The sequence below is a fragment of the Triticum aestivum genome, chromosome 1A, assembly GCF_018294505.1.
Source record: "Triticum aestivum cultivar Chinese Spring chromosome 1A, IWGSC CS RefSeq v2.1, whole genome shotgun sequence".
Classification (NCBI taxonomy): domain Eukaryota; kingdom Viridiplantae; phylum Streptophyta; class Magnoliopsida; order Poales; family Poaceae; genus Triticum; species Triticum aestivum.
Genome location: NC_057794.1, coordinates 62,793,157 through 62,865,245, shown reverse-complemented (window position 1 = coordinate 62,865,245; position 72,089 = coordinate 62,793,157). Strand labels below are relative to the sequence as shown.

At 46.1% G+C, this 72,089-nt stretch overlaps 2 protein-coding genes across 3 annotated transcripts; one reads left to right on the top strand and one right to left on the bottom strand.

Moving 5' to 3' along the window:
• The first annotated feature begins 41,796 nt into the window (after positions 1-41,796).
• LOC123190252 (putative RNA polymerase II subunit B1 CTD phosphatase RPAP2 homolog) lies at positions 41,797-45,900 on the top strand. 2 transcript variants are annotated; one of them, XR_006496252.1, is made up of 6 exons: positions 41,797-42,504; positions 43,244-44,128; positions 44,217-44,425; positions 44,508-44,771; positions 44,880-44,957; positions 45,356-45,511. XR_006496252.1 is itself a non-coding variant. In XM_044602862.1 (6 exons), the coding sequence occupies exons 1-6, from the start codon at positions 41,799-41,801 to the stop codon at positions 45,695-45,697; spliced, it is 2,319 nt and encodes a 772-aa protein (XP_044458797.1). In that variant the 3' UTR covers positions 45,698-45,900. The 2 variants fall into 2 exon arrangements, 1 of the variants encoding a protein (XP_044458797.1); XM_044602862.1 differs by lacking the exon at positions 44,880-44,957 and adding an exon at positions 45,599-45,900 and having other exon boundaries at positions 41,799-42,504.
• An 868-nt stretch (positions 45,901-46,768) lies between these two features.
• LOC123190258 (probable protein phosphatase 2C 47) lies at positions 46,769-49,358 on the bottom strand. The gene is made up of 4 exons (XM_044602873.1): positions 49,024-49,358; positions 48,163-48,354; positions 47,761-47,996; positions 46,769-47,659 (listed from the first exon to the last, which is right to left on the bottom strand). Exons 1-4 carry the CDS (start codon positions 49,174-49,176, stop codon positions 47,086-47,088), a joined length of 1,155 nt encoding a protein of 384 aa, XP_044458808.1. The 5' UTR covers positions 49,177-49,358; the 3' UTR covers positions 46,769-47,085.
• Between the last annotated feature and the right edge of the window lie 22,731 nt (positions 49,359-72,089).

Genomic DNA, 72,089 nt, shown 5'->3' with positions numbered 1-72,089 from the left:
GATCTTACTCAATCCATAGGTAGATATGGTGGACTCTCATGGCAGAACTGGGTTTAGGGATATTTGGAAGTACAAGTAGTATTTCTACTTGGTGCAGAGAACTTGGCTAGAATGGGAGGGAAAGGCAAGCTCAACATGTTGGATGATCCATGACAATATAATTTATCTCAGATGTAAGAAAACATAACCCATTGCGTTGTCTTCCTTGTCCAACGTCAACTCTTAGCATGTCATACTTTAATGAGTGCTCACAATCATAAAAGATGTCCAAGATAGTATATTTATATGTGAACCTCTCTTTCTTTATTACTTCCTATTAGTTGCAATGATGACCAAAACTATGTTTGTCAACTCTCAACAACTTTTATTCATCATACTCTTTATATGTGAGCTCATTACTCTCCATAAGATCCATATGATCTCTTTTTTTCTTTTTATTTCTTCTCTTTTATTTTATTTAATTCCCTCAAGATCATAGCAAAATAATCAAGCCCTTGACTCAACACTAATATTTATTATATAGCTCACAGACTCGATTACATAGAGGGATCATAAAGAAAAACTCACAACTAGATCATACTAAAACATTATTCTACTAGATCAAGATATTATCAAAAGGATCGAACTAAGAAAACGGTAAAGATAAAAGTGATGGTGATACGATACCGGGGCACTCCCCCAAGCTTGGCAGTTGCCAAGAGGAGTGCCCATACCCATGTGATTATATCTCTTTTGCTGGTGAAGGAGTTGGAGTTGTTGATGATGTAGGCTTGTCGTCCCTCTTCCAAGGCATAGGCTCACCATCATATAAGGATGATCGAGTCTCCTGAGTCCTCAAGTCTGCAGCCAAACTCATCCTCTTGAATCTATATTCATACTCACAATTTTGATTTTGCAGGTCATAGATCTGGGCTTGGAGGTGCTCGATTTTCTCATGAAGCTTGAAGATGGCCTCCCCAATGTCCTTGACGTCCAGCTTCTGGTTGTTGGTGAACTCCGTGATCATTATGTGATTGGAGTCGAGTCCACGCTCCACCATCTCCTGACACTTGAAAACTTGTTACTCCAATGCCTCGAGCCTTGTCTCTGTGCTTCTGGTCCTCCTTGGTCCCTCGACATCGCGGATGTGCAACAACCCCTCACGCATCTCAATGATTTGAGGGTGTTGCAGCACCTCCGCAAGGTAGGGGTTGATGACCTTCTTGAAGAACTTGTCCTTGGGGGCACTTGAAGACGACATGACGACCTAGATCTATCAGAAAAACATCTCAAAACAAAGACGGGAGATATTTGCGTGATACGGTGGTAAAAACATTCGGGAGATTATATAATGAATTTTTACCGACCAAAAGAAGTATCGTGCAAGAAAACGGAGTCCGGAGAACACACAAGGTGCCCACGAGGCAGGGGGCGCGCCCAGGGGGTAGGGCGCGCCCTCCACCCTCGTGGAAGCCTCGTGTCCTTTCCGATCTGCTTCTTATTTTCCTATTTTTCTAATTATTCCAAAACGGAGAAAAATTGCCATTAAAATTGTGATGCCCCCGATTCAATCATACACTAATCATACACGCAAACGTGTACGATCAAGATCAGGGACTCACGGGAAGATATCACAACACAACTCTACAAATAAAATAAGTCATACAAGCATCATATTACAAGCCAGGGGCCTCGAGGGCTCGAATACAAGAGCTCAATCATAGACGAGCCAGCGGAAGCAACACTATCTGAGTACAAACGTAGGTTAAACAAGTTTGTCTTAAGAAGGCTAGCACAAACTAGGATACAGATCGAAAGAGGCGCAGGCCTCCTGCCTGGGATCCTCCTAAACTACTCCTGGTCATCGTTAGCGGGCTGCACGTAGTAGTAGGAACCTCCCGAGTAGTAGTAGTCGTCGACGGTGGCGCCTGGCTCCTGGGCTCCAACGTCTGGTCGCAGCAATCAGGTATAGAAAGGGGGAAAAGAGAGAGCAAAGCAACCGTGAGTACTCATCCAAAGTACTCGCAAGCAAGGAGCTACACTACATCGGTATGCATTGGTATCAAATGGAATAAGGATATCATATGTGGACTGAACTGCAGAATGCCGGAATAAGAGGGGGATAGCTAGTCCTATCGAAGACTACGCTTCTGGTAACCTCCATCTTGCAGCAGGAGAAGAGAGTAGATGGTAAGTTCACCAAGTAGCAACGTGTAGCATAATCCTACCCGGCGGTCCTCTCCTCGTCGCCCTGTTAGAGAGTGACCATCGGGTTGTATCTGGCACTTGGAAGGGTGTCTTTTATTAAGTATCTGGTTCTAGTTGTCATAAGGTCAAGGTACAACTCCAAGTCGTCCTGTTACCGAAGATCACGGCTATTCAAATAGATTAACTTCCCTGCAGGGGTGCACCACATAACCCAACACACTCAATCCCATTTGGTCGGACACACTTTCCTGGGTCATGCCCGGCCTCGGAAGATCAACACGTTGCAGCCCTATCTAGGCACAACAGAGAGGTCAGCACGCCGGTCTAAATCCTATGGCGCAGGGGTCTAGGCCCATCGCCCATTGCACACCTGCACATTGCGTACGCGGCCGGTGAGCAGACCTAACCTGCCTTATACAATAGCAGGCGTTCCAATCCAACCCGGCGCGCGCCGCTCAGTCGCTAACGTCATGAAGGCTTCGGCTGATACCACGACGTCGAGTGCCCATAACAGTCAACGCGTAGATGGTTAGTGTGTATAGGCCAGTAGCCAGACTTAGATCAAATACCAAGATCTCGTTTAGCGTGTTATTTTGATATAACCGCGAACGCCGACCAGGGCCATGCCCACCTCTCTCCTAGGTGGTCTCAACCTGCCCCGTCGCTTCGCCACAAAGATCCACATAGAGGGTTGTCGGGAAAGTATGTCCTTCCAGCCCCCAATTCGTGAATCAACCGCGGGTACTCCTCGAGCCAACCCGACTTTAGTCATCACATGTATCATGTATAAAGTATATAGTACATACCCGTGACCACCTCCCAAGTGATCACGGCCCGATAGTATAGCATGGCAGACAGACAAGAATGTAGGGCCACTGCTGATAATCTAGCATCCTATACTAAGTATTTAGGATTACAGGTAAGGTATCAACAGTTGTAGCAACAATGACAGGCTATGCATCAGAATAGGATTAACGGAAAGCAGTAACATGCTACACTACTCTAATGCAAGAAGTATAGAGGAGAGTAGGCGATATCTGGTGATCAAGCGGGGGCTTGCCTGGTTGCTCTGGCAAGAGAGAGGGGTCGTCAACATCATAGTCGTACTGGGTAGCAGCGGCGTCCGTCTTGGTGTCTAGCGAGAAAAGAGGGGGAAGAAACAATAAATATAATGCAAACAAATGCATGACGATGCATGACATGACAAAGCGTGATGCTAGGTGTGCCCTAACGCGGTACGAGGTGGTACCGGTGAAGGGGGAAAACATCCGGGAAAGTATTCCCGGTGTTTCGTGTTTTCGGACAGATGAACCAGAGGGGGAAAGTTGCATGTTCTCTATGCTAGGGATGCGTGGCGGACGAACGGGCTACGTATCTGGATTCGTCTCGTCGTTCTGAGAAACTTTCATGTTGAAAATAATTTAATCCGAGTTACGGATTAAAAGATATGATTTCCTAAAGATTTTATTATTATTCTGAAATTATTTTTAATTCGAAAATAAATGCTAAATTGCTAGGCGCACCCAGCACAGTGTACACAAAAGTGTACCCAGTGGCTGACAGGTGGGCCAGAGGGACCCAGTTGACCAGTCAACGTTTGACTGGTCAACATGGGTGGGACCCCGTGTCATTGACTGTTTTAGTCTATTCTAACAATTTAGTTAGTTTAGTTAGTTATTTGGTTAATCTCAATTATGATTAATTAGTTTAATTAATTGTTTAGTTTAGTTAATCAAAATTAATTAAGTTGATTATTTAATTAATTAATTAATTAACATTATTTATTTTATTTATTTTAAAAAAACGTTCCAGGGCAGTGGCCCACTTGTCACAGGCCCATGGCCTAACGGGCATAGAGCGGTGCAGGCGTTGAGGGCGAACGGGCACAGGGCGCCCGATGGGCGCGAGGGCCAGGCGCGGCGTCGCCCGAGCAGGAGCACCGACAAGCATGGCGGCTGTGGGGCCGGGCGGAGTGCGGCGAAGGAGGAAGCGGGGGCGAGGCGCGGAACGGCCGGAACGGGCTGCCGGCGGCAGTAGGCATAGCGCAGCAGCAGCCGCAGCACGCAGCAGAGAGCACGGGGGAGAGAAGAGGCGCCGCGGGGTGCAGCAAGAGGAGCGGCAGAACGGGCGCGGCGCGGCGTCCCAACCGCTGCCAGGGCAGGCGTGTGGTCGCGCAGACGTGCGTGCGCGGGCGGTGCATCAGGGGGGAGCGGTGCACGGCGGGGGTGGCCGCAGCGGGGCTGGGCGCAGGCATCGCGGCGCGCTGGCCGTGGCCGGATCTGGCGCGCAACAGCGGCGAAGAGGCGCGCAAGGGGCTGGCCAAGCGACAAGCTGCAGGCACAACGTCTGCGGTGGCCAGGGGCACGCATGGGCAGAGGGAGGACGGCATGCACGGCGACGTGGGGTGGTCGGGACCGGGAGAGAAAGGAGGCAGAGGGGGAAGGTTGCGCTCACCCCCATTGCAGGGGTTCTGCCGAGGCGCGAGGGGGTCCGTTGGGGAGGCGATCGGCGAGGACGATGCAGTTTGGCGGGGAGGCGGCGCCGACAAGGTGGCGGGCGAGGCGCCGGTGTCGGGGAAGTACGTCGCCGACGAGCAGCTCATCCGCGGCAGCAAGGTCGTCGGGCGATGCTGGGCAGCAGCGACGATGGGAGGCGGTGGTGAGCACCGGCGCGGGAGAGCGCGGGGTCGGCGGCTCGGTGCCCCCCGATACCGATTTGGATCGTGGAGGGAGGCAGAGGGAGGAGTGGGACTTGGGGGGAGTGGGGGAAGTGGGGAGGAATGGGGGCATCGTGCAGGGCGACGGGGATGGGCGTCATCCAGATCCAGGGACGAGAGGGAATGAGAGGGGATCGAGGAGGGGAGAGGCTAGGGTTCGGCCGACGTGGGGGGGCATATGGCCAGGGAGAGTGGGGTGATGGGCTGGCCTAGTGAGCGGCCGGTTGGGCCGTGGCCCAGGGAAGAGAGGGGGTTTTATTTTGTTTTGTCTTTTGTTCATTTTCTCCCGGTTTTATTTATTTTAGTTAGCAAACCATTTTTCAAAAATATAACCCCAGCTTCTAAATTATTATAATAACATAGGCCACTTCCTCAACAAACTTGGTGACCAAATGAATTAGTTTAAAATTTGTTTAGTATTTGCATTTAAATAATTGTTTTGCCAAGGTTTTATCTACTATTGTGCATTTAAATATCTTATTTAAATATGTGTTCTTCGACAAATCTACCTATGCAATAATTGTCACAACCGAACATTTTTTTATTGTTTGAAAACTTTTGTTGTTTAGTTTTACTTTAAGATTTGAATTTGAATCGGTTTTTGAACTAACAGGAGATTAGCAACCGAAATGGAGATGACGTGGCATGATTAGCAGAGTTTCAGTACAGCTTAAATATCCGGGCGTCACCAAAATTGTTTTGGAGTCGGTTTACTTACCGTACCACATACCTATTCCTTTTCGGAGTCTGAAACGTTCTGGAAAGTGTCCCTTATGTATTCCTCCGGGGTTACGGTTTCAATAATATTGGTTTCAACATTTATGGGATTACCTGAGATATAATGTTTGATTCTTTGACCGTTCACCACCTTTGGATGTGTGCCTTTGAAGTTGTTGATTTTTATGGCACCGGAACGATAGACCTCCTCGATAACGTCAGGACATTCCCATTTGGAGAGAAGTTTTCCTGCAATAAATCTTAAACAAGAGTTCTATAACAATACATAATCACCTACATTGAACTCACACTTTTGTATCCTTTTATCATGCCATCTTTTAACTTTTTCTTTAAACAGTTTGGTATTCTCGTAGGCTTGGTGTCGGTGTCAAAACCGGCGGATCTCGGGTAGGGGGTCCCTAACTGTGCGTCTAGGCCGGATGGTAACAGGAGGCAAGGGACACGAAGTTTTACCCAGGTTCGGGCCCTCTCGATGGAGGTAAAACCCTACGTCCTGCTTGATTAATATTGATGATATGGGTAGTACAAGAGTAGATCTACCACGAGATCGGAGAGGCTAAACCCTAGAAGCTAGCCTATGGTATGATTGTTGTTGTGTATGTTGTCCTACGGACTAAAACCCTCCGGTTTATATAGACACGGAGAGGGTTAGGGTTACACAAAGTCGGTTACAATGGTAGGAGATCTGCATATCCGTACTGCCAAGCTTGCCTTCCACGCAAAGGAAAGTCCCTTCCGGACACGGGACGAAGTCTTCAATCTTGTATCTTCATAGTCCAGGAGTCCGGCTAAAGGTATAGTCCGGCCATCCGGACACCCCCTAAACCAGGACTCCCTCACTAGCCCCTGAACCAGGCTTCAATGACGACGAGTCTGGCGCGCAGATTGTCTTCGGCATTGCAAAGCGGGTTCCTCCTCCAAGTACTTCATAGAAGATTTTGAACACAAAGATAGTGTCCGGCTCTGCAAAATAAGTTTCCACATATTGCCATAGAGAGAATAATATTTACACAAATCTAATCTCCTGACGTATTTCGTAGTGTGACACACCACGGCCAAGCCTTTATCCGAGTCGTTTCATTATCCCACCTCAGCGCGTCATGCGAGGCGGTTTCCTTGGCACGTCTTGTTAAAGTAGAGATCGTGTCCCCTTATTCCGGGATTCTCATCAATACGGGCATGGGTAACCCAACCGCGCCATTGATTACGGCGCTTGGAGATAAGCGAGTTTTACCAGGCTGGTGGGGACACGTAGTTGCGTCCACCCATATAAGGGGATAAGGATCCACGTTTTCACCTACGCCTTCTTCCTCCCTTGCTTATCCATTCTTGCGCACTCGAGCTCCAGCGCCCAAGTCTGCACTCCCCACCTCAACCTTCTCCAGCCATGTCCGGAGCGGGAGGCAAGTGGATGGTCTCCTCCGTCATGGAGGGACACATCAAAAAACTGAGGAAGGCCGGATACTTGTCTAACGACATTGCGTACCGGCTTCCCGAAAAGGGACAGCTCATCCCCACCCCTAGGCCCCATGAGAGGGTGGTGTTCCTCCCCCATTTCCTCTGCGGACTGGGCTTCCCTCTTCACCCATTTGTCCGGGGGCTCATGTTCTACTATGGCCTGGATTTCCACGATCTGGCCCCGAACTTTGTCCTCAACATCTCGGCGTTTATCATCGTGTGCGAGGCTTTCCTCCGCATCCGCCCCCATTTCGGCCTATGGCTCAAGACTTTCAATGTCAAGCCGAAGGTGGTGCGCGGCAACCAGGCGGAGTGCGGAGGCGCCATGGTGGGCAAGATGGCCAATGTCTTATGGCTCGAGGGCTCCTTTGTGGAGACCCTGAAGGGGTGGCAACCGGGGTGGTTTTACATCACCGAGCCACGCGACCCCAAATGGGTTGCAGCCCCCGAGTTTCGATCCGGACCCCCTACGCGGCTCACCTCCTGGAAGGAGACGAGCCTGTCGTGGGGTAAAAAAGGAGAGCTGACCGGACTCCAAACATGCGTCCAAACTCTGGTGGACAAGAAGCTCAAACTTGTCAACGTAGTCCAGGTTATGCTCATCCGCCTGATCCTCCCGTGTCAACAACGGGTTTTCAACCTGTGGGAGTTCGACCCGGCACGGCACCAAACTCTGAGCAGGCTCTTCGACATGACGTACGAAGATGCCTGGAAGGTGCATTTCAAGGGTGCCGAGGCCCCCGCATCCGCTACCGAGGATCGCGGATTCAGTATGCAGCGTCACGCTCATGCGGTAAGCTGTTTTTCCTTTTACAGGGTATCAGTTTTTCATAGTTTGACTCCATGCGGGATCTAAGCTCCCTTACCTTTGATAGGATTGGCAGGTGACATACGGACAGATCAACTATCCGGCTCCTTTGCCCGAAGGCCCAGCGGACGCTCGCTTGGCGAAGCTGCTGGTTCCGGCACCCTATGTGGTGCCGGAGAAGAAGGCCGCGAAAAAGGCCACAGGGACTCGAAAGAGTGCCTGGCGCCAGGAGGTGTCGGATCCATCATCCAACGGTTCCGAGGCGCATTCCTCCCATGAAGACGAGGAGGAAGAAGAAGAGACCTCTCCCCCTCCAGCGGGAGGAGAGAAGAAAAGGAAGGCCGCCCTCTCTGGGGAGGCCGGAGGGTCCAAGAAGGGGAAAACCCTTCCTCCGGACTACTCCACCGACGCCGACAACGGCGGAGAGGAGTGGTCTCCCAGGGCCAAGCCCCTGGCAAAATCGTAAGTATACGGATACCAGAGTAATTCATAGTATTCGTTTATTGCACAGCTATCCCTTATGTCGAATATGTTTATGCAGCCCACCCAAAGACCGACTCGACGCGTCGTCGAGCGGCTCACTGGACTTGTCGGATGTGAACTCGCTTCCGACGGCTTCCTCCCCCCGCCCTACGGATGACACCGAAGTGTTGTCCCAACAGGTTCCAAGCCGGGAGGAGGTGGTCCTGGAGGCGCCGCAAGGCGACCTCCCGGACTCTAGGAGTAAAGGGGATGACACCCCCCAGGGCTCCAAGTCCGGCTCTAGGCCGGACACCGCTCCGGAACCTTCAAAGGTTCCAGAGTCCGGCGGGGGACCTCCTTCCAAGAGGAGCAAGCCCACTGTGCCGGTGACCCCCATCCAACCGGAGGCACCGGACAATCTGTTGGAGGCGCTCCAAGGCGCCTCCATCGACGAGGAGCACCGCACCATTATGAGTGCGGTGGTCCAGAAGGTTCAGTCCGCCAAGAGCGGACTGACTAAAGCTTGTACTAGCCTTTTAACAGGCTTTGAGGTAAGTAAAGAATGTGTAAATAATATTACCGCATAAACAGTAGCCCCTGATGCTCTGTTTGGCGTTCGGAAAGAAAAGCCGAATAGAGGATCAAATAAAATTCGCAGGAGTCTAACAAAAAGGAGTCAATATGCGTATGCAGGCTTCTCTGCTTGCGTCCGCCGCACTGACTGCAGAAGTGGACACGCTAAAGCAGAACCTCGAGCGGTCCGAGCAAGAGCTTGGGCGTGCCAAGAAGCAGCTCGAGGACAATGAAGGTAAGAAATACCTTGTTTAAATATATATAAAAAGGTGCAATTGCAAAAAATGATAGGATTATCATGGCTATTGTAGGGGCCACATCTGAGGTGGCGACCCTTAAGCAAGCGCTGGTCGAGGCCGAGAAGAGGGCGCCCACGGAGCGCACCGAGCGGGAGAAGTATGAGGCCGAGGTTGGCAAGGTACGGCAAGAGCTCCAGGCTCTCATGGAAAAACATGAGAGTTTGGAGCTTGACTCTAAGACGCGAGCGTCCGAGCTCGCGGTGGCTATTGAAAATGCCAAGTCTGCCAAGGCTGAATCCCAGAAGACCCTCCAGGAGTTGGATGAGGTGAAGAAGATAGCGGAGGGTAAGGCATTTTTATGCAAAGCAAACACATAAACGTGAGTTACTTGTTACTTACCCGAATCCGGAGCTCTCCAGGAGCATTCGCAGATCTTCCCCGGAGTGTGTTCAATGCCACCGCATTCTATCGAGCTGAGGAGGACAACTCGACAGAGAAGGTGTTCTGGTCTCAGTATGCTGAGGCCGGACACCCCGTGCCCCTGAGCGACCAGCTGAAGCAACTGGTCGACCTCCACAAGGCGGCCGAACAGGCCATGAAGGGCCTCATAGTTCGGCTGTGGCCTGGAGAGGCTCTGCCTGGGAGCTATTTCGGGCTGGTGCGGCGGCTGGTGGAGGCCTGTCCAAGGCTCGAAGTCATCACGCGCTCCGTCTGCATTGAAGGTGCCCGTAGGGCCCTTGCCCGTGCTAAGGTGCACTGGGGCAAGCTGGATGCTGAGAAGCTTGTGAAGGACAGGCCACCGCCGGGGAAAGAGCATCGCAAGCCCGAGAATTATTATAAGGATGTTTTGAAGGGTGCCTGCCTTGTGGCGGATGAATGTTCTAGGGATGTAATTTTTGAGTGAAACTTGCTCGTTTTGTCCTGTGCGCTGAAAACTTGTTCATATGCGCTAAGCAATGCTGTTGGAATTTAAAATATTACCTTTTGTGCGGCTGTTTATCAATTCTGAGAGATGGCAAGTCGTCGGCTTCTGCCCCTGTGCCGCTAGTGCTGGGGTGTTCGGGGATAAACCTGAGTGCTCTTTTTCCCATGTTTGGGTCCTTCGAGGGAGGCGCTCAGCCCAACAAACAAGGCAATCAGACTATAATGCGTGAACACTCTCACTTAGCCATAGAATTCTATAATTTTAAATTTCGGCGAAGCCCCTGGTATTCGGAAGATCGAGTTCGGGGCGCTATCCACGCCTTGGCCAGACAGAGCCGGCTCCTCGCTCTAAGCGGCATAAGTCGTTAGGGACTCGAAAAACCTCTCGAACAGCGACCAGCTCTCGCTTCATGATGACAGTCAGTTTTAGCTTTCTCCACTGAGGTGCTCGACCCAGCTCAACTGGGGCACAATCGCAGTGGTTCTCCTAGTGCTACCTTAGCCGATATGGCAGAACGTAAGGCACCAAAACATAGGAGCCGGGCAAACCCAACTATTGACCCAAGACATGATTCGGAGCCGATGCATATAATGTTATAAGTTCGGCGTGCCGCACTTGTTAAAGTGTTTGGACTTCTCACACCATATTGAGGGGTACTAAAGCCCCTGGCGTATTTTGGTCGTACCAAAGTGTACGGATGCAACATGTCGTTAAGGAACATATATTAAAAAAGAGTAATGCAAAAATAGACAAAAGCTATGCATTGTTTATTAAAGAGGGTTGCGATCAAAGCAGAACGATACAAATAATGCGATAAGCAAAAGGTTGGACTATTTAACGTGTCCGTTCCAGGGGCAAGCTGCGGAATAGTATGCGAAACAGGTATACTGCTCGTGATAGAGACCACATGGGAGTTCCGTAATGCGGCATGGCTTGTCTGCTTCCCTGGTTCTTGCATCGTTTGTTCGGCAATTGAACTGCCAAACGGGCCTTCCGAAGAGTCGAGTCCTGAAAGTAAGAGAAAATTAAAAAATTGGCAGCCCCTGGTGCGGTTTAAGCCGTGTTCCGGGCGTGTCGTGATGGTGCCCCTCCCCTTGTACCCATGGTATTTCTAGAGCGTAGTTATGTACGCGAAGTACTGGTATTGCATTTTTGTGAGGGCTGGGGTTGGGACCGCATTGCTACGCCTGCTCGGGTCGTGCCAGGCGGTCTTGTTTGTAGGTTACTCCGGGCGCGCTTGACGGTGTCCGGTCGTTTAATTGCCGGACTGGAGAACTGCCTAGAGAGGCTGCTTTGTACTTCTGCTGCAAGGGCCGCCGTGTGCTCCTCCGTTCGGAGGGAGTGTTCGGTGTTTCCATTGACCGTAATTACTCCTCGAGGGCATGGCATCTTGAGCTTAAGGTATGCGTAGTGCGGTACCGCATTGAACTTGGCGAATGCGGTTCGCCCGAGCAGTGCGTGATAGCCACTGCGGAATGGGACTATGTCGAAGATTAACTCCTCGCTTCGGAAATTATCTGGAGATCCGAAGACCACTTCAAGTGTGACTGAGCCTGTACAGTTGGCCTCTAAACCTGGTATTATGCCTTTAAAGGTCATTTTTGTGGGCTTAATCCTCGAGGGATCTATGCCCATTTTCCGCACTGTGTCCTGGTAAAGCAGGTTCAGGCTACTGCCGCCGTCCATAAGGACTCTAGTGAGATGAAATCCGTCAATAATTGGGTCTAGGACCAATGCGGCGAAGCCGCCATGACGGATGCTAGTGGGATGGTCCCTTCGATCAAAGGTGATCGGGCAGGAGGACCATGGGTTGAACTTTGGGGCGACTGGCTCTACCGCGTATACGTCCCTTAACGCGCGCTTCCGCTCCCTTTTGGGGACGTGGGTTGCGTATATTATGTTCACCGTCCACACTTGTGGGGGGAAACCCTTCTGTCCACTGTTGTTCGGCGGCCCGGGCTCCTCGTCGTCATCGCTATGCAGCCCCTTGTCTTCATTTTCGGCATTTAACTTGCCTGCCTGCTTGAACACCCAACAATCCCTGTTGGTGTGATTGGCCGGCTTTTCGGGGGTGCCATGTATCTGGCACAAGCGGTCGAGTATACGGTCCAAACTGGACGGGCCCCTAGGATTCCTTTTGAATGACTTTTTCCACTGACCGGATTTAGAGCCTCTGAATCTGGCATTAACTGCCGTATCCTCAGCATTGTCGCCGTTAATGCGGCGCTTCTGCTTGTTGCGACGCAACCTGCCACTACTGTCCCTGGTATCCGAATTACCAGGGTTCTTGGTCATATTGTTGCAACGAGCAAGCCAGCTGTCTTCTCCCGCGCAAAAGTGGGTCATGAGTGTCGTGAGTGCTGCCATAGACTTCGGCTTTTCCTGTCCAAGGTGCCGGGCAAGCCACTCGTCACGGATATTGTGCTTGAAGGCTGCTAGGGCCTCAGTGTCCGGACAGTCGACTATTTGATTTTTCTTTGTTAGGAACCGTGTCCAGAATTGCCTGGCCGATTCCTCTGGCTGCTGAATTATGTGACTTAGGTCATCGGCGTCTGGGGGTAGCACATAAGTGCCCTGGAAATTGTCGAGGAATGCGGCCTCCAGGTTCTCCCAACAACTGATTGATCCTGTTGGCAATCTGTTAAGCCAATGTCGAGCTGGTCCTTTAAGCTTGAGTGGGAGGTATTTGATGGCGTGGAAATCATCGCCGCGGGCCATGTGGATATGAAGGAGATAGTCCTCGATCCATACCGCAGGATCTATTGTGCCATCATATGATTTGATATTTACGGGTTTGAAACCCTCGGGGATTTGATGATCCATTATTTCGTCTGTGAAGCATAGTGGGTGTGCGGTGCCTCTGTACTGGGCTATATCACGACGTAGCTCCAATGAGCTTTGTCTACTGTGTTCAGCCCTGCCAAATTTGTGGCCGGCGTGACGGTTACCGTCTCGAGCCGTGGGGCGCCCACGCGATCCGTAGATCGATCTTGTTTGCCTTGCCTTGTCCTCCAACATATCTCGTAAGTCCGGCACATATTCCCGTGCCTTGTTACGGGGTGCGGCTTGAGTGGAGGGCCGAGAGGCCTCTCTGTCGCGGCCACGAGGTGGTCGGTCGGCCGCATCAAGTGCTTCCTCCTCTAATCGGGGTAGCAACCTGCGCTTTGGGTAGCTCTTGGAGGGGTGTTCGAGTTTATGCTCTTCGGCCGCAAGGACTTCAGTCCATCTGTCGACTAGTAAATCTTGATCAGCTCTAAGATGTTGCTATTTTTTCTTGAGGCTTCTTGCCGTGGCCATAAGCCCGCGTTGAAAACGCTTTTGCTCGATGGGATCCTCTGGCACGACGAATTCCTCGTCATCGAGGCTTGCCTCGTCTTCGGAGGGAGGCATATAATTATCGTCCTCGACCTCTCTGTCTGCCGCTCTCTCATGAGGGCTGGTTTCTCCATCCTCCTGTGCTAAATCTTGCTGGAGGGGGTTTTCTTCGACACTTTCCAGAGTATTATTATCTCCCGTGCTGGAATCACCGTATTTGTTTTGGCGGGATTTTGAGCGGCGCCGCTGACGCCGGCGCTTACGCTGTTTCTTGGAGGGGTCATCCTCCGCTGTTCCATCGCCATCTCCTTATTTTGGGGTGTCCACCATGTATATTTCATATGACGAGGTGGCTTTCCAAGGCCTGATAGGCGCTGGTTCTTCATCGTCTCCTTCATCGGCATCCATACCGTCAATGTCTTCGGAGTCGAAGTCGAGCATGTCGGTTAAGTCGTCGACAGTGGCTACAAAGTGGGTGGTGGGTGGGCTTTGAATTTCTTCATCATCCGAATCCCAACCTTGCTGACCGTAGTCCGGCCAGGGCTCTCCTGATAAAGAGAGAGACTTCAGTGTCTTCAGAATATCGCCGAAAGGCGAGTGCTGAAAGATGTCCGCGGCAGTAAACTCCATGATCGGCGCCCAATCGGATTCGATCGGCAGGGGCACGGAGGGTTCAGAGTCCGGAGAGGAGTCCGGCTCCTTGGAGTCACGAGTCTCGCAGAGTGCGGGGCTGGTGTTCGGCTCGATCACCATTGGGATCGCAGCCCCCGAGGCGGCGTCCAACCACCCATCCTCGATCGGCGCAGTTGGCTCCGAATTAAGGGTCGAAGCCAATGCGGGTGCAGCCTCCAGGGAACTGTTCGGTGGAAGAGCTAGATCATGCTTGTCATGACAGTGCGGCGTGCTCGGCAGTGGCTCGAATCCATCGAAGATTAAGTCCCCGCGGATGTCAGCCGTATAGTTTAAACTTCCAAATCTGACCTGACGGTCAGGGGCATAGCTTTCGATCTGCTCCAAATGGCCAAGTGAATTGGCCCGCAGTGCGAAGCCGCCGAAGACGAAGATCTGTCCGGGGAGGAAGGTCTCACCCTGGACTGCATCGCCATTGATGATCGTAGGAGCCATCAAGCCTGACGGCGACGACACAGAGGAACTCTCAATGAAAGCACCAATGTCGGTGTCAAAACCGGCAGATCTCGGGTAGGGGGTCCCGAACTATGCGTCTAGGTCAGATGGTAATAGGAGGCAAGGGACACGAAGTTTTACCCAGGTTCAGGCCCTCTCGATGGAGGTAAAACCCTATGTCCTGCTTGATTAATATTGATAATATGGGTAGTACAAGAGTAGATCTACCACGAGATCGGAGAGGCTAAACCCTAGAAGCTAGCCTATGGTATGATTGTTGTTGTGTATGTTGTCCTACGGACTAAAACCCTCCGGTTTATATAGACACCGGAGAGGGTTAGGGTTACACAAAGTTGGTTACAATGGTAGGAGACCTGCATATCCGTATCGCCAAGCTTGCCTTCCACGCCAAGGAAAGTCCCTTCCGGACACGGGACGAAGTCTTCAATCTTGTATCTTCATAGTCCAGGAGTCCGGCTGAAGGTATAGTCCGGCCATCCGGACACCCCCTAAACCAGGACTCCCTCACTTGGGTTCTCCACTCATCAAGTGAGTTAATGTCAAATAACCTCTTCTCACCGGCAAGTTTGAAATCATAATTGAGCTCTTTAATGCCCAATATGCCTTATGTTCTAGCTCAAGAGGTAAATGACATGCTTTACCATAAACCATTTTATACGGAGACATACCCATAGGATTTTTATATGTAGTTCTATAGGCCCATAATGCATCATCAAGTTTCTTGGACCAGTTCTTTCTAGATCTATTAATAGTATTTTGCAAAATTAATTTGATCTCTCTGTTACTCAATTCTACTTGACCACTAGACTGTGGGTGATAAGGAGATGCAATTCTATGATTAACGTCATACTTAGCAAGCATTTTACAAAAGGCACCATGAATAAAATGTGAACCACCATCAGCCATTAAATATCTAGGGACTCCAAACCTCGAGAAAATAACTTCTTTGAGCATCTTAATAGAGGTGTTATGATCAACACTACTAGTTGGAATAGCTTCTACCCACTTAGTAACGTAATCAACAGCGACTAAAATATGTGTATACCCATTAGAGGAAGGAAAAGGTCCCATATAATCAAAGCCCCAAACATCAAATGGTTCAATAACAAGTGAATAATTCATAGGCATTTCTTGACGTCTACTAATATTACCAATTCTTTGACATTCATCACAAGACAAGACAAACTTACGGGCATCCTTGAAGAGAGTAGGCCAATAAAAAACGGATTGCAATACCTTATGTGCAGTTCTATCTCCAGCATGGTGTCCTCCATAAGCCTCAGAGTGACACTTGTGTAGGATCTGTTCCTGTTCATGCTCAGGTACACAATGTCTAATAATACCATCTACTCCTTCTTTATAAAGATGTGGGTCATCCCAAAAGTAATGTCTCAAATCATAGAAGAACTTTTTCTTTTGCTGGTATGTGAAACTAGGTGGTATAAATTTAGCAACAATATAATTAGCATAATCAGCATACCATGGAGCAGTATGAGAAGAATTTATGACATTTAATTGTTCATCAAGAAAGCTATCATCAATAGGTAGTGGGTCATCACGAACATTCTCTAACCTAGACAAGTTGTCTGCAACGGGGTTCTCAGCTCCCTTTCTATCAGTAATATGCAAATCGAATTCTTGTAGCAGGAAAACCCATCTAATAAGTCTAGGTTTAGCATCTTTCTTTTCCATAAGGTATTTAATAGCAGCATGATCAGTGTGAATAGTTACTTTAGAATCAACAATATAAGGTCTGAACTTATCACAAGCAAAAACAACTGCTAAAAATTCTTTTTCAGTAGTAGCACAATTTCTTTGGGCACCGTCTAGGGTTTTACTAGCATATTGGATAACATTTAATTTCTTATCAAATCTTTGTCCTAGAACAACCCCTACAGCATAATCACTAGCATCACACATAATTTCAAAGGGTAAATTCCAATCAGGTGGCTAAACAATAGGTGCAGAAATCAGGGCTTTCTTAAGTATTCCAAATGCTTCTGCACAATCATCATCAAAGACAAAAGGAATATCTTTTTGTAATAGGTTAGTCAGAGGCCGAGAAATTTTTGAGAAGTCCTTAATGAACCTCCTATAAAAACCGGCATGACCAAGGAAACTTCTTATACCTTTGATGTCCTTGGGACACAACATCTTTTCAATAGCATCGACTTTAGCTTTATCAACTTCAATACCTCTTTCAGAAATTTTATGCCCCAAGACAATACCTTCATTAACCATAAAGTGGCACTTCTCCCAGTTCAAGACAAGATTAGTTTCTTCACATCTCTACAAAACTCGATCAAGGTTGCTCAAGCAATCATCAAAAGAGGATCCATAAATGGAGAAATTGTCCATGAAAACCTCACAAATCTTTTCACAGAAGTCAGAGAATATAGCCATCATGCATCTTTGAAAGGCAGTAGGTGCATTACATAAACCAAAAGGCATACGTCTATAAGCAAAAGTACCGAAAGGGAAAGTAAAAGTGGTCTTTGCTTGATCATCAACTGACACAGGTATTTGAGAAAAACCGGAGTAACCATCTAGAAAGCAAAAATGTGTATGTTTGGATAATCTTTCTAGCATTTGATCAATAAAAGGTAAGGGGTAATGATCTTTTTTAGTAGCCTTATTTAATTTGCGGAAATCAATTACCATCCTATAACCAGTAATAATTCTTTGCGGAATCAATTCATCTTTATCATTAGGAACAACGGTAATACCTCCCTTCTTAGGGACACAATGGACAGGACTTACCCACTGACTATCGGTAACGAGATAAATTATACCTGCCTCAAGGAGCTTTAATATTTCCTTTCTTACCACTTCCTTCATCTTAGGATTCAGCCGTCGTTGGTGATCAATAACTAGTTTGGCATCTTTCTCCAAATTTATTTTGTGTTGACATAGAGTGGGACTAATGCCCTTAAGATCATCAAGAGTATATCCAATAGCAGCACGGTGCTTCTTCAGAGTTTTCAATAATTTTTCTTCTTCATGCTCTGAAAGGTTAGCACTAATAATAACAGGATATATCTTCTTTTCATCAAGATAGGCATATTTAAGAGTATCAGCTAATGGTTTAAGCTCAAACACGGGATCACCCTTGGGTGGAGGAGGATCCCCTAGGATTTCAACAGGAAAATTGTGTTTCAGAATGGGTCCTTGTTTAAAGAATACTTCATCTATTTCCCTTCTTTCATTCATAAACATATCATTTTCATGGTCTAGCAAATATTGTTCTAAAGGATCATTAGGAGGCACAACAGTAGAAGCAAGACCAATAATTTCATCTTTGCTAGGCAATTCTTCATCACGGGGTTGTCTCTAAAATTTAGAAAAATTAAAGTCATGAGACATATCATCCCAATACCTCACGGGGTTTTCTACAAGAATTATATATGTTGCTGGGGGCCCACGAGGCAGGGGCGCGCCTAGAGGGGTAGGGCGCGCCCCCCACCCTCGTGGCTGGTGGGTGGCCCCCCTCTGGTACTTTTCTTGCGCTCAGTATTTTTTATATATTCTGGAAATAACTTCCGTGAAGTTTCAGGACTTTTGGAGCTATGCATAATAGGTCTCTAATATTTGCTCCTTTTCCAGCCCAGAATTCCAGCTGCCGACATTCTCCCTCTTTATGTAAACCTTGTAAAATAAGAGAGAATAGGCATAAGTATTGTGACATAATGTGTAATAACAGCCCATAATACAATAAATATCGATATAAAAGCATGATGTAAAATGGATGTATCAATTGGCTTCGTATGAAGAGCACCAGCCACCTTACTAGAGATGACCTAATCTGGTATCAGACGAGATACTTATTCTCGTTGCTCTAGACCCCTTTCACACTTCGTTTCACGCATCGAACGATTGCCTACCCGCTCAAAACATCTCATGGTACCTACTTACTTTGCTCTCGATATTGTCTTAAGTTTCCATTCGAGAGTTACTTTCTACCACCATCCCCGATGTTATCAACCAGATAGTCGACCCTTCAGAGGTCCGTTTTTCCGATGTTACCCCTTGTCCTTCATACATATGATAACCCACAAGTATAGGGGATCGCAACAGTTTTCGATAAGTAAGAGTGTCGAACCCAACGAGGAGCTAAAGGTAGAACAAATATTCCCTCAAGTTCTGTCGACCACCGATACAACTCTATGCACGCTTGACGTTCGCTTTACCTAGAACAAGTATGAAACTAGAAGTACTTTGTAGGTGTTGTTGGATAGGTTTGCAAGATAATAAAGATTACGTAAATAAAAAGTAGGGGCTGTTTAGGTAAAGACACAACTAAGTTAGTGTTAGTAAAGAGCTTTTTGTTACAAGAAAGTTATTTGTCCCTAGGCAATCGATAACTAGACCGGTAATCATTATTGTAATTTTATATGAGGGAGAGGCATAAGCTAACATACTTTCTCTACTTGGATCATATGCACTTCTGATTGGAACTCTAGAAAGCATCTACAACTACTAAAGATCATTAAGGTAAAACCCAACCATAGCATTAACGTATCAAGTCCTCTTTATCCCATACGCAAACAACCTACTTACTCGGGTCTGTGCTTCTGTCACTCACGCCACGCACCATAAGCAAATCATGAACATATTGCAAACCCTACAGCGGGAATCCCTCATGCTTGCGCGACACGGAGAGCACCATAGGACAGCACCAATAATAAAACATGCAACTCAAACCAATCACGATCATCAAATAACCCATAGGACAAAATGGATCTACTCAAACATCATAGGATAGCCATACATCATTGGGAAATAATATATAATGTTGAGCACCATGTTTAAGTAGAGATTATAGAGGGTAAGAGAGAGGTTACACCGCTGCATAGAGGGGGGGAAGAGTTGGTCATGATGGCGGTGAAGTTGTTGATGAAGATTGCGGTGATGATGATGGCCCCGGTGGCACTCCGGTGCCACCGGAAGGGAGGGGGAGAGAGCCCCCCCTACTTCTTCTTCTTCCTTGACCTTCTCCCTAGATGGGAGAAGGGTTTCCCCTCTGGTCCATGGCCTCCATGGCGTGGGAGGGGCGAGAGCCCCTCCGAGATTAGATCTATCTCTCTGTCTCTCTCAGTTTCTGCGTTCTTAGATTCTGCCCTTTCACCGTTTCTTATATTCCCGGAGATCCGTGACTCCGATTGGGATGAAATTTTAGCACGATCTCTATCCGGATATTAGCTTTCTTGCGGCGAAAGAAGGGCATCAACCGCCTTACGGGGTCGCCACGAGGGTCAGGGGCGCGCTTGCGCCCCTAGGGCGCCCCCCTGCCTCGTGGCCCCCTCGGGCATCGTCTCGCGTGGATTTTTCTTCCCAAAAATCACATATATTCCAAAAAAATCTCTGCCAGTTTTTATCCCGTTTGGACTCCGTTTGATATGGATTTACTGCGAAACAAAAAACATGCAACAAACATGAACTAGCACTGGGCACTGGATCAATATGTTAGTCCCAAAAATAGTATAAAAAGTTGCCAAAAGTATATGAAAGTTGTATAATATTGGCATGGAACAATCAAAATTATAGATACGAAGGAGACGTATCAACGTACAATCAAGACTCTGAAGAAAGGATGACGGCTTCATCATGTTGACCTGAAGCCGAGGTATGAAAACATCAACGTTATGGATCGACCACTTAGAGAAGAGCAACCAAGACCGAGAAGGCTCGTTAGAATTTCGTAACCAAATCCCTTCCCCCTTACTCCCCCTCTTAAATCTCGGGACGAGATTTCTTGTAGTGGAGGAGATTTGTGATGCCCGGATAGTTAGGCTACAGTAATCCCACGTTAACAATGCCACATCATCGGTTACTGTTGTTAATCTCATGATAGATCGAAATCGATTCAAATTGAAAATATGGCAAACAACTAAAGTTTTCAAACTTTAAAACTAAAATGTCCCGGTTGTACCAAATAATGCAAAGTTAATTGTGGTGAAGAAACCCCACTTTTATAAAATGTTTTAATACTCTAAAATGAATAGGATAGTAGAAAAAACAATTAATTAAATGCCTTTTACGATTAATAAATTACTAAAATATTTTATTTTGTCACCAAACTTTTTGTGGCATTGGGGTATTTTGAAACACTAATTTAGGTACTACTTGCATATTTTATAAAACAAAAATATATAGAAAATAAAATAGAAAACTAATAAACATAAAAGAAATAAAAACAGAAAATAAATAAATACAAAAAAAGAACCCCCGGGGCTCCGGCCCAACTGGGCAAAGGCCCAACCAGCCACACCCCCACTCCCCTTATCCCCTCTCACCCGAAACCCTAACCCCCCATGCACCCCACTCCCCCCACTCTTTCGCTCCCCCCTCCCCGATCCAGTTCTAGATCGGGATCGATCCCCATCGCCGAACGCTGCCCCTGGCGCCTCGCCACCCGACGCCATCGCCACGCCGTCGTCTCCGTCTACCCCCTCAAGCACAGCTGCCCTGGACCCTACTCCCCGCCGTGAGCCGCCGTCTTTTCCCTCCTCCTCTCCCCGCGTGGGCCGCGCACTCGCCGTCCCCGCGCTCACCTCGTAGTTGCACCCGCCTCTGCGTGGCCGCGCCCCGCCGCGGCTCTTGCACGCCCGCGCAGGCCCAGTGCGCGCCACTTCGGCCATGGCCTCGCTCACCGGTGCCCGCACGCGCGTCGGCCGCCCTGGCCGCGCCCATACCCGTGACCCCGCTCCGGCTCCGCTCACTGCCGCCGGCCCCTGTCCTGCATCGCTACGGCGCTGCCGTTACCGTTGTCGCTCGCCCCCACTCTGCTGCTCCTTCCCCGTGCACCGTGCCACCGCCTCATCCCTGCCCTCCCGCTGCTCGCCACCCTTGCCGCTCATCGCCACCGCTGCTGGCCACTCCACCACGCGCCGCGCCGCCCGCGCCATGCTGTCGCAGCATGTAGCCCGCCCCCTTGCGCGACCCCCGCCGCCCTCGGTTGGCCTTACCGGAGCCGTTTCCGGCCGGCCTCGCCGCAGCCCCGGGCATGCGCCCGAACGAACGGGTGTTGGGCATCTGTTGCGCCTGTGCCCGCTAAAGCCCCTATGGGTCTATGACAGAGGGGCCCCGCCCACAGAATGTTCTAAAAATGAATAAGAATAAAGAAAATAATAATAATAGTAATAATAAATAATTAAAATTAATTAATTAATTCTATTTAAATTAACTAATTATGATTAATTAACATAATGATTAATTAACCTAATTAACTACTATTAATTAACTAAACAGTCTATGACCAGTGGGACCCACATGTTAGTTTGACCCAGTCAACACCTCTATTGACTGCTGACGTCATGTTGATGTCATGATGACGTCAGCAATCACTATTCTGGATAATGTTGAATTAAAATAATTAAATAAATTCTAAAAATGATTAAATCTTTTAAAAATAATATAAAATAAACCGTAGCTCGGATGGAAAAACTTTGTACATGAAAGTTTCTCAGAACAACGAGACGAATTCGAAAACGCAGCCCGTTCGTCTGCCACGCATCCCTAGCATAGAAAACACACAACTTTCCCCCTCCCGTTCATCTGTCCGAAAACGTGAAACACCGGGAATACTTTCCCGGATGTTTTCCCCCTTCACCGGTATCACCACCTATTGCGTTAGGGCACACCTAGCACCGTTACGTGTCATGTCATGCATCGATATGCATATGTTTGCATTGTATTCATTGTTTCTTCCCCCTCTTCTCTTCGATAGACTACGAGACTGACGCCGCTGCTGGTGCCCCGATCGACTACGGTGTTGACGACCCTTCCTTCTTGCCAGAGCAACAGGCAAGCCCCCCCCCTTTGATCACCAGATATCGCCTATTCTTCTCTCTACTGCTTGCATTAGAGTAGTGTAGCATGTTACTGCTTTCCGTTAATCCTATCTTGATGCATAGCCTGTCCTTGCTACTACTGTTGTTACCTTTACCTACAATCCTAAATGCTTAGTATAGGATGCTAGTATTCATGAGTGGCCCTATGTCCATCTGCCATGCTATACTATCAGGCCGTGATCACTCGGGAGGTGATCACGGGTATATACATATATTCATACATACTATACAGGTGGTGACTAAAGTTGGGTCGGCTCGTAGAGTACCCGCAAGTGATTTCGATGTGGGGGGCTGAAGGGGCAGGTGGCTCCATCCAGGTAGTGGTGGACCTGAGTTCCCGATGGCCCCCAACTATTACTTTGTGGCAGAGCGACAGGGCAGGTTGAGACCACTTAGGAGAGAGGTGGCCTGGCCCTGGTCGGCATTCGCGGATACTCCAATTAACACGCTTAACAAGATCTTGGTATTTGATCTGAGTCTGGCCACTGTCCTATATGCACTAACCAGCTACGCAGAAATAGTTATGGGCACTCGACGTCGTGGTATCAGCCAAAGCCTTCGTGACGTCAGCGACTAAGCGGCACGCGTCGGATTGGACCGTAAGCCTGCTCTTGTATTAAGGGGGGCTAGGTCTGCTTCCGGCCGCCCTCGCAACATGCAGGTGTGCAATGGGCGATGGGCCTAGACCCCTGCACCATAGGATTTAGACCGGCGTGCTGACCTCTCTGTTGTGCCTAGGTGGGGCTGCGACGTGTTGATCTTCCAAGGCCGGGCAAGACCGAGGAAAGTGTGTCCGGCCAGAGGGATCAAGCGTGTTGGGTTATGCGGTGCACCCCTGCAAGGAAGTTTATCTATTCGAATAGCCATGTCCCTCGGTAAAAGGACGACCCAAAGTTGTACCTTGACCTTATGACAACTAGAACCGGATACTTAGTAAAACACACCCTTCCAAGTGCCAGATATAACCCGCTGATCGCTCTCTCACAGGGCGACGAGGGGAGGATCGCTGGGTAGGATTATGCTATGCGATGATACTTGGTTAACTTACCATCTACTCTCTTCTATATGCTTCAAGACGGAGGCTGTCAGAAGTGTGGTCCTCGATAAGACTAGCTATCCCCCTCTTATTCTGGCATTCTGCAGTTCAGTCCATAGATACTACCCTTTTCATTGATACCAATGCATATGCAGTGTAGATCCTTGCTTGCGAGTACTTTGGATGAGTACTCACGGTTGCTTTGCTACTTCTTTTTCCCCTTTCCTGGTTATTGCGATCATATGATGGAGTCCAGGAGCCAGAGGATCCCGAGGATGTTTCTACACGGAGTTCGGCTTCGAGGGGTAGTTAGGAGGTCCCAGGCAGGAGGCCTTGCCTTTTCGATCGTTGCTATTTTTGTGCTAGCCTTCTTAAGGAAAACTTGTTTAACTTATGTGTGTACTCAGATATTGTTTCTTCCGCTGACTCTTGTGCCTTCGAGCATTTGTGTTCGAGCCTTCGAGGACCATGGCTTGTAATATAAAGCTTGTATTATTTTTATTTGTGTCTAGAGTTGTGTTGTGATATCTTCCCGTGAGTCCCTGATCTTGATCGTACACATTTGCGTGTATGATTAGTGTACGGTCAAATCGGGGGCGTCACAGAGAGAGACGCATAGTTCTGCTTCTTTGAAGACCAACAGACAAGAGATTGTCCAAGAAAGTGACATGTGCCTGATGTAGACTTGCGATCAACCTTGTCACCAGCAGAATCAGCATCCGAGAATCCAACTAGATCAAACTTTGAGCCCTTTGGATACCATAATCCTAGTGTTGGGGTGTAAGCCAAATATCGTAGAATTCACTTCACAGCTAAGTGATGCGACTCCTTTGGTGCCGCTTGGAATCGGGCACACATGCAAACGCTATGCATGATATCTGGCCTAGATGCACACAAATAGAGTAAAGAACCAATCATGAAGCGGTATACCTTTTGATTGAACTCTTTACCATTGTCGTCGGGGCCCAGATGACTTTTGGTTGGCATTGGCGTCGTGTATCCCTTGCAGTCTTGCATTCCAAACTTCTTCAGGCAGTCTTTGAGGTATTTCTCTTGAGATATGAAGATGTCATTGCTCTGCTGACGGATTTTAAGACCAAGGAAGAACTTCATCTCACCCATCATGGACATCTGATATTGCTCTTGCATCATGTGTCCAAACTCATCACTGTATCTTTTGTCAGTGCAGCTGAAAATAATGTCATCCATATAGATCTGGCACACAAACAGTTCACCATCGTATGTCTTCGTGAAGAGAGTGGGATCCAGGGAACCAGGTTTGAAGCCTTTGCTCCTCAGGAAGTCTTTGAATGTGTCATACCAAGCATGAGGGGCTTGTTTGAGGCCATACAGTGCCTTGTTGAGCTTGTAAACCACATCAGGATGTTTTGGATCTTCGAAGCCACGTGGTTGTGCAACATACACTTCTTCAATCTTGCCATTGAGAAAAGCACTCCTCACATCCATTTGATATAGGAGGATGTTTTGATGGTTGGCAATGGCTAGCAGAATGCGAATGGCTTCAAGCCTAGCCACCGGAGCGAATGTTTCATCGAAGTCAATTCCTTCAACTTGAGTATATCCTTGAGCAATGGGATGAGCCTTGTTTCTGACAACTTGACCATGCTCATCTTGTTTGTTGCCGTAGATCCATTCTGTGCCTATGATATTGTGCTTGCTAGGATCAGGCGCTTGACCAGTTCCCATACATTGTTCAGCTCGAACTGTTGAAGCTCTTCTTGCATAGCTTGAATCCATTCAGGTTCCATGAAGGCTTCAGCAACTTTCTTGGGTTCAGATATGGATACAAATACAAAGTGCCCACAGAAATTTGCTAGCTGAGTTGCTCTTGAATGAGTAAGGGGACCAGGTGCATTGATGCTATCAATTATCTTCTTAGTCTGTACTTCATTTACAACACGAGGATGAACTGGACGAAGATTTTGCTCTTGCTGATCATTGTCTTCATCTTCAGCATTGGCTTCAGGCTAAGCAGAGTCTTCTGGTTGATTTGGTGCAGAAATGATAATTTCCTCTTCAGCATGTGCCTCTGAAGGTATGATTTATCCAGTACCCATAAGCTTGATTGATTCACTAGGAGGGGCTTCATCTAGCACATTTGGCAGGTGCTCTCTTTGCGAGCCGTTAGTTTCACCGAACCGCACATCCACGGTTTCAACCACTTTATAGTGAAAGAGGTTGAAGACTCTATAGGAGTGTGAATCCTTTCCGTAACCATGCATAAAACATTCATGTGCTTTCGATGCAAATTTTGAAGTGTGATGTGGATCCTTGATCCAGCACCTGGCACCAAATACTCTGAAGTAGCTTACATTTGGCTTCTTACCATTGTCAGCAAATGTGATATGACTCTTGTCAGATGGACGTAAGGTTGAGTCCATGAGAAGACTTCGATCGCCGGTCATGTGGTTAGTGCATCCACTATCAATAATCCATTCCGAAGCAGCTGGTGTCATACCCTACAGTGCAGTTAGGGGGATGGGCTTCACGAAGAGTATTTTGAAGCATAAACATTTGACGAGCAAGTGGATTATGAAAGCTCAGATCCAGGTTAGGACTAATAGGATGAACGGAAAGCAATTTAGGAATGAAATACATAATAAGACCATTTGGGCAGTTTATCTTGCGCCCCACAAGACGTTTTAGGTCCCCAGCAATAGCATCTGACGCCTTTGATTTTCAGCTAGAGACCTTTCCCTGCAAAAGAGAGTTAAACTTTCTTAACCACCCACATCTCCAGGGGTGGCTTTGAAGCAATGAGTCTAAGTGCAGTATCTGAGAACTTTGGCTTTGGAGACCTGGCAAATAGTCTTGCAGGAGGTGAATAATACTCATAAGAATAAGCAGAATAATTCTTGGTCTTATGAACATGGCGGTTTGAAGAAACACGCTCATATTCATAGGCCTGAGTATGGTTTCCCTGCAAAACACTTGTGTTAGGGTGACTCTGCTGAGTCCTCTGTCTGTATGAAGCCTTTGGACCATGTGAAGCCTTTGGTCTGGGGATTGTCTTCATCCCAGGTGGTGTCATGATGAGATTCACCTGAAAATTTTCAAGACAACTCTTGGGCACCCAAATCTTCTTCAAAGGTGGTCCATTCCTACAGTTAGTACCAATATACCTGGCAAACACTTCACCATTATGATTCTTAAACAGTTTATAGTTTGCATCAAAGGATTCATTAATGATAATCGGGTTGGCACAAGTGAAGCCAGATAAGGTAGACGGATCCACTGAATGTCCCTTTGCAGCAACCCATGTGGTTTTGGGGTACTGCTCAGGCTTCTAGTAAGAACCATCAACGTTCATTTTCCTTTTGAACCCAACACCCTCTTTCCTAGGTCTTCGGTTCAAAATCTGTTTCTTGAGGACATCACATAGTGTCCGATGCCCTTTGAGACTTTTTTACATTCATGTCTCAAGCAATGTCTTCAACCTGGCATTCTCATTAGCAATAGTAGTGGTATCCTCAGTAGAGGGGCTAGTTACCACATCGGCAATTGAAGATATTGCAATAGTAGTAGCAGTAGAACATCCAGCAACAGAAGTAGCGTTATTACGCTCAAGGCATTTTAGACATGGTGGTTCAAATCCTTCCTAAGCGGAACTGATCTATTGAGCGCGAAGTGACTCATTCTCTTTTTGAAGATCTTCATGAGCCGCTCTTAAGTTCTCAAGTTCTTGCTTCCTTTGAAGATAATCGTAGGAAAGCTTTTCATGAGTAGTTGAGAGCGTTTCATGACGACTTTCAAGTTCTTCGTACTTAACATGAAGATTCTTAATGTCTTCAATTAAGGACTGAGTTCGAGTCATCTCCGCGTCCAACGGGTCATCGCTTTTGTCTAACAGTTTTTGAATATGTTCCATAGCAGTCTGTTGCTGTGTTGCAATTTTAGCAAGTGTTTTGTAGCTAGATTTAGATTTACATTCAGAGTCATCTTCACTAGAAGTTTGATAGTGAGTATCGCGTAACTTTACCTTGGCACCACGTGCCGTGAAGTAGTAGGTGGGAGCAGAGTCATCCTCGTTAGCATCAACGTTGGTGAAGAGGCCATCGTCTTCAGTATCGAAGATGGACTTGGTGACGTATGCTGAAGCTAAAGCCAGGCTTGCCACGCCTGAATCGGGTTCCTCTTCAGACTCCATCCCCACCTCCTCAGATGCAGACTCCTCCTCTGAATCCATTTCCTTGTCAACAAACGCACGACCCTTGCTAGATGAGCTCTTCTTTTGTGATGAAGACTTAGACAAAGACTTGGAAGAAGATTTTGAGGATTTCTTCTTCTTCTTGTCATCAGAATCATATTCCTTACTCTTCTTCTTCTTGTTCTCATTGTCCCATTGAGGACATTCAAAGATGTAGTGACCAGGTTTCTTGCACTTGTGACACGTTCTCTTCTTGTAGTCACGGGAGGAAGCTTCATCATTTCTTGAGCTGGATCTTGAAGACTGTCTGGAGCCTTTCTTCCTAGTGAACCTTTGGAACTTCTTCACGAGCATGGCAAGTTCCTTTCCAATGTCTTCAGGATCCTTAGAACTGCAGTTAGATTCTTCTTCAGATGAGGAAACATCCTTTGCCTTCAAAGCGCGAGCTCGGCCATAGTTAGGACCATAGACATATCGTTTCTCAGATAGCTAGAACTCATGTGTGTTGAGCCTTTCAAGTATGTCAGACGGATCAAGAGTCTTGAAGTCAGCGCGTTCTTGAATCATCAGGGTCAGGGTGTCAAATGAGTTGTCGAGTGATCTCAAGAGTGTCTTGACAATTTCATGCTTGGTGATCTCAGTGGCGCCAAGTGCATGAAGCTCATTTGTGATGTCAGTGAGGCGATCAAACGTCAGCTGAACATTCTCATTGTCATTTCTCTTGAAGAGGTTGAAGAGATTATGAAGAACACTGATCCTTGAGTCTCTCTGGGTTGAGACGCCTTCATTGACCTTGGAGACCCAGTCCCAGACTAGCTTCGCAGTTTCTAGAGCACTCACACGGCCATACTGTCCTTTGGTCAGATGACCACAGATGATGTTCTTGGCAGTAGAATCTAGTTGAATGAACTTCTTGACATCAGCTGGGGTGACGCCTTCACCGGCCTTGGGAACGCCGTTCTTGACGACATACCAGAGGTCGACATCAATGGCTTCAAGATGCATGCGCATCTTATTCTTCCAGTAGGGGTAATCAGTGCCATCGAAGACAGGGCATGCAGCGGAGACTTTGATTATCCCTGCAGTCGGCATAGCCAAAACTCCAGGTGGTTAAACCGAATCACACAGAACAAGGGAGCACCTTGCTCTGATACCAATTGAAAGTGCTAGTTATCGAAGAGGGGGGTGAATAGGTGATTTTTATGAAAGTCTTCAAAACACGGGGGCTTTGAAGACAAATAGTAGCAATGAACCTATAAATATGCAGCGGAAGGTAGACTACACTAGACAAGCCATAGTCAAGTAAGCAATGAAGTGAAAGCATGAAGACTATCAGCAGCTAGGTAGTAGGATCAAGATGGAAGATAGTATGAGGCCAATCAACAACAGTCTTCACACAGTGAAGTCAATCATATCATGCAAGAAGGCAATGACTTCACGAAGACAAACAGTAAGTAAAGAGAGGTAAAAGATAGAACCAGTTGCTCGGTGAGGACATGTATTTGTTGGACCAGTTCTAGTTGCTGAGATAACTGTACGTCTGGTTAGGGAGGTTGAGATTTAACTCCCACGTCTTCACCTTATTCCTCTTGAGCTAAGGACACACACTCCTCGCCCAATCACTCTAGTAAGTCTTCAAGGTAGACTTCCAAACCTTCACAGACTTCATTCTCTGGCGATCCACAATGACTCTTGGATGCTCAGAACGCGACTCCTAACTGGCTGGAGGATTCACAGTCCTCAAGTGTAATAAGTCTTTAGATCACGCAGACAGAAAGACTTCAGTGATGCCTAACACTCTTTGGCCCTCGGTGTTTAGGGCTTTGTCCATGCAAGGATTTCTCTCTCAAAGGCATTGAGGTGGGTTGCTCTCAAAATGACAAAAGTCGTGCACTAACTTTGAGCAGCCACCATTTTATGGTGTAGGGGGTGGGCTATTTATAGCCACGAGGCAACCCAACCTGATTTGTTCGAAATGACCCTGGGTCACTAAGGAACTGACACGTGTCCAATGGTCAGATTTCAAACACACGTGACACCTTAACTTGGGCTACAAGTAAAGCTGACTCATCCAGCTCTAGATAAGATTTTCTCTCATTGCCTTCGCTCGAAGACATAGGATTTGGTTGAGCATCACTTTAGTCACTCTAACTTTGTTCGCTTGGACCCCACTTAACAGTACGGTGGTTCCTATGACTCAACAAAGAAGAAAAGGAAACTACGAAACAACTATGTCTTCGCAGTCCATAGTCTTCATACAATGTCTTAGAATGAAATATGCCCTAGAGGCAATAATAAAGTTATTATTTATTTCCTTATTTATAAATGTTTATTATTCATGCTAGAATTTTATTAACCGGAAACATAATACATGTGTGAATACATAGACAAACAGAGTGTCACTAGTATGCCTCTACTTGACTAGCTCGTTGATCAAAGATGGTTATGTTTGCTAACCATATACATTAGTTGTCATTTGATAAACGGTATCACATCATTAGGAGAATGATGTGATTGACTTGACTCATTCCGTTAGCTTAGCACTTGATCGTTTTAGTTTACTGTTGTTGCTTTCTTCATGACTTATACATGTTCCTATGACTATGAGATTATACAACTCCTGATTACCAGAGGAACACTTTGTGTGCTACCAAACGTCACAACATAACTGGATGATTATAAAGGTGCTCTAAAGTTGTCTCCGATGGTACTTGTTGAGTTGGCATAGATCGAGATTAGGATTTGTCACTCCGATTGTTAGAGAGGTATCTCTGGGCCCTCTCGGTAATGCAGATCACTATAAGCCTTGCAAGCAATGTAACTAATGAGTTAGTTTCGGGATGATGCATTACGGAATGAGTAAAGAGACTTGCCAGTAACGAGATTAAACTAGGTATTGAGATACCAACGATCGAATCTCGGGCAAGCAACATACCGATGACAAAGGGAAGAACATATATTGTTATGTGGTTCGACCGATAAAGATCTTCGTAGAATATGTAGGAGCCAATATGGGCATCCAGGTTCCGCTGTTGGTTATTGACTAGAGAAGTGTCTCGGTCATGTCTACATAGTTCTCGAACCCGTAGGATCCGCACGCTTAACGTTCATTGACGATATATCATTTATGAGTTATGTATGTTGGTAACTGAATATTGTTTGGAGTTCTGGATAAGATCACGGACATGACGAGGAACTCTGGAATGGTCCGGAGATAAATTTTGATATATGGGATAATAGTGTTTGGTCTCCGGAAGGGTTCCGGATGTTTCCCGAAATGTTTGGGTACGAGAACACTTTATTTGGGCCAAAGGGGAAAGCCCACAAGGTTTTTGGAAAGAGCAAAAGGAAGTTTTGCGGAGTCCAGGGGCCAGACGCCAGAGTCCCTGGCATCTGGGTCCAGACGCCAGGAACCCTGGCGTCTGGCCCTGGAGTCCGAGAAGGACTCTTGCCTTTCGGGTGAAACCGACTTTGTAGAGGCTTTTACTTCAAGTTTCGACACTAAAGCTCAACATATAAATAGAGGGGTAGGGCTAGCATCCAAGACACATCAAGAAACACCAAGCCGTGTGCCGGCAACCCCGTCCCCTCTAGTTTATCCTTCGTAATAGTTTTCGTAGTGCTTAGGCGAAGCCCTGCGGAGATTGTTTTTGACCAACACCGTCACCACGCCGTGGTGCTGCCGGAACTCATCTACTACTTCGCCCCTCTTGCTGGATCAAGAAGGCGAGGACGTCATCGAGCTGAACGTGTGTTGAACGCGGAGGTGTCGTACGTTAGGTACTTGATCGGGACTGATCGTGAAGGTGTATGACTACATCAACTGTGTTGATAAACGCTTCCGCTTTCGGTCTACGAGGGTACGTAGACATACTCTCCCCTCTCATTGCTTTGCATCACCATGATCTTGCGTGTGCGTAGGAATTTTTTTAAAATTACTACGTTCCCCAACAGTCTTCTCATGTCATAGTCTTCAATGTGAAGCTCTTCACAGACCACTGTTGTCTTCAATGTCTTACACATTTTTAGGGGTCATCTCTGGTAGGTAAACCAAATCAATGAGGGACTACTACCTGTGTTATCCCGCATTTCTCACAAACACATTAGTCCCTCAACCAAGTTTGTCATCAATACTCCAAAACCAACTAGGGGTGGCATGTGACGTCCCGAGACCAATGCGCCAGTTGTCTTCCAGTTATTCGTTGTTGTTGCCATGTCATTCGCTTGCGTGTTGCATCTTGTCATGTCATCATATGCATTGCATCATCATGTTTTTAAAACTTGCATCCGTCCCGGCCTCCTCGTTCCTTCCTTTGTCCGTTCTGAGTCTAGACACCCTTGCACGCACCCGCGGCACGTCCAAAATATTATTTTATAAGTGGCCGGAAAATGTTCTTGGAATGGGTTGAAAGTTGGCGTGCGGTGTTGTTATGTTGCCAGTAGGCCGCCTGCCAAATTTCATCGCATTCGGAGTTCGTTTGACGCCCCAACGGATAACTATAGCGACAATATAGTCGGTCAAATCGTCGGACGTTTTCGGTCTCCGGAAACAGTCGTCGGGCCTCTCTCTCTTCTCTTCTCTCAGGTCGAGCCCTTCTGCGTAGCCCACAAGTTCCAGCCGACCCCTTGTGTGCGTGTCCGAAACTTCCCCGGACCCGACCCGGACAGTTGTCACCGTTGGGTCCGGATCATCCCCAAACGTCTACAAAACATCTTCGTTTTGTTAATTGGACTCCCTACCTATTTTCTCGGACCGAGCATATTTTTGTGAGTCCAATTAAATTACCCGCATGTTCAAATTCGTTCCCTAAATCCCTCTTCTTCTTTTTCTTCTCTCCATATTTTTTTCTTTCTTTCTTTCTTGTCTCCCTCTTTCTTCTAAGGAGTGTAAGTGAGAGAGGTTAAGAGAGGAGAGCCCAGCGGCCAGGCGGCCTGCTTCCCCGTGGCCCATTTGGCCAAGGCCTCCCACACCAGCCCACCTATACTTCTAGAGAAAATTTCTTATTTGACACTATCTTAAAATCTGCTTCCTTATTTGACACTGGAAAAGTTTTTCTTCCCTATTTGACACAAGTTCTAAATTTTATTTCCTATATGACATTTTCGTCCATTTTGAGCCTAAATGACACCTGAAAAGACTCTTTTGCCCCTCATGTGGTATGTGTGTGGGGGGCAATAGCGCGCACACGCAGCATCAGTGCGAGAGCAGGAGCACACACGCGCCAACACATACACATGCACCAACACACAACGCACACGCACACGCACGCAACAGCACACACGCGCGTGCACACACACACACACACACACGCAGCAACACACATGCACGCGCACACACATGCAACAACACACACTTCACGCAGCACACACACATACACACACGCAGCAGCAGCAGCACACACGCAGGCAGCACATAGGCACACAACCGCACACACACACGCGCGTGCGCACGTACACACGCAGTAGCAAACACACGCAGCAGCACACATGCAGCAGCAGCAGCAGCACACACGCAGGCAGCACATAGGCACGCAACAGCACACACACACACACGCACGCACGTACACACGCAGCAGCACACATGCACACACACATGCAGCAGCAGCACACATGTGTGCGTGCACCCACACACGCAACAGCACACGCGCGCGCACACACACATACCACATGAAGGGCAAAATCGTCTTTTCAGGTGTCATTTAGGCTCAAAATTGACGAAAGTGTCGTATAGGGAATAAAATTTAGGACTAGTGTCAAATAAGGAAGAACAACTTTTCCAGTGTCAAATAAGGAACCAGATTTTAAGACAGTGTCAAATAAGGAATTTTCTCATACTTCTAACCCTAGCCCGATCTCTTCCTCACTCATCTCTCTCTCCCTCCCGTAGCGCCGCCAGGAGCCTCGTTCCCCATCTCCCTCCAGCGCTCTGCTCGTCCCGACCCCCCTCGCTCTTCCTCCCCTCATCTCCCTTTCCTCCCTTCCACCTCGAGCCAGGGGAGAAGCCCCGCGCCCAATCTCCTCCAGCACAGCCGGCGATGACCGAGCCTTCCCCGGCGCATCCCTGCTCCTCCCTCGCGCCGATCCCCATGGCTCGCCCCACTGCTAGTGCCGCCGCCCTCCTTCCTCGCGCCCTCGCCTCCTTCTTCCTCCGTTCGGGCCAACGCCGCCGCCGCTGGATCAGGCTGCGCTTCATCGGGTCCTCCCCTGCCGCTGGACCGACCCTGCAGGAGCTCCCTGCCTCGCGCCTGCCACCTGCTCCGCCTCCTCATCACTCCTCTCGGCCTCCCGTGGGTGCTCTATTGCTGTCGCCTTGCTGCACGGCGTTTGGCCCTGCCCCTGTCGAGTTGCCGGATCGGCAGTCGCCTGAGCTCTCCCTTGAGTGCTCCTCGCTCCATCGCTTCTTCTGGCCGAGACTTCATCATCCTCTGTTGCACTATGTGAGAGCGTGACAGCCACATGGTGGCCACCTCTGCAGCCTCATGTTGCTATTTTGTGCGCCTTCACTGTCGGTTGCCGTTGACGCAAGACCAACAGCCTCACTGCCGTTCGCCTACACGCCCGAACCCTGAAGATTCCATGGGACGCCAAGTACAATGATGACCCGTGAAGACCCTAGTTACACCAAGTTCGTCTTCCGCCGTCTCCGAAATCGCCAAGCACCACGACGATACGAGATCAAATATCGTCGACAAGCATTGTACCAAGTACCCCTTCGTTTCGTTGAGACCAGCAAGCCCGAAGACCCCAAGTACCACGAAAACTCCGAAGGGATTCAAATCCATCAAGTTCCTCGCCGTGACCTCGAACATCTATGGAATGTGCTACAAAATGTGTGTCACTACTGTTGTCGAAGACCCGTGTAACGAAACCATCAAGTTCGACTACCGTCGCGTGAACAAACTACTTCCTCTACCATCGCCGAGTACCACTACTTCCCACGAAGATCGTGAACGACTACACCGCTTGACCCCGAACACCTACGGAGTGTGAACATCTACGAAGTGAGAACGACTACTTCCACTACCGTCATTGCGAAAACGCCTACTTCCCTCTATGAACTTGATCTGTTTCGATAATGCTCGCTTCAAAGGTATAACCCCGAGACGATGCCCGTGAACGAATGCATGTGATGTTTGAAATGCTCGCGTTTGCACCGTGCCCGACGTGTTTCTTGCATGTTCCCCGTTGCCATGCCATCGTCCCGTGGGAACCCGGTAGTCGGGAGCACCCCACCATCTTGCTCAACTCGCTCACGCCCTATCTTTTTCACGGCACCTCAATCGAGTTACCGGAACCGATATGTTGCCGTGGCATCATTTTTGGATTTGTCGCCGTGGCACCCTTTCTTTCCACCATGGTGACAAATGCTTCATAATGCTCTTGTCAACTTTTAATAAAAATTGCATAAACTTGTTCATGTCATCCGCATCATGATAACAACAATTAAAATGTTTAAAATTGTTGTCTGCATTAAATTGCTAAATGCATATGGGGATTTATCGGAAGTGTTGTTCGTTGTTTCCGGCCTCATTTAACCTTGCCTAAATGTTTAGTTTACTTATGCTTCACCTCTTGTCATGTTAAGAACATTTAATATTGTTGAGTATATAAACAGGAGAGAACTAAATAAGTCATGTGGTGTTTCGTCAATATGCAACCCGTTGCATATTGAGCTCCACTTAATTTGTAGTTTTGTTTGTGTACTTTGCCATGCCATGCATATTTAAACCGGACATGCATCATACTTGGTTGTGCATCATGCCATGTTGATGTGATGGTTGTTTACTATGTTGTGTGCTTCTTTCTGGTGTTGCTTCTTCGGGTTGGTTCCGATAATGTCGTGTTTGTGAGGACCCGTTCGACTACGTCCGTTTGTCTTCTTCATGGACTCGTTCTTCTTCCTTGCGGGATTTCAGGCAAGATGACCATACCCTCGAAATCACTTCTATCTTTGCTTGCTAGATGCTTGCTCTTTTTCTATGCCTATGCTGCGATACCTACCACTTGCTTATTATGCCTCCCATATTGTTAAGCCAAGCCTCTAACCCGCCTTGTCCTAGCAAACCGTTGTTTAGCTATGTTACCGCTTTGCTCAGCCCCTCTTATAGCGTTGTTAGTTGCAGGTGAAGATTCGAGTTTGTTCCATGTTGGAACATGATATTTTGTTGGGATATCACAATATCTCTTATTTAATTAATGCATCTATATACTTGGTAAAGGGTGGAAGGCTCGGCCTTATGCCTGGTGTTTTGTTCCACTCTTGCCGCCCTAGTTTCCGTCATATCGGTGTTATGTTCCCGGATTTGCGTTCCTTACACGGTTGGGTTATAATGGGAACCCCTTGACAGTTCGCTTTGAATAAAACTCCTCCAGGAAGGCCCAACCTTGGTTTTACCATTTGCCTCACCACCACCTACTTTTCCCTTGGGAGTCGCGCTCCCGAGGGTCATCATTATTTTAACCCCCTCGGGCCAGTGCTCCTCTGAGTATTGGTTCAACCTGCCAGCCGCCGGTGGCCACTAGGGGCATCTCTGGGCTGGCCTACCGGAAGTTTGGACAATCCGGTGTGCTCTGAGAACGAGATATGTGCAGCTCCTATCGGGATTTGTCGGCACATTCGGGCGGCTTTGCTGGACTTGTTTTACCATTGTCGAGGATGTCTTGTAACTGGGATGCCGAGTCTGATCGGATTGTCTTGGGAGAAGGAATATCCTTCGTTAACCGTGAGAGCTTGTGATGGGCTAAGTTGGGACACCCCTGCAGGGTTTTGAACTTTCGAAAGCCGTGCCCGCGGTTATGGGCAGATGGGAATTTGTTAATGTCCGGTTGTAGAAAACCTGAAACTTAACTTAACTAAAATGCACCAACCGCGTGTGTTACCGTGATGGTCTCTTCTCGGCGGAGTCCGGGAAGTGAACACGGTGTTGGAGTTATACTTGACGTAGGTTGCTCTAGGATCACTTCTTGATAATAGATTCTCGACCGTGCTTTTGCCTTCTCTTCTCGCTCTCATTTGCGTATGTTAACCACCAAATATGCTAGTCGCTTGCTGCAGCTCCACCTCATATCCTTTACCCTTTCTATAAGCTTAAATAGTCTTGATCGCGAGGGTGTGAGATTGTTGAGTCCCCGTGACTCACAGATTACTTCCAAAACCAGTTTGCAAGTGCCGATGTTATCGTGCAGGTGACGCAAACGAGCTCAAGGAGGAGCTCGATGAAGACCTTGTTCGTAGTGTTGTTTTGTTTCCGTTGATCAGTAGTGGAGCCCAGTCAGGGCGACCGAGGATCTGTTGCATTAGGGGTGGTCTTCTTTTATTTGGTTCTGTAGTCGGACCTTGATTGTATTCTGGATGATGTAATGCTATATTCATGTATTGTGTGAAGTGGTGATTGTAAGCCAACTCTTTATCCCTTTCTTATTTAGTACATGGGATGTGTAAAGATTACCCCTCTTGTGACATGCCTACTATGCGGTTATGCCTCTAAGTCGTGCTCCGACACTTGGAAGATATAGCCGCATCGTGGGCGTTACATGGCACTAGATGCACTTGCACTAATCAACTCATACTTTTATGTATCGGTATTTTATGTACTATTTTAGTGCTACAATATCACATGTCAACGCTTCTTTTTTTCATCAGATTGGGTGAGAAGGTGCACGGGATTGATATATTTTTATAGGTCAGTTGCTCCTGGTTGATTTTAAAATCATTAATCCGATTAGAATCATGAATCAAATCCAAATTTGAATAGCTCAATCAAATGAAAAAGCTTTAAAATTAAGGAGCATACAGAATTATGAGAGAGCTTCTTAAGAAATTATTAACACGGTTAAAGTTCGATGACCGATTTTAAATTGAAGACCTGAATTAATTGTGAGATCTTAAAAATTAGGAAGCATAGTGTATTACGTATTGTAGTCGCCACCAATTTAAGTGGACAAGCAATTTGTTTGTTGGTGCACTCTGCCAACGATAGAATATTCTGCAAGGTCTCGTGCCACTCATTTTGTAAGGGACCTCGTGTCAAATGGGGATCCACTAAGTCGGCCTTCTTTTCTTTTATCCTTTATCATTTATCCTTGTCCATTTTTACCTTTTTTGTCTTAAAATAACTTATTTAAGTTTAACCAACTTTATATATGATATGCTAGTATATTTCACAGACTTTTGTGAGCCTAAATTGGTGTTGGTCAAACTTAAACAAGCTTGATTTAAAACAAACCCATAACTTCAATTATTTTTAACACGGGTAGTATTCTTCATCAGTAATATTGGATCCTATGATGTGTGTGAGCTTCGATTAGACACTCTCTGCGTCAAAATGACAGAGAAGCACAAAAAGGCTGCAGTAATGGGTAGGCCCAATTGCCGGTACCGAGTGCTGCTCTCATTAGTTTATTCCAACGCATTTTTCTATCTTTCTTTTTCAAATTTTCCTGTTGGTTGTGTTTCAGTCATTTCTTTCACATGAACCAAGAATTTTTTTTCTTGAATGTTCATGATTTTCTTAAAAAGTTCGCAGATGAACAAGAGTGTTCTCGAATTTCAAAAAATGTCCATGATTTTTTAAGAATTTCATGAATGTAGAAACGTTCTCGAATTTCAAAAATTGTTGTCGTATTTTTAAAAATGTTCCTGATCTTAAAATGTATTCATGAATTTAAAAAATGTTCATAAATTAATGTTGTTGTATTTTTAGAAATGTTCACATATATTAAAAAATGTTCATAAATTAGGAAAAAGATGAAAGAAAGAAAATCAGGAAAAAGGAACCAAATAGTGGGAAAAAATCGAAGGAAAACATAATGGAAACCGAATAACCAAAAGAACATTCAAGAAAAATGACCCGAAGAAAAAATGAGAAAGAGGAAAAGCAACGGAAGAATTTTGGGCACAAGGATAGGTCCAGTCTATGGCCACCCTGCACACAAAGCGATGAATTTTACATGGTGCGTAGAGAAATCCCATTTGATGCTCTCTACCCCAATTGTCAGTATTCGTTTTTTTTTGTTTTCATTCCTTTAAGTTGCAAACATTTTCAAAAAAAATAAAATGTTTCAAAAAATTGAACATTGTTTGATCCATGAACGTTTTAAAATTTGTGGAGATTTTTTTCACATTTATAAATTTGTAAAATTAGTTCTTTAAAACATTTTATGAATATTTCTAAAAGTGCACACACAATTTTAAAGTTCGACAACTTTTATTCATAATATAGTTTTAAAACTTTTGTGAACGTTCTGGATCAAAAAAAAAATAACAAATTTTCTGATTATTTGTGAAATTATTTTAAAATTAAATTAAATTTTTGTGAACGTTCTGTATTCCTACATTTGAACAAATTTTTATTTTGTGAAGTTCTTTTAAAATTAAATTACTTATTTAACTTTTGGGAATATTTTTTTATATTGTTGCATCCGTTTTCTTGGAGAAGACCGTCCAGAAAATTCAAAGAAGGAAAGAAAAATCAAACCGTTAACTATCCGAGGCATCAATTGTGTTGACCCACTCGCATGGAGTGGGCACTATCTGAACGCATGGGCATCTGCACCCACTTCTAAAAAACTGCATTTTAAGCATGTTTTGAAATGTTAAAAAAATAACAGAAAATTATATGCATACATGTTCGCAAATGTGTGTGCACACAGCATAAAGTTTTGTGAAAAAATGTTTTTCTGGTTTGCCTTCGTAAAAAGACAAATTTCAGTGCTTCTAAATAGCGTTTCACGACAAAACTTTTTGTCTTTTTTGCACAGGGCTCAAAAAAAAGTTATTTTTTCGTAAAACTTTATGCACGCACATAGAACATGAAGATGTATGCGTGCAAACTTTTTTAGATTTTTTTGGCATTTAGAAATATGTTCTTTAAAGTGAGTTCATATGTACCCGGGTTCATTATGCACTTCCCCACTCGCATGCACCTTGTGTGTTCCCCTCCAAAATTTTGACAATAGCTTGTAGATTTTAAAAAAATCATTAATATTGAATTCGTTCATCTTTTTCAATAATATTCACAATTTCTAAACAAAACTCTTAAAGTAAGCAAACACTCATGTTTTTTTGGAATACAAAAATCTGATTGAAAATCACTAAAGTAGGGAAAAAATCCGCTAGATTATCAAAGTAATAGAAAGAAAATGGGTTTGTCTAGGGCACATCTAGATATGCTTTAGTTATTGCACATCTAAGTGACTCAATCAAACTAAAAAGAAAAAAGAAAAAAAAAGACTAATAAAAATGCTTGCACGAATCTTCACATGGACTCAATGGCATAGGACTTAAATGTGCAATACTTAGGGCACATCTAGATGTGCGTTAGCAAAACTGAAAGAAAATCACCCATATGCTAATTCCACTTGCTACAGCCCTAGTGTCATTGCGCCGATGAACCCACCCAGTTGTGATGCAGTGTGCATTTTCCCTCAAGTTTAATGCAACAAGTCGTCAAATAGGAGATATCGCAAAAAACATCAAATAGGTCCCTGGCGTGTAGTCCTTGTTTTTGAAAAAATATATTCATACTAGCAACCATTACAAGTACAATGCTTTGAATACAGAATTTAGGAAACTACGAAATAGCTACTATAATTAAGAATTACAATGAAACCTTTTGGAGTCATCTTCTCCGTAATACCAAACTATCATTCTAGGCAACACGAAATATTACCAAGACTTCAAAACTGCCAATGGATTGAAGCAACGATGATGTTGCTTGTTTGCCCGCACGAACTTTACAACTAATAAAGGTTTCTAAAGTTTTCTAAAAAATATAAAGGCCTTTGAAAGCCCCTGGAGTTGCCCTTCCAAAAAGATGGAAAACTTTTAAGCTGTGAATGTGCATGGAACGATTCTCTAGGAGTGCAGGCCATTGAACAGATCGTCATCATAATATCAAAGAAAGATTTCAGCTCCACAGAGAATCAAACTAATAAAAAAAGGAAAACATTTGGGTTAATCCAGATGATTTCTTGTCTCCGTAAACCGCATCCTATGCGCACCACGTGTCCCCTGTGTGGCCACCACCACTCCATCCCAGCCTTATCTACTTGCCGTGTGTCTTCTGCATCCCTTTTCTTCTTTTCCCCTTTTCATCCTCACGCGACACTACCAGAGAAGAGCTGAAGAGGCCATCCATCCCATGGCGAGCACCACCAACAAACCTGGGAACCGGAAGTGGACGCCGTCGATGGCCTTATAATGCTACTCTGTTTCAACACCGCCCCTGTTGCAAACATAGGGCAAAGCAGCCACCCTACTACCATGGCTCGCAGGAGTCGCAACCGCTATTGATGCAAGCAACGAAGGTCGACACTGGCAACGCTACGACACGGTTGCAGCAAGGTCGGCGGGAGGGCATCTCTGGCCAGCACGGCTGTAAGGTTCCCGCTCGCCACTGCCACTCCACGCTGCAATCCATGTGTTTTGCAGCCGCACCATTGCCGTGACGGACCATCTCCCTCAACTCCGGCCGTCGTCACCGGCGGTGCTGCGTTGCAACGTGACTGGCGCTACCAGTGAAAGAGGCTCCGGTGAGCATGCCTGATGCTGCAGCTTTTTTGCAACAACACCACTGCTACTCTAAGGGTAGTCGTGCGGCTGGTCGGAACGGTGCGTCGGGCCATCTCCCTCAACTCCGGCGGAAGCATAGACGACGCTGCAATGGAGCTTCGTCGGACTCCGTCGATGCTGCGTTGGAGCTTCGCCGGACTCTGTCGGTGCTGCGTTGGAGCTTCCCTGGGGCTGCAATGGAACTTCACCGGACTCCGTCGGTGCTGTGTTGGAGCTATAGACACGTTGCACTATGCTGCAGTGGAGCTTTGCCGGGGTTGCCAGTAGCGCTGCGTTGAAGCTGGTCTGCTGCCGTGGAGTTGGTGCATCGAATGGCCATCAACACGTTGATCTGACGGCTAGGTAAGCGGATGATTTCATAGACAAATCATCCGGCTGATTCGTATCGTGCGCCATAAAGACACACGATACACTATTTCTTTTGAGACAAAATAACACGATACACTAACATAAACTTACTAGACCGCAAACCCAAATTGCATGGGCCAATTTTCATCTTACCCGTCCACACAGCCCCCAGCCCACAACAGCACCATCCTGTGGGCCCAACTACAAGAACCGCCATACCCCGCCATCGCCCCCAAAATAGCCCAACCAAAAACACATGCGCAATAATCTGCCGTCTGCCGTCTGCTTCGACCCACGCTTGTCTCCCTCCCCAAATCTCCAAACTCTCTCTAGTCCCCACCACAACCCCCTCCCCATGGCGACGGCCGCCGCCGCCAGGCCGGCGGCGAGGACGACGGTGAACGTGGCCGGGGCCGTGTACCGCGTGCAGCTGGCCCTCCTCGACGGCGCGGCGGCCTCCAACGAGCCCCTCCTCCACGCGGCCGCCGCGGTGCTCTCCCGCGCCGACTACGACGACGTCGTCACCGAGCGCTCCATCGCCGAGGCGTGCGGCCACCCCGCGTGCACCAGCCCCCTCCCCGACCCCGCCAACCCCAAGGCGGCGCCGCGGTTCCACATCTCCCTCCGCGAGCACCGCGTCTACGACCTCGAGGAGGCCCGCAAGTTCTGCTCCGAGCGCTGCCTCGTCGCCTCCGCGGCCTTCGCGGCCTCGCTCCCGCCCGACCGCCCCTTCGGGATCCCGCCCAACAGGCTGGACGCCCTGGTCGCGCTCTTCGAGGGCAGCGGGGACGGGCCGGGGCTAGGGTTTCGGGCGGACGGCGGGAAGAAGGAGGACGAGGGGAGGAAGGTGGAGATTGTGGAGAAGGAGGCGCCTGGGCCTGGCGAGGTGACGCTGCAGGAGTGGATTGGGCCGTCGGGCGCCATTGAGGGCTATGTGCCCCACCATCACCCCATTCAAGAAGGTGATTGTTTCATGCTGAACTCTGTTATTTACTTTGCGAATTTTTGTAGTCTAGATGTTCATTCTTGCATTTGATTATGCTGCCATTGGTTGACGGGAGGACAATAGGGTTGTTGAGAATAGCTGAGGCATTTTATTGTCTTTGGGTGCTGGGAGTTTTATGTGGATTGATCTGAATAAGCGAGATATTTTATCGTCTCAGGGTGCAGAGTTCTGTCATTCTATGTGGATGTATGGCAAGCCATTGCAATTGAAATATACGGGCTATGTGATATTAGAATGTAGAATTAGCCTCCAACCAGATGAATACATGCAATCCTGGCTATATTTTCAAATTTTGTTGTATCTACAATAAAACTAAGTGGGAGCTTGTTGGTTATTACAACTGTCAAGGGCGTTTTTTGCGGGGCAGGTCGCTGGCAATGGGGCAAACCTGCCTTGCGACCACCTTTAGGAATTTAGAGGAAGAGGTGACTCGGAGTCGTCTTCTTTAGAAATTTCAGGTTCTTAAAAGTTGAACACAAGATATAAAATCAGTTTTTGTTAGTGGTACATCCTGTTGGTTGGTTCTATTCAATAATGTTGTAGAGACTGGTGTAATAAATGTTATAATAGTGACAGTAGTTTTACTTGCAGGCACATTACTGTACGTGAAAGGATGCTTATCTCTTTCCCTTTGTTCGGCTTGTCTTAAGTTTCGAACAATTGAAGAAACAGTGAGCTTGTGTTCTGTATTTCAGGGCCAATGCCACAGGCTAAACAGGGCAAAGCTAGTAGAGCTGAGCTGTCCGGGAGTAAGAACCTGAATTCTGGGGCTGCTGTTCCTGGCGAACATAGCATGGCAGTTTCATCTTCAGTTGAAGCACAAGTGGGCTCTGAAGATATAGCTAAAAAAATTGATGGCATGGTCCTTCATGAGAACACAAAAACGAAGAAAAAAGGCGCAGATAAAACCCTATCAAAGATTTTCCAACAGGATGAAGATACGGATATGTTATTGCCTTGCATAACTGATTCCATTGCGAAGCAACTAGAGCATGTAGTTTTGGAAGAGAGAAATGACAAGAAGAAAAAGAAATCAACTAGAGCATCATCAAGGGCATGCAAGAGTAAGCCTGCAAGAAAACCTGCTGGAAGTAATGGCCATGAAGTAGGCTTTACTAGTACAATCATTATGGGGGATCCTGCTTCGGTAAAGATGGATCAAGGGCCTTTGGGTCAATATGACTTTGCAAGTTCCATCCTCATAGATAATCAGCCCTCATCATCTCAATACACAGTAAGAGATTCAATGCATACTTACACTGAACAACTACACAAAGAATTCAGTAAAGCAGTGGACCTTGAAAAAAATGAGACAAGTGACGAGAAGGTTAGTGCTGCACTAAAATCTTCACTGAAGGCTGTAGGGTCTAAGAACAGAAGTCAGTCTGTGACATGGGCAGATGATAATGGGAGCATCTTAGAAGCAAGCAAAGCATATGACATCGATTCAGATGCTAAAAATCTATCTATGGAGGACATTGACAGTTCACTAAGGCGTGAATCTGCAGAGGCTTGTGCATCAGCCCTTATTGAAGCTGCAGGAGCTATTTCTTCAGGCACATCGGAAGTGGAAGATGCAGGTGAACATATTTTCTGTAACCTTGTGATCCTTTGATATGCAATACTCTTATGTAGTTGATAAAATGACCTGAAGCTTCCTGAATACAGTTTCAAAGGCAGGTATCATCATATTGCCTGACACGCTTCACCAGAAACAGTTCGAGAATGTCCATGGCAAAGATACAATGGAAAAGGTAGTATCTGAAACAGATGGTGATGTTGTGAAGTGGCCAACAAAGACTGTGCTTCTGGACACTGACATGTTTGAAGTTGATGATTCTTGGCACGACACACCGCCAGAAGGTTTCAGTTTAACAGTAAGCATTTTTGAGAGAAAGTGGTAGTTTTGTTTCTTTTAATTCATTTTGAAATTTAGCAATGACATGCATATCTTTTCAGCTGTCTGCTTTTGCAACAATGTGGACCACAATATTTGGATGGATATCCCGGTCATCTTTAGCCTATGTATACATGCTTGATGACAGTTCTGTGGAAGAGATGTTGATTTCTAATGGGAGAGAGTATCCTGAGAAGCGAGTTTCGAAAGATAGCCAATCATCTGAAATTAAAAGAGCTTTAGCTTCTTGCATTTCTAATGCACTGCCGGTACTTGTATCAAACATGAGGATGCAAATCCCAGTTTCAAAGTTGGAGACTACTCTGGTATGAATTAATATACTCTGAGTGAGTTTATTGCCTGATTTACAGTTGGTCCAAATATATACTTTGCTACCTGGAGTCCTAAACTTACTTGCATATCAATGTTTTTAGGCTTATTACTAGCTGGAACAGAATACCGATCACTACTATCAGCAAACAACAGCCGAGTACATTTGAGAAATTACTCTGGTAGAGTTGGGATTCCATATTTCTTTATACAATATAAAATGGGTAGAATGTGCATATTTCTTTACTAGATAGAGATAAGACTAGTTGCACCTGTGTATGTCCTCATTGGCTAGTGTTTGTTTGTATCTGTCTTCTCCTATACTTGGAACCTCTGCTGCATTCTTTTCCTGGCTAACATCAACTCAGCATAAAGGAAAAGATAGGTTAGCTTGATGCTAGTATCTGATACTCCCTCCTATCCATGTTAATTGTCACTGATTTAGTACAACTACTAAATCAGCGACAATTAATATGGATCGGAGGGAGCAACTATTTTGCTCCTCACTTGCAGAGCCATTTGTTTCTGCTTGCACCATGCTTTTGGATAATCGAATGAGAGTATCTGGTTGCCACTACAGGGATACTTGATTGACACAATGTCACTTGTTGACGCACTGCCTGCTCTGAGATCAAGGCAATGGCAACTGTTGGTTCTTGTTCTGCTCGACGCACTCTCTGTGCACCAGCTTCCTGCTCTTGCTCCAGTGATCTCAGACTCAAAGCTCGTGCAGAAGGTGGCGTTTCTTTTCCGTACCTCTCTGGTATGCAAATACAAGGATGCCTATGTGTTTCTTGACTGTTTTTCCTTGTGCATACTGCAGATCCTAAACTCGGCTCAGGTTAGCAGAGAGGAGTACGACTCCATGGTCGACCTCATCCTCCCTTTCGGAAGATCCGCCGTGACGCCCATGTCAAGTTAACCCGTCCAAGAAGTGCACCATAGTGGACAGTAACAATTCTACACCACGCGCAGGATTCGGATATGTATGTCCACTCAGCAGAGTAGATAGAAGTCGTCCCGTATCAGCATCAGCGGCATGACATGCGACTCAAATACCGCCACAGTGACAGCCCCCATCGGCTTGCTATCTACTAGAACATCACAAATCTTGCTGCTTTACCATTGCTTGTTGTGTGTTCCTCTCGCGTTGCTGTCAGCTCTCGTGGATTTCACCTTTAGCCCGGAGGGGAGAGAGCAAAAGATAACTGCCACGAGAGCTATGGCCAGCAGCATCACATCGTAGTGTATCATATCACCACGGGCTTGCGTTCTCGCTCGTCGTAGTGCGTCTGTAGCTGTAGCTGTTGTTACCTGTAACCATTTGACTCTTGTGGGTAGGCGGCCTGGCCCATCCGTGTGTCACCTGACTGGCCGAGCGCTGGGGCAGGCCAGTGACTGGTCGATGCCGACGGCGGACCGCCGTCGCTGTATGGCTCAATACAACATTTGTGCATTGCCTATCACCTTCCCTTCCGTGGTCAAATGCAGCGGCTCTTTCTTCTAGCTCTCGTTTTCTGGACTTTGCAGCTGTGTATGCGTGGGTGGTGCAGGTGCATTGAACCCACCTGCTATCGCTGCAGCTGATTTTTAGGTGTCTCATCAGATTTATGAAAGACAGGCTTCGGAAAGGTAGTAGAATTATTCTTGACGACTAGGGGTTGTGTTAGGGAAAAAAAAGGGAGCTGTGGGTTAGGTGAGTGAGGGGGCGTGTCTGGTGGTGCTGGTGCCAGCCATTCCACCACCATGGCTAACTTGCCGGCGCGGATCGAGATAGTGGTATGTTCTGCTAAATTTACCTCTACCGCTAAGTCTTGTCTGGCTTCATTCACTCACCACGGCACCTGCTACTCTATGATCTCTAGTTGATGATGAAGCATCGATCCTAATTTTTCACGAAGAGTTATTTTATTTTTTTCTCTTCCTCTTTTTTGGTGAAAATGACTAATTTTATATCTCTACTCATACGTGGCAAGTGGCAACGGACGTCCCGTTAAACAACACTCACACTTCTCTGAATCGAGTTGACCAGAGCTCAATAGCAGAGCAGGTCCATCCGTGGAGGCAACGGATGTACAACAGCAATGGCGTGAGCAATAACAGCAACGGCAAGAGAAAAAGCACAGGAAACAATGGGAGAATGCCCTACAAAAACTGCCGGGCTAGCGCCTGAAAAAATGGTAGTAGGAACTAAAAGGGAAGTGGCAGTTACGATTCCTCGACCGATGTCAGCATATTTACAGCGTGGGAACGAACCGACCAGCAGCACTAGGTAGGGAGCAGGAGCAGAGCAGGCATCTCAAGCTAGAGCTAGCGGTCAGTCTCCAGCCAGCTCCTCAGGTTGCACAGGGCCTCCGCCGACAGGCCCTTGCAGCTCCGCGGCCTCGCCGCCGCAGCAGCGGGGGGCGGCGGCGGCGACCCGAGCTCCGACCCGAAGCACACCACGATGACGGTGAGGTTGTCGGCCGTCTCGAGCCGCTTGGCCTCCATGACGAGCTCCCGCGCGCACCGCTCGGGGTCGTCGTGCTGCCGCAGGCCGCGCCGGACCACGCTCACCGCGTGCTGGCTCGTCATCACGTCCCAGATCCCGTCGCACCCCATGATGAGGAACTCGTCGTCCTCGCTCAGCGTCGCCTGCTGGAACTCGGGCTCCGCGATGAGGGGCGACGTGGAGCAGTCGGGCACCTTCATGTCCCAGTCGCCCAGGGCACGCGTCACCGAGAGCACACCGTTGAGGTACCCGTCCTCGATGTACCCGCCGGAGGCGGCCACCCTCTCGCACTCCTCGGCGTAGTTCGCCCTGTGGTCTCGAGACATCTCCATCGCTATGCCTCTCCGGCAGAGCACCGCTCGGCAGTCGCCGGTGTTCGCAACCAACAGTTGCCTGCAAGTCAGGTCAGACACTCGACTGAGCATGCACGCTGAAGCAAGAAAATTGAGATCAGTTCTACATACTGAGGCCGCTTCTAGTGAAGCACATCTTACCTCCCAAAGACTAATGCTGCGAGTGCCGTAGTTCCGGAGGAGCGGCTGATATCTAAATTGTCAGCCAGGGCAAGATCGGCTTGCAAGAACGCGCTCCGAATACATTCCTCGACGGACTGAAGGTATATATCATCCACTTGCAATGCTTGTGGGAACTCTCTATCCTCAAACAGGAACCTCATGGCATGCCTTTTCATGTAGGCTGCAGCATCCGGACCCCCATGGCCATCAAAGACCTACATACAAGCAGAGGAAACAAGATGATCCATTTAGGCACAGTTGCTGTGGAGAAAATGCAGCAATCAAATACTCCCTCCGTAAAGAAATATGAGAGCGTTTGGATCACTACAGCTCTTATATTTCTTTGCGGAGGGAGTACACAATAATCACTTACTGACTTACCCCATAGAAGGCGCTAGGTAGAGGGCACACCAACAGCGAGCCAAGATGAGCTGAAAGATCATCTATCCGGATGTGTTCATCTTCCATGTACCTCCTAGGTCCGATATCAGCAAAGCTTCCAGACCGAATATTGGGTACAAACTGTAGTGTCTCAGCGGACACGCTCGTCGCACCATCGGTGTTCGCCAATCCCTATACCAAACGTGAAACGTTACCACCATGTTTCTTGGATTCGAAACAAATACAATCAAGATAAGCTTTTCTCCATAGTCTACTAAACTGACATGATTAAAAGCCCGGACTACTTGTGTACCAAAATGGTCTAAATCGTTTCGTCGTCAGATGACACATATTTGCAGCACAAACCTGATATTGTCTGACTTGATTGAGAAGAAACAGCACTTTGCAAAAGCACATATGCTACTACGATTCAACAACTCTACACACTACACAAATGGCTCCAATAATTAGAGCACCCACCTTCTCTGTGGCCTACAACCACCACCACACCACCCTAGAACCAGAACCCTCTAAAAGGGAGCTACTTTTTCTATGAAAGGGTGTCAGACGTTTGCATCCACAAGCAGATAACCATTCCCTGTACTAAGAGGAAGAGAAACCAAACTTCCCTAACCAGTATAAGCAAGCTTCAAGAATAGTATGGCCATAATAATTCATTCACAACAATACATGGAATTTTGAGCTGACTGCTTCCACAAATCTGTTCTAAAAATCAGACAAGAAAGCCTACAGCAGCTACAGCTGATCCGTTGATAAAATTCCCCGATCTCTTTGGGGATATACGGTCTCAGGACGAGCATAGGAGTAAAGAGAGGGAGGAGTCTTAGCGGCGGGACTCACCATGCGAGGCAGCTCGACGGCGACCTCCACCTCCACCTCCACCTCCGGCACGGCGACCGCCGACATCCCGGCCCCCTTGGCGACGCACCGGCGGTACTGCACCTCCAGAACCGGCGCGGGCTGCTGATGCATCACCTCCGCCTCGGCCACCATCTCCGCAGACCCCGACACGCCGTCTCTCCGGCCAGCGACCAGAAGGGAAAGAAAGGGGAAATCTTCCAACTAAGACAACCGCTCGATCCGTGCCGACGAGGGGAGCGAGAAGAGTCTCCGGAGGATGTCGCCTTTCCAGCGATCTCGGTGGATTCTAGGACACGGTTTCTTGATCTGGGCAGGGGGGAAGAAGAAATGGGTAGAGAGGACGAGGGTGGTTGGCTTTTATCCCGTGCTACTTGCTTGCCCCTGTGTGGAGGGGGGGACCGGCGGCGACCGGTGAGTGGGCGGGCGGGCGACCGGTGCGTGGCGGTGGGGGTGCACGCGGCTGATGCACGGACACGTGGATGCCGACCTCAGCACATGATTCATTTCCCCTCTCCCCTCTGTCTCTTCTGATTTGGGTGTTGGAGTTAACAAAAGTGAATAGAGCAACATGAAATTGGTATATGGTAAGAGTGATATGGCCAGGTCTTTCCCTGATGTAGAAGCAGCATGAATTTGCAATGCTTTTGTGTAGGAAAGATTCTGCTGTAGAGAAGCAACATGAAATTTGCAAATGACTTTGTGTTAGGAAAGATTGTCGTGCACAGATTTGACATCGATTATGTGCGTGGAAGATGCCTTTTGTGGCTTAAGGTCACGTTTGGCACGATAAGTCTTGTTTTATGTATTAGTTATTTTCTGTTATTTCATTTGGCTATTAATGATTTTTATTATTATGACTATTTTGTCGCATACAAATTTAGCAGCTGCAACTAAACCGAAGTGGGATTGTCGTTTCCTTGAGCTGCAACATAAATTCTACGTAAGGTTGAGTGTTTTTATTTGACAAGCAACGCGGCATAAAATACTACACGAAGTTGAATTCAGACATCAAAACGACAAATAATGTCTTCCTACATTTGCTTCACGGCATCTTCCATTCTCTTCGGTCGTTTGTTCATTTATTCTTAGTAACTCCCTCATTTGACACATATCTCTCCTCACCACCCTCACCGTACGCGTGACAGATCCCTGCCTCACCGCCAAACCTTCTTCTTCAATTGTGGTGATGTTGTTGTCGCATCTGCCACTTCATTTGAATATAGTGTGAACATTCGAAATGTTTACCGAGTAAAATTGATTCCCATGATAGCCGGTGATGACGATGGCCTCCTACTGAACATCGTCGTCGACTTTGCCCTTGTGGAGGGGGTTACCCTTGCTTTAAGATGTTTGATAGAGCGCTAGGGACAACATGGGTTGCAGTGAATGCGTTGGTTTACACACTTCATGATTGTGTTCTCCCTTTAAACCAGTTAAAGCTCCTTTGATTCAAAGGATCTCGTAGGACTTCTGGAGGGTTTGGGTCCTTATGGATTTCCCTACAATGATCATTTGATTCGCACGATTGGAATCCTTAGTAACTTCTGGATATAGTGCATAGTTTTGTAATTCTATATGATACAGAAAGACATGATACCAATTCCTATGTTTTCCGTATTTCAATATTTTTGAAATCCTGCAAAACAAAGATATCCTTAATGCTGGTGCATAAGTTTTTTGAGCATATATTTACTTCTGAACCTAGCGATGCTGTAGATACTCTTCTTGATGTTATCCCTCACAAAGTTACTGATGTGATGAATGATGACTTATGTAAACCTTATACCAAGGAGGAGATGAAGGCTGCACCTTTTTAGATGAGACCCACTAAAGCTCCTACCCGGATGGTTTCCCGGCCCTCTTCTACTAGACACACTGGATTTTTTGGGAGAGGAGATTTATCAAGCCCTCAGGAGATTTTTGGAAGGGAGACGTACTCCTGATGGTTTTTGTGATTAAGTTATTGTTCTCATTCTGAAAGTTGCAAGACCCAAACGACGCAAGAATTTTTGGCCTATTAGCCTTTGCAACATTCTTTACAAAACTGCCTCTAAGGTTTTGGCTAATCATTTGAGGTTGCTTTTACCTGTCGTCATTCCTAAATTTCAAAGTGCTTTTGTCTCTCGCAGATCGATTACAAACAATGATCTCATTGTTTATGAGTCTCTACATACTACAAGAAAACAACAGACTAAGAAACTCTTCTTTTCCATGAAGATTGATATGATGAAAGCATATAATCGTGTTGAGTGGAATTATCTTCGTGGTTGCCTGTCAAAACTTGGTTTTGCCCATGCATGGACCATCTTCGTAATGCGATGTGTTACCAATGTTTGTATGCTATCAGGGTCAATGGAGTGCTCATTGAACTTGTTGCGCCGTTGAGATGTATCCATCAGGGTAATCCAATCAGCCCCTACCTGTTTCTTCTGTGCACTGAAGGCATGTCAAGTTCGTTGCTACAGAAGGAGAATTATGACGTACTACATGGTATTAGGAACGGTCGCTCTGGTCCACCCATTTCAAATCTCCTATTTGTCGATGGTGGCATTTTCCTTGGAAGAAGCAGTATGCGTAGTTGTGACGCCCCCGATTCAATCGCACACTAATCATACATGCAAACATGTACGATCAAGATCAGGGACTCACGGGAAGATATCACAACACAACTCTACAAATAAAGTAAGTCATACAAGAATCATATTATAAGCCAAGGGCCTCGAGGGCTCGAACACAAGAGCTCGATCATAGACGAGTCAGCGGAAGCAACAATATCTGAGTATAGACATAAGTTAAACAAGTTTGCCTTAAGAAGGCTAGCACAAACTGGGATACAGATCGAAAGAGGCGCAGGCCTCCTGCCTGAGATCCTCCTAAACTACTCTTGGTCGTCGTCAGCCGGCTGCACGTAGTAGTAGGCACCTCCTGAGTAGTAGTAGTCGTCATCGACAGTGGCATCTGGCTCCTGGGCTCCATCGTTTGGTCGCAGCAATCGGGTATAGAAAGGGGGAAAAGGGGGAGCAAAGCAACCATGAGTACTCGTCCAAAGCACTCGCAAGTAAGGAGCTACACTACATATGTATGCATTGGTATCAAATGAAATAAGGGTATCATATGTGGAATGAACTGCAGAATGCGGGAATAAGAGGGGGATAGTTAGTCCTGTCGAAGACTACGCTTCTTGTAACCTCCATCTTGCAGCAGAAGAAGAGAGTAGATGGTAAGTTCACCAAGTAGCATCACATAGCATAATCATAACTGATGATCCTCCCCTCGTCGCCTGTGAGAGAGCGATCACCAGTTGTATCTGGCACTTGGAAGGGTGTGTTTTAATAAGTATCCGGTTCTAGTTGTCATAAGGTCAAGGTACAACTCCAAGTCGTCCTGTTACCGAAGATCACGGCTATTCGAATATATTAACTTCCCTGCAGGGGTGCACCACATTTCCCAACACGCTCGATCCCCTTTGGCCGGACACACTTTCCTAGGCCATGCCCGGCCTCGGAAGATCAATGATACGTCTCCAACGTATCCATAATTTTTGATTGCTCCATGCTATATTATCTACTGTTTTGGACTATATTGGGCTTTATTTTCCACTTTTATATTATTTTTGGGACTAACCTATTAACCGGAGGCCCAGCCCAGAATTGATGTTTTTTGCCTATTTGAGTGTTTCGAAGAAACAGAATATCAAACGGAGTCCAAACGGAATGAAACCTTCGGGAACGTGATTTTCTCACCGAACGTGATCCTGGAGACTTGGACCCTACGCCAAGGCATCAGAGAGGCGGTCACGAGGGTGGGGGGTGCGCCCCCTGCCTCATGGGCCCCTCGGAGCTCCACCGACGTACTTCTTCCTCCTATATATACCTACGTACCCCCAAACGATCAGAACAGGAGCCAAAAACCTAATTCCACCGCCGCAACTTTCTGTATCCACGAGATCCCATCTTGGGGCCTGTTCCGGAGCTCCGCCGGAGAGGGCCGTCATCATGGAGGGCTTCTACATCATCATAGCCTCTCCGATGAAGTGTGAGTAGTTTACCTCAGACCTTTGGGTCCATAGTTAGTAACTAGATGGCTTCTTCTCTCTTTTTGGATCTCAATACAAAGTTCTCCCCCTCTCTCGTGGAGATCTATTCGATGTAATCTTCTTTTTGCGGTGTGTTTGTTGAGACCGATGAATTGTGGGTTTATGATCAAGTCTATCTATGAATAATATTTGAATCTTCTCTGAATTCTTTTATGTATGATTGGTTATCTTTGCAAGTCTCTTCGAATTATCCGTTTGGTTTGGCCAACTAGATTGGTAGTTCTTGCCATGGGAGAAGTGCTTAGCTTTGGGTTCGATCTTGCGGTGTCCTTTGCCAGTGACAGAAGGGGCAGCAAGGCACGTATTGCATCGTTGCCATCGAGGATAACAAGATGGGGTTTATTTCATATTGCATGAATTTATCTCTCTACATCATGTCATCTTGCTTAAAGCGTTACTCTGTTTTTAACTTAATACTCTAGATGCATGCTGGATAGCGGTCGATGAGTGGAGTAATAGTAGTAGATGCAGAATCGTTTCGGTCTACTTGTCACGGACGTGATGCCTATATACATGATCATGCCTAGATATTCTCATAACTATGCTCAATTCTGTCAATTGCTCAACAGTAATTTGTTCACCCACCGTAGAATACTTATGCTCTTGAGAGAAGCCACTAGTGAAACCTATGGCCCCCGGGTCTATTCTCATCATATCAATCTCCATCACTTTAATCTTGCTTTGCTTTTTACTTTGCCTTTTACTTTTCACTTTGCATCTTTATACCAAAATACAAAATATTATATCTATCAGATCTCACTCTCGTAAGTGACCGTGAAGGGATTGACAACCCCTAATCGCGTTGGTTGCGAGTAGCTATCGTTTTGTGCAGGTACGAGGGACTTGAGCGTGGACTCCTACTGGATTGATATCTTGGTTCTCAAAAACTGAGGGAAATACTTACGCTACTTTGCTGCATCATCCCTTCCTCTTCGGAGAAAACCAACGCAAGCTCAAGAGGTAGCAAGAAGGATTTCTGGCGCCGTTGCCGGGGAGTCTACGCAAAAAGTCAACATACCAAGTACCCATCACAATCCCTATCTCTCGCATTACATTATTGCCATTTGCCTCTCGTTTTCCTCTCCCCCACTTCACCCTTGCCGTTTTATTCGCCCTCTCTTTCCCAATCTCCTTCTCCTTCTCAGCCTCTTTTGCCCGTTTGCTTTTGTTTGCTCGTGTGTTAGATTGCTTGTTTGTCGCGATGGCTCAAGATACTACCAAATTGTGTGACTTCACCAATACCAATAATAATGATTTCCTTAGCACTCCGATTGCTCCTCTTGCCAATACTGAATCTTGTGAAACCAATACTGCTTTGTTGAATCTTGTTATGAAAGATCAATTCGCCGGCCTTCCTAGTGAAGATGCCGCCACTCATCTGAATAGCTTCGTTGATTTATGTGATATGCAAAAGAAAAAAGATGTCGATAATGATGTCGTTAAATTGAAGCTATTTCCTTTTTCGCCTAGAGATTGTGCTAAAGCTTGGTTTTCATCTTTGCCTAAAAATAGTATTGATTCTTGGAACAAGTGCAAAGATGCTTTTATCTCTAAGTATTTCCCTCCCGCTAAGATCATCTCTCTTAGAAACGATATTATGAACTTTAAGCAACTTGATCATGAACATGTTGCACAAGCTTGGGAGAGAATGAAATTAATGATACGTAATTGCCCTACTCATGGTTTGAATTTGTGGATGATTATACAAAAATTTATGCCGGATTGAATTTTGCTTCTAGAAATCTTTTAGATTCGGCCGCGGGAGGCACTTTTATGGAAATCACTTTAGGAGATGCTACTAAACTCCTAGATAATATTATGGTTAATTATTCTCAATGGCATACTGAAAGATCTTCTAATAAAAAAGTGCATGCGATAGAAGAAATCAATGTTTTGAGTGGAAAGATGGATGAACTTATGAAATTATTTGCTACTAAGAGTGTTTCTTCTGATCCTAATGATATGCCTTTGTCTACTTTGATTGAGAATAACAATGAATCTATGGATGTGAATTTTGTTGGTAGGAATAATTTTGGTAACAACGCTTATAGAGGGAATTTTAATCCTAGGCCATATCCTAGTAATCCTTCTAATAATTATGGGAATTCCTACAACAACTCTTATGGAAATTATAATAAGATGCCCTCTGAATTTGAGAATAGTGTTAAAGAGTTTATGAATTCACAAAAGAATTTTAATGCTTTGCTTGAAGAGAAATTGCTTAAAGTTGATGATTTGGCTAGGAACGTTGATAGAATTTCTCTTGAGATTGATTCTTTAAAGCTTAGATCTATTCCTCCTAAGCATGATATCAATGAGTCTCTCAAAGCCATGAGAATTTCCATTGATGAGTGCAAGGAAAGAACCGCTAGGATGCGTGCTTCCAAAGATGCCTTTATTAAAGCGTGTTCTTCCAATTCCTATGAAAATCAAGATGAAGATCTAAAAGTTATTGATGTGTCCCTATTAAATCTTTGTTTTGCAATATGAATCTTGATGAAACTGAATATGATCTTCCTTTACCTAGAAGGCGTTCTAAAAATTCGGAGTATTTAGATCTTTATGATGAAATTGATGAAAGTGGGATTGAAAGAAATAAAAATCTAGATGTTGCTAAACCAACTATATTGGATTTCAAGGAATTTAATTATGAAAGTTGCTCTTTAATTGATTGTATTTCCTTGTTGCAATCCGTGCTAAATTCTCCACATGCTTATAGTCAAAATAAAGCCTTCACCAAACATATTGTTGATGCCTTGATGCAATCTTATGAAGAAAAACTTGAGTTGAAAGTTTCTATCCCTAGAAAACTCTATGATGAGTGGGAACCAACTATTAAAATTAAAATTAAAGATCATGAATTTTATGCTTTGTGTGATTTGGGTGCTAGTGTCTCTACCATTCCCAAAACTTTGTGTGATTTGCTAGATTTCCGTAATTTTGAAGATTGCTCTCTAAACTTGCATCTTGCGGATTCTACTATTAAGAAACCTATGGGAAGGATTAATGATGTTCTTATTGTTGCAAATAGGAATTATGTGCCCGTAGATTTCATTGTTCTTGATATAGATTGCAATCCTTCTTGCCCTATTATTCTTGGTAGACCTTTCCTTAGAACGGTTGGTGCGATTATTGATATGAAGGAAGGGAATATTAGATTTCAATTTCCATTAAAAAGGGGATGGAACACTTTCCAAGAAATAAAATAAAATTTCCATATGAAACTATCATGAGAGCCACTTATGGATTGCCTACCAAAGATGGCAATACCTAGATCTATCCTCGCTTTTATGCCTAGCTAGGGGCGTTAAACGATAGCGCTTGTTGGGAGGCAACCCAATTTTATTTTTATTCCTTGATTTTTGCTCCTATTTAGTAATAAATAAATTATTTATCCTCTGTTTGGTTGTGTTTTTTGTGTTTAATTAGTGTTTGTGCCAAGTAGAACCGTTGGGAAGACTTGGGGAAAGTCTTGTTGAACTTGCTGTAAAAAACAGAAACTTTAGCGCTCACGAGAACTGCTGTCATTTTTATTTGAAGAGTGCTATTTAGTTAATTATTTTTTCAGATGATTAATATATAAATTCCTCACGTCCAGCAATTTATTTTAGAATTTTTGGGGTTCCAGATCTTGCGCTAGCTACAGATTACTACAGACTGTTCTGTTTTTGACAGATTCTGTTTTTCGTGTGTTGTTTGCTTATTTTGATGAATCTATGGTCAGTAAAATAGTTTATAATCCATAGAGAAGTTGGAATACAGTAGGTTTAACACCAATATAGATAAAGAATGAGTTCATTACAGTACCATGAAGTGGTCTTTTGTATTCTTTCGCTAACGGAGCTCACGAGTTTTCTACTTTAAATTTTGTGTTGTGAAGTTTTCAAGTTTTGGGTGAATTCTTGTGATGGATTATGGAACAAGGAGTGGCAAGAGCCTAAGCTTGGGGATGGCCTAAGCTTGGGGATGCCCATGGAACCCCCAAGATAATCCAAGGACACCAAAAAGTCAAAGCTTGGGGATGCCCCGGAAGGCATCCCCTCTTTCGTCCACTTCCATCGGTAATTTACTTGGAGCTATATTTTTATTCACCAACATGATATGTGTTTTGCTTGGAGCGTCTTGTATTATTTTTGTCTTTGTGTTTTAGTATGCCACAATCATCCTTGCTATACACACCTTTTGAGAGAGCCATACATGAATTAAATTTGTATAGAATACTCTATGTGCTTCAATTATATCTTTTGAGCTATGTAGTTTTGCTCTATGTGCTTCACTTATATCTTTTGAGCGTTATAATTTTGCTCTATGTGCTTCACTTAGATCTTTTAGAGCACGGTGGTGGATTTGTTTTAAAGAAACTATTGATCTCTCATGCTTCACTTAAATTATTTTGAGAGTCTCTTAATAGCATGGTAATTTGCTTAATAATAATATGCTTGGTATTCAAGATTTGTGAAACTTTCTTTTGAGTGTGTTGAATACTAAGAAAAGATTGAAGCATGATAATTGTTTTGAGATATGGAGGTGATAATATTAAAGTCATGCTAGTTGAGTAGTTGTGAATTTAAAGAATACTTGTGTTAAAGTTTGTGATTCCCGTAGCATGCACGTATGGTGAACCGTTATGAGTGGCGGTCGGGGACGAGCGATGGTCTTTTCCTACCAATCTATCCCCCTAGGAGCATGCGCGTAATACTTTGCTTTGATAACTTCTAGATTTTTGCAATAAGTATATGAGTTCTTTATGAGTAATGTTGAGTCCATGGATTATACACACTCTCACCCTTCCACCTTTGCTAGCCTCTCTAATACCGCACACTTTTCGCCGGTATCATACACCTACCATATACCTTCCTCAAAACAGCCACCATACCTACCTATTATGGCATTTCCATAGCCATTCCGAGATATATTGCCATGCAACTTTCCACCGTTCCGTTTATCATGACACACTCCATCATTGTCATATTGCATATCCCGGTATACCGCCGGAGGCATTCATATAGAGTCATATTTTGTTCTAAGTATTGAGTTGTAATTGTTGAGTTGTAAGAAAAATAAAAGTGTGATGATCATCATTATTAGAGCATTGTCCCAAGTGAGGAAAGGATGATGGAGACTATGATTCCCCCACAAGTCGGGATGAGACTCCGGACGAAAAATAAATAAAAGAGGCCAAAGAAGCCCAAAATAAAAGAAAAGAAAAGAAGAAAAGGCCCAAATAAAAAAATAAAAAAAATTGAGAGAAAAAGAGAGAAAGGACAATGTTACTATCCTTTTACCACACTTGTGCTTCAAAGTAGCACCATGATATTCATGATAGAGAGTCTCCTATACTAGTGGGAATCTTGCATTATAGAACTTGGCTTATATATTCCAATGATGGGCTTCCTCAAATTGCCCTAGGTCTTCATGAGCAAGCAAGTTGGATGCACACCCACTTAGTTTCTTTTTGAGCTTTCATATACTTATAGCTCTAGTGCATCTGTTGCATGGCAATCCCTACTCACTCGCATTGATATCTATTGATGGGCATCTTCATAGCCCGTTGATACGCCTAGTTGATGTGAGACTATCTTCTCCTTTTTGTCTTCTACACAACCACCATTCTATTCCACCTATAGTGCTATATCCATGGCTCACGCTCATGTATTGCATGAAGATTGAAAAAGTTTTGAAAAAGTTAGAGTATGAAACAATTGCTTGGCTTGTCATCGGGGTTGTGCATGATTTAAATACTTTGTGTGGTGAAGATAGAACATAGCCAGACTATGTGATTTTGTAGGGATAACTTTCTTTGGCCATGTTATTTTGAGAAGACATAATTGCTTTGTTAGTATGCTTGAAGTATTATTATTTTTATGTCAATATAAACTTTTGTCTTGAATCATTTGAATCTAAATATTCATATCACAATTAAGAAGATTTGCATTGAAATTATGCCAAGTAGCACTCCGCATCAAAAATTCTCTTTTTATCATTTACCTACTCAAGGACGAGCAGGAATTAAGTTTGGGGATGCCTGATACGTCTCCAACGTATCTATAATTTTTGATTGCTCCATGCTATATTATCTACTGTTTTGGACTATATTGGGCTTTATTTTCCACTTTTATATTATTTTTGGGACTAACCTATTAACCGGAGGCCCAGCCCGGAATTGTTGTTTTTTGCCTATTTCAGTGTTTCGAAGAAACGGAATATCAAACGGAGTCCAAACGGAATGAAACCTTCGGGAACGTAATTTTCTCACCGAACGTGATCCACGAGACTTGGACCCTACGCCAAGGCATCAGAGAGGCGGTCACAAGGGTGGGGGCGCGCCCCCATAGGGCGCCCCCTACCTCGTGGGCCCCTTGGAGCTCCACCGACGTACTTTTTCCTCCTATATATACCTACGTACCCCCAAACGATCAGAACAGGAGCCAAAAACCTAATTCCACCGCCGCAACTTTCTGTATCCACGAGATCCCATCTTGGGGCATGTTCCGGAGCTCCGCCGGAGAGGGCCTTCATCATGGAGGGCTTCTACATCATCATAGCCTCTCCAATGAAGTGTGAGTAGTTTACCTCATACCTTCGGGTCCATAGTTAGTAGCTAGATGGCTTCTTCTCTCTTTTTGGATCTCAATACAAAGTTCTCCCCCTCTCTCATGGAGTTCTATTCGATGTAATCTTCTTTTTGCGGTGTGTTTGTTGAGACCGATGAATTGTGGGTTTATGATCAAGTCTATCTATGAATAATATTTGAATCTTCTCTGAATTCTTTTATGTATGATTGGTTATCTTTGCAAGTCTCTACGAATTATTCGTTTGGTTTGGCCAACTAGATTGGCAGTTCTTGCCATGGGAGAAGTGCTCAACTTTGGGTTTGATCTTGCGGTGTCCTTTCCCAGTGACAGAAGGGGCAGCAAGGCACATATTGCATCATTGCCATCGAGGATAACAAGATGGAGTTTATTTCATATTGCATGAATTTATCTCTCTACATCATGTCATCTTGCTTAAAGCGTTACTCAACTTAATACTCTAGATGCATGCTGGATAGCGGTCGATGAGTGGAGTAATAGTAGTAGATGCAGAATCGTTTCGGTCTACTTGTCACGGACGTGATGCCTATATATATGATCATGCCTAGATATTCTCATAACTATGCTCAATTCTGTCAATTGCTCAACAGTAATTTGTTCACCCACCGTAGAATACTTATGCTCTTGAGAGAAGCCACTAGTGAAACCTATGGCCCCCGGGTCTATTCTCATCATATCAATCTCCATCACTTTAATCTTGCTTTGCTTTTTACTTTGCCTTTTACTTTTCACTTTGCATCTTTATACCAAAACAAAATATTATATCTATCAGATCTCACTCTCGTAAGTGACCGTGAAGGGATTGACAACCCCTAATCGCGTTGGTTGCGAGTAGCTATCGTTTTGTGCAGGTACGAGGGACTTGAGCGTGGCCTCCTACTGGATTGATACCTTGGTTCTCAAAAACTGAGGGAAATACTTACGCTACTTTGCTGCATCATCCCTTCCTCTTCGGGGAAAACCAACGCAAGCTCAAGAGGTAGCAATCAACACATCGCAGCCCTACCTAGGCACAACAGAGAGGTCAGCACGCCAGTCTAAATCCTATGGCGTAGGGGTCTGGGCCCATCGCCCATTGCACACCTGCACATTGCGAGGGCGGCCGGAAGCAGAACTAGCCCCCTTAATACAAGAGCATGCTTACGGTCCAATCCGGCGCGCGCCGCTCAGTCACTGACGTCACGAAGGCTTCGGATGATACCATGACGTCGAGTGTCCATAACTGTTCCCGCGTAGTTGGTTGGTGCGTATAGGCCGGTGGCCAGACTCAGATCAAATACCAAGATCTCGTTAAGCGTGTTATTTTGACATAACCACGGACGCCAACCAGGGCCAGGCCCACCTCTCTCCTAGGTGGTCTCAACATGCCATGTCGCTCCGCCTCAAAGTAACAGTCGGGGGCCGTCGGGAACTTAGGCCCACCACTACCTGGATGGAGCCACCTGCCCCTTCAGCCCCCATATCAGAATCACTTGCGGGTACTCAACGAGCCGACCCGACTTTAGTCACCACCTGTATAGTGTATATATATATATATATATATATATATATATATATGACAGGGCTATTCTGTTACTAGTAACAGAATAATATTCCGTTACCATCCGGCCCTATATAGGAGCGACGGCGACCGAACCCACCACCTCCCGATCCCCAACTCCTCCTCCAGCGCGCCGCCCCCTCCCACCCCGCCGGAGCTCCGCCCCCTCCCTTCCCCATCGTGCGCTGCCCCCTCCCTCCCCGCCGGTGCACCGCCCCTCCCTCCCCCATCGTGCGCCTCCCCCGCCGGTGTGCCGCACCCTTCCTTCCCCACTGTGCGCCGCCTCCTCCCTCTCCCTCCGTGCACTGCCCCCTCCCCGCCGACGTGCCACCTCCTCCCTCCCCGCCGCGCGACACCCCCGCCAGACGCACCACGATGCCGCCGGACCAGACCCATGCCGCGGCGACCCCAACTTACACCGCCTTTCTTCTTCCTCCAGCGCGCAGCCCCGCCACCCCCTCCCCCCAGCGCGCAGCCCCACAGTCCCTCCCTCCAGCGTGCCGCCCCGCACCCCCTCCCCGAGGAGTTCATGTATTATTGCCTGAGGAGTTCATGTGTTACTGGCCAGTAAGTAAACCTATTAATCACTCTCAAGTGTGATGAAAAAAATGGGCAGTAAATTGATGAAAAAATATCATCGAGTTCAAAACACGCCGAGACACGCGACAGCCACCCCAGTTCGGGCGTAGTAAGTACCTCAGTACGAGTTAAAAACGGTGGTCCGTTCGGAATAAAAGAAATGACAGAAATTCAAATTGTAAAGTTCAAGCAAAAAAAGAAACCCCATGAAAATCCTGCTTAGTAAGTATCTCAGTACAAGTCGTAAAATGAGAGAAGTTCAGAACAACGTTGTCAAAAAATGTTGAGTTAAAAAAGGAAACAAAACAAACACATTTTCTTTTTAAATAAAATATCATTCAGTTCGATGATACAAACCATACAAGTACAGGGGCGACGATACAGTAAACCGTTGAAAACTTACGAGAAAAATATTACCAAAAAAACAGAGCAAAGTCTAGTTAGTGAAAACACGCTTAGTACAAACCCATGCAAGTATCAGTACAAATACCCTTTTCGGAACCATTCAAAATTAATCTAAAATAGCTCAGTACAAACATACATATATATATCAGTACGACTAATCTGTTTTTCATACGAGAAAACAGCAGGAACCGTCATGCCGTATTCAAAATTACTTTAAACGGTTGCAAAGTAGAGAAAACGTTCAACATGACTAAATTTCGCATTTTCTATAGCTATCCAACGGTATATTATTTGCCATATTTCGATAAACTTTTTTAAAAAATCGCGTTCAAAATCAAATTTGACCATTTTCGAATTCATTTTTAAACTGTAAGGAATTAGAAAAACATTTCTATACGAAAAAGTTGCGCATTTTACATAGCTTTCCAACGCCGTATCATTTGCGTCAATCCGACAAACTGTTTGCAAAAAAATCATGAAAATATGTTTCGTCCAGAATTAAACCATTTTTCATATTATTTTTAAATCATATAGAATTAGAAAAAACAATACATATATGGAAGATGCGGATTTTCACCAGCTTTCCAACGTCATCTTGTTTGCTCAATTCTGACAAACCGTTTGAAAATTGAGTCCAAAATACGATTCACATTTTCGGTTTTGAAAAATATGGTTTTTTTAAAACTGCTCTTAAACCATAATGATTTTGCAAAAGCGTTCAATATACTTGAAATATGGTTGTCAAGAGCTTTCCAACAATATATTACACGCCACGTTTCGATAAAAAAATTACAAAAAGTTTTTGAAATAAAGAAGACGATGTGTTAAACACAACTGAAAGCATCAGTTCAACCGCTTCGAAAACATCAGTTCAACCACCTGAAACCGTTAGTTCAAAAAGGGTAACAGAATAGCCCAGATGTATATATATATATATATATATATATATATATATATATATATATATATATATATATATATAAGTATATACCCATGATCACCTCCGACGTGATCACGACCCGATAGTATAGCATGGCAGACTGACAAGAATGTAGGGCCACTGATGATAATCTAGCATCCTATACTAAGCATTTAGGATTGCGGTTAAGGTATCAACAGTTGTAGCAACAATGACACGCTATACATCAGAGTAGGATTAACGGAAAGCAGTAACATGCTACACTACTCTAATGCAAGCAGTAGAGAGAAGAGTACGCGATATCTGGTGATTAAGGGGGGGGGGGCTTGCCTGGTTGCTCAGGCAAGAGAGAGGGGTCGTCAACACCGTAGTCATACTGGGTAGCAGCGGCGTCGGTCTCGGTGTCTAGCGAGAGAAGAGGGGGAAGAAACAATAAATATTAAGCAAACAGATGCATATCGATGCATGACATGACAAGTAGCGGTGCTAGGTGTGCCCTAACGCGGTAAGAGGTGGTACCGGTGAAGGGGGGAAACATCCGAGGAAATATCCCCGGTGTTTCGCGTTTTTGGACAAACGAACCAGAGGGAGAAAGTTGCGTGTTCGCTATGCTAGGGATGCGTGGCGGATGAACGGGCTGCGTATCCGGATTCGTCTCATCGTTCTGAGCAACTTTCATGTACAAAGTCTTTTCATCCGAGCTACGGTTTATTTTATATTAATTTTAAAAGAATTAAATCATTTTTAGGATTTATTTAAATATTTTAAATCAACATTATCCAGAATAGTGTTTGCTGACGTCATCATGATGTCAGCAGTTGACCTGGTCAACCTAACAGGTGGGTCCCGTTCATCATTGACTGTTTAGTCTAATTAGGGTTTAATTAACTTAACTAGTTGATTAGATTAATTAAACAAGATTAATTAACTTAATTAATTAATTACTTATTTTTTAATTCTGTTTTTTTCATTTTCGTTTTGGGGCTAGGCCCCACATGTCATTGGCCCATAGGGCCAAACGGGCGCAGGCGAATGGGCGCTGCCCGATCGGGCGCACGCCCGAGGGGCGCTGGGCACACACGGCGTACTCTGGCGCCGGCGGCCAGGGGAGGCAACATAGGGATGGCCACGACGGGGCGCTGGCGGCCAGGGATGCGCGCGGTGGGCGAGGCCGGTAAGGCCAACACGTGGACGCATGCCCGGGAGGGCAGCAGCGGGGCGCGCCGCATCGGCGGGTGATGCGATGATGGGCGCGAGGAGCGGGACGTCGCGGATGGACCGGTGACGAGGTACGGGCGCGTGTGGTAGCGGTCGGCGCGACGCGGAGTAGAGAGAGGGAGGAAGCAGCGCATGACGGCGCGGGGTGTGCAAGGGGGGGGGCAACATGCCACGACAGCTAGAGGAGGCGCAGGCGAGCGCGGTGCACGCCTAGGCGCGGTCATGCGCAGAGAGCGTGGTCGGGGCCAACGGTGAGCGAAAGGGATAGAGGAGACCGGGGATCACCGAGCCCTGTAGTTGAGCGAGGTGTGCTCGGGGAGGAGTCAGGGTTGAAGGCGACGCAGGGGAGGACAACGGCGCTGGCGGTCCGGCGAGGCGACGTGGTTCCGGCGACGGGGTCGGGGCAGCCACGGATGGAGCGCGCGGAGCTCGGGGAAGTCGAGGCGGTGCACAAGGGAGAGGAAGAAGGCCGGGAGGTGCGGCGCCGGCGAGGTGGCGTCGCGGAGGGGGAGTGAGGTGCGATGGGGCGGCGACGGGGTCATTTCCTCCGATCTGAATCGGGGGGGGGGGAGACAGAGGGAGGAGAGGGGATCGTGTGTGGGGGGGGGGGAGTGGGTGACGTGGGCTAGGGTTCGGTTGCCCGGGGGGGGGGGTTATGGGGGAGTGAGGGGCGCCGCCTAGGCCGGTTTGAGCCGGCCTGGCTAGCAGCTGGGCCGACTGGCCCAGTGGGGGGTTCTCTCTTTATTTTGTTGTTGTTATTCTCCTTTTCTTTTCTTTTTATTTATACTTTTCTATTTATTTTTAGCTGCCAACTGATTTTTGTTGATTATGAACCTTTGCACATAATTCCTAGCCAACACTATAAGGCTGTGCACAAAGTTTGAGGCCAACTGGAACTGTTCTAATTTATAGTTGAATTAAAATGCTCTTATTTAATCTTCTTATTCCACTAAATGAGTTCCAGGGGCAATTTGGGAAACCAAATGAGGTTGGTTCCAACATGTTCATTATTTAGTGAATATTTGCCACCCATCGAACATTTTTATTTGATAGCTTAAAGAAATAATAATTTGACTTGTTATTTGAATTTGAAATTGATCTCAGTTTGAAACAAGTGAGGTTTAGCAAAAATTTAATTATGATGACCTGACATGATTAGCAAGGGTTTACTGTAGCTTAATTACCCGGGCATCACAATTCTCCTCCACTACAAGAAATCTCGTCACGAGATTTAAGAGGCATAAGGTGGGGTGGTTCTGGTTACGAAATTCTAGTGAGTGTTCTCGGTCTTAGTTGCTCTTCTCGAAGAGGTCGATCCATCACGTTGATGTCTCCATTCCCCTGCTTCAAGTCACCATGATGAAGTCGGCATCCTTTCCTCGGGAATTCCAACTTACGTACGAAGGACAAGGGTTAACTTCGAAAGAACGAACCGCTACCATGTTGCTTATCTGGTAGATAATATCAGGAAAGGTGGTGGAAGTAACCCTCGAATTGAAGCTTAAGAAGATATTGAGAGCAAAGTAAGAAGGTACCCTGAGAAGTTTTGAGTGAGCAGGCAATTGTTCGATGCCTGAAATGAAACGTGAAAGGGGTGTAGAGCAAGGGAAGTAAGTATTTTGTCTGATACCAGAATAGATCACTAGGCAGGTGGCCCATGAATCATATACGAAGTCAAGCGCGAGGAATAACTTGGACAATAGGGTGTACAAGAGAGTCAGGTTTCGATCCTATGGAACTGTGGGTTATGGGCCCACCATGTAGTTTTAAAGTAGAAAGGGCGGTGATATCTTGTACAGTCATGATAACAAGGCATGTCAGAGGATAGCCTATTAGTTATGTTGGCAACAACATCGGTACCAAGGGCGAGGGACGAAGAGAACCATTTTCCTGCTCGTTGAATGAGGGGGACCATTAGGCAAAGTTCTCGTCCATCGGTGGATACCAGAATGCCATCAATCAATAGTAACAGGTTCTTACTGACAGAGTTGTACACCGAGGTGCTTACAAAAGCAGTGACTTATTACGGCTTAGATCATATAAACCTCAAGAAGGTTAAACAAAACAATGGAAAGAAAAATGTGATTATCAGATTAAATAGAAGAATGGAAAGGAAAATGTGTTTTAAACACATAATTCAGGGATATATCCTTCCCAAGGACAAGCAGAGCATGATATCCGTGGCAGGATATCATGTAGAAAACCCTTTAGGTAAGGGGAGAGAAATTTAATGACATTACCCATACAACGGTGTTTGGATAATTGAGCAAGAAACATTTAGCATTGGCTTCAAATGTTCTTGTTGAAAATCGGAGTACCACAGCGCTGCCCAATCGGGCGCACGCCCGAGGGGCACTGGGCACACACGGCGTACACCGGCGCCGGCGGCCAGGGGAGGCAATAGAAGGATGGCCGCGGCGGGGCGCTGGCGGCCAGGGCTGCGTGCGGTGGGCGAGGTCGGCGAGGCCAACACATGGGCGCATGCCTGGGAGGGCAGCAGCGGGGCGCGCCGCATCGGCGGGTGATGCGACGATGGGCGCGAGGAGCGGGACGGCGCGGATGGACCGGTGACGAGGTACGGGCGCGTGTGGCAGCGGTCGGCGCGGCGCGGAGTAGAGAGAGGGAGGAAGCGGCGCGTGACGGCGCGGGGTGTGCAAGGGGGGGGGCATGCCACGACAGTTAGAGGAGGCGCAGGCGGGCGCGGTGCGCGCCTAGGCGCGGTCGTGCGTAGAGAGCGTGGTCGGGGCCAACGGCGAGCGTAAGGGATAGAGGAGACCGGGGATCACCGAGCCCTGTAGTTGAGCGAGGTGTGCTCGGGGAGGAGTCGGGGTTGAAGGCGACACAGGGGAGGACGACGGCGCTGGCGGTCCGGCGAGGTGGCCTCCAGTGAAGCGATGTGGTTCCGGCGACGGGGTTGGGGCAGCCATGGATGGAGCGCGCGAAGCTCGGGGAAGTCGAGGCGGTGCACAAGGGAGAGGAAGGAGGCCGGGAGGTGCGGCGCCGGCGAGGTGGCGTCGCGGAGGGGGAGGGAGGCGCGATGGGGCGGCGACGGGGTCATTTCCTCCGATCTGAATCGGGGGGGGGGAGACAGAGGGAGGAGAGGGGATCGTGTTGGGGGAGTGGGTGATGTGGGCTAGGGTTCGGTTGCCCAGGGGGGGTTATGGGGGAGTGAGGGGCGCCGCCTGGGCCGGTTTGAGCCGGCCTGGCTAGCAGCTGGGCCGACTGGCCCAGTGGGGGGGGGGTTCTCTCTTTATTTTGTTGTTGTTATTTTCCTTTTCTTTTATTTTTATTTATACTTTTCTATTTATTTTTAGCTGCCAACTGATTTTTTGTTGATTATGAAACTTTGCACATAATTCCTAGCCAACACTACAAGGTTGTGCACAAAGTTTGAGGCCAACTGGAACTGTTCTAATTTATAGTTGAATTAAAATGCTCTTATTTAATCTTGTTATTCCACTAAATGAGTTGCAGGGGCAATTTGGGAAACCAAATGAGGTTGGTTCCAACATGTTCATTATTTAGTGAATATTTGCCACCCATCGAACATTTTTATTTGATAGCTTAAAGAAATAATAATTTGACTTGTTATTTGAATATGAAATTGATCTCAGTTTGAAACAAGTGAGGTTTAGCAAAAAATTAATTATGATGACCTGGCATGATTAGCAAGGGTTTACTGTAGCTTAATTACCCGGGCATCACAATTCTCCTCCACTAGAAGAAATCTCATCACGAGATTTAAGAGGCGTAAGGTGGGGTGGTTCTGGTTACGAAATTCTAGCGAGTGTTCTCGGTCTTAGTTGCTCTTCTCGAAGAGGTCGATCCATCACGTTGATGTCTCCATTCCCCTGCTTCAGGTCACCATGATGAAGTCGGCATCCTTTCCTCGGGAACTCCAACTTATGTACGAAGGACAAGGGTTAACTTCGAAAGAACGAACTGCTACCATGTTGCTTATCTAGTAGATAATATCAGGAAAGGTGGCGGAAGTAACCCTCGAATTGAAGCTTAAGAAGATATCGAGAGCAAAGTAAGAAGGTACCCTAAGAAGTTTTGAGTGAGCAGGCAATTGTTCGATGCCTGAAATGAAACGTGAAAGGGGTGTAGAGCAAGGGAAGTAAGTATTTTGTCTGATACCAGAATAGATCACTAGGCAGGTGGCCCATGAATCATATACGAAGTCAAGCGCAAGGAATAACTTGGACAACAGGGTGTACAAGAGAGTCAGGTTTCGATCCTATGGAACTGTGGGTTATGGGCCCACCATGTAGGTTAAAAGTAGAAAGGGCGGTGATATCTTGTACAGTCATGATAACAAGGCATGTCAGAGGATAGCCTATCAGTTATGTTGGCAACAACATCGGTACCAAGGGCGAGGGACGAAGGGAACCATTTTCCTGCTCGTTGAACGAGGCGGACCATTAGGCAAAGTTCTCGTCCATCGGTGGATACCAGAATGTCATCAATCAATAGTAACAGGTTCTTACTGACAGAGTTGTACACCGAGGTGCTTACAAAAGCAGTGACTTATTACGGCTTAGATCATATAAACCTCAAGAAGGTTAAACAAAACAATGGAAAGCAAAATGTGATTATCAGATTAAACAGAAGAATGGAAAGGAAAATGTGTTTTAAACACATAATTCAGGGATATGTCCTTCCCAAGGACAAGCAGAGCATGATATCCGTGGCAGGATATCATGTAGAAAACCCTTTAGGTAAGGGGAGAGAAATTTCATGACATTACCCATAACGGTGTTTGGATAATTGAGCAAGAAACATTTAGCATTGGCTTCAAATGTTCTTGTTGAAAATCGGAGTACCACAGACATGCTTCGAGATAGCATTGACATGGTCATCAGGTAAGGATCATGCTATGGATACACAAAGTATCCATCAGGGACAACTTATATAATAAGTCTTACAATTTCCTCATTGAAGAATGGATAACCTTACTAAAATGGAAACTATAACAATAGGTCCTCCGGCCAGGTGTGCTAGGCATGACATCACCTTATCGGGTCAAAGACTAATGTTATTACTCTTGGAAATATGTTCCAACCATCATATTCGACCTAGATTCAGATATGATAGGTGTCAGGATACCTCAGACTCAAGATGCCTGAGAAAGAAAAGGTGCAACGCAATTGTCGAGATGACATTGTAAGATTTTCGGGAAATGAACTGTGGAAGCAAGTCCCGTATCATGAGTTCATCATTAACCCAAGGAGAGGATGAGGGGGTGGCTGGTGGACTTAGTGTCAATCCATCGAGATTTTCAAGAGATGGATCTCCCCAATTAGGTGAACAAGGAGATAACATTTGTCAAATCAAAATGATATAAAGATGTATGCTCGAGGAAAACATACACAATTAAACATTGGTTCAAAGCAATAGGGTTGCTAGAAGTTTTGAATTCACACATCATAGTTCATTTATCGGTATTCCAGTTAGGAACAACACGAGGACCAAGAAGGAGTGGTGATGGTGATAAGTATTAATAGTATCAAGAATTCTCAAGAGGTAGTGAAATTCTCACGACAATCTTGACATAAAAGATGGTAATACTCCAAGGTAAAGAAGAATAATTGCTGGATAGCACGGATCTCTAGGTATAACACAAAACACGAACAAGTTTGTGTTGGAGGAAGGCAATAAGTGGTCGACGACAACACAAATCATCAAGGGCAAGGATGGCATTTCTCATCAAGAATCCAATAGCTACCTTGGAAGAGCTCAGAATGTTGATGATGAACATGACACATTTGTCGAGAGATTTCAAGATGTAATCGATCGGTGATGACAACGAGTCCAATGAATGGTGAAGCGAAAGGTTATTGGAACCAAGGGTATGACACAAACTCCTAACCAAGTTTGTTGTTCGAGGCGAAATGACATGATGAGGAAGATCGACGTAAGCTTAGCTCATCATTGAAAATTGTGATTCAGGAAGAAGGACCAGGTAACACAGTTAAAATTTAGCACAATAATGATATAGCCGATTGGGCTAGGAATGAATTGAAGGATTATTAAACTCATAAGCAACGAAAATTACTTAGAGTTAATGAATCAGACTACGGACTCGGTTCACATATCGGTGTTCTCGAGTGACTAATAGCTAAGAACCCGGGGGAAATTTGAAATCGATGAGAAGCAATACTAGATGAAGACTCATAGGAAGCAACACAGTTCTTTGATATTCTCAAGATACTGGAGGGTATACTCGAAGGAAGGTCAATATAGAGGTTGCAGAGATATATTGATCTGCAGAAGACAAGTACTATAACTTGTCGGAGAAATGGAATTTGAAGGAGAACTTGGTCGAAACCATGATCGCAAAAGGCCGGATCCCAGATATAAGAACTTATACTGAGGGAATAATTAATTTAAGAGAAGCTTTAATGATAAGATCTACATCGTGTCCATGGGCATGAACACAAAGTTCAAGGTCGACTCCCACTTCTTCAATGCATAACCTTCCATTCACTTCTCATGTTTCAAAAATGACATTAGTTGCTGAAAGTTTTACCTAGTGTAATACCAGTTAAGTATGACCCGTGAAATCTTTCGGGTTCACACAGATTAGGGAAGGCGTTGGTTCAACCCATCGGGGCATCTTAGGAACATATACCACAAAATTCATAGTAAACATCACCAACTCGAGAGCAGATCATGGTTGGCCAAAACAGAGGATACAATTTACCAAAGGAATTATGTATCAGGGAAGGAACTTCTCGAGGTTTTTGTATACGAAGGACACTGTCGGATGATATTTCAACAAAGGGTCCGACGGACCATATCGAAGCTGATGTGAGTATCGGCACACAACTAGAGGAAGAAACAATGCAAATGCATTGGATTATAGAAGTGACGGTGTCCTGGACTAGGGGATACTCACCACGTCGTCTCCCGATCTGTTAGATTGGGCCGAGCACCCCCATGGTCGTATACTGATGGGCCAGTTCGGACAGCTGCCGCATACATGGAAGATTCCACAAGACTTGGTGATCAAGACAAGGACTCCTCCCCACCGGCGTATTCGGCTAGGACTCTTGTTATCCTAGGCCTCTGGTGCATTATATAAACCGAGGCCAGGCTAGTCGATAAATCATATACAACAATCATACCATAGGCTAGCTTCTAGGGTTTTAGCCTCTACGATCTCGTGGTAGATCAACTCTTATAATACTCATATCATCAATATCAATCAAGCAGGACGTAGGGTATTACCTTCATCAAGAGGGCCCGAACCTGGGTAACATCGTGTCCCCTGCCTCCTATTACCATCGATCCTAGACGCACAGTTTGGGACCCCCTACCTGAGATCCGCCGATTTTGACACCGACATTGGTGCTTTCATTGAGAGTCCCGCTGTGTGATCGGCAAGAGGATCAATGGCTCGCCTGCAGGTCAACTGCGACGCCGGCATCTTCATCGCCGGCTCGACCGAGGACCGCGCTCCATCTTCGATCGTCATGTTCGGACGGGGCCTTCTTCAACATCAACTCCGATCTCTATCATGATCATAGAGGAGTCATCCATGAAGCTCGAGGGCTCAACATCAACATTGCCCTCGGGCGGCCGTGCTGTTTTATGGACAGCGAACTTGTATTCACCGTCACCACCTCCTCGAGCGTCGGTTTGACGATTGCTTCAGTGGAATAGTGCGGAATTACGTCTACAACAGCCATG

Bases quoted from the DNA above. Each gene is read 5' to 3' on its own strand.
- LOC123190258 (XM_044602873.1), bottom strand. From the start codon at position 49,176: ATGGTGGCCGAGGCGGAGGTGATGCATCAGCAGCCCGCGCCGGTTCTG. The intron at 48,355-49,023 runs GTGAGTCCCGCC...CGTTTGGTATAG, and splicing joins CCGTCGAGCTGCCTCGCATG to GGATTGGCGAACACCGATGG. The intron at 47,997-48,162 runs GTAAGTCAGTAA...GCTTGTATGTAG, and splicing joins TACCTAGCGCCTTCTATGGG to GTCTTTGATGGCCATGGGGG.
- LOC123190252 (XM_044602862.1), top strand. From the start codon at position 41,799: ATGCGCAATAATCTGCCGTCTGCCGTCTGCTTCGACCCACGCTTGTCT. The intron at 44,129-44,216 runs GTGAACATATTT...TCCTGAATACAG, and splicing joins ATCGGAAGTGGAAGATGCAG to TTTCAAAGGCAGGTATCATC. The intron at 44,426-44,507 runs GTAAGCATTTTT...ATATCTTTTCAG, and splicing joins CAGAAGGTTTCAGTTTAACA to CTGTCTGCTTTTGCAACAAT.